The sequence below is a fragment of the Diadema setosum genome, chromosome 15 (assembly GCF_964275005.1).
Source record: "Diadema setosum chromosome 15, eeDiaSeto1, whole genome shotgun sequence".
NCBI classification, from domain to species: domain Eukaryota; kingdom Metazoa; phylum Echinodermata; class Echinoidea; order Diadematoida; family Diadematidae; genus Diadema; species Diadema setosum.
This window is the reverse complement of record NC_092699.1, coordinates 25,265,927-25,338,015: the sequence shown is the minus strand read 5'-3', so window position 1 is coordinate 25,338,015 and position 72,089 is coordinate 25,265,927. Positions and strand designations below refer to the sequence as shown.

The 72,089-nt window shown below is 38.6% G+C and overlaps 5 protein-coding genes across 5 annotated transcripts in view; 1 reads left to right on the top strand and 4 right to left on the bottom strand.

Moving 5' to 3' along the window:
* Window positions 1–13,811: 13,811 nt before the first annotated feature.
* Window positions 13,812–20,800, bottom strand: LOC140238613 (uncharacterized; the record flags this gene model as incomplete). The annotated part of the gene is made up of 3 exons (XM_072318514.1): window positions 13,812–13,870; window positions 19,916–20,047; window positions 20,455–20,800. Coding segments are annotated over 3 exons (537 nt in total), but the record flags the coding sequence as incomplete, so codon positions are not given.
* Window positions 20,801–27,641: 6,841 nt separating this feature from the next.
* On the bottom strand, window positions 27,642–32,164 carry LOC140238612 (uncharacterized). Its single transcript, XM_072318513.1, has 5 exons — window positions 32,160–32,164; window positions 31,012–31,112; window positions 28,744–29,085; window positions 28,207–28,338; window positions 27,642–27,646 (listed from the first exon to the last, which is right to left on the bottom strand). The coding sequence occupies exons 1-5, from the start codon at window positions 32,162–32,164 to the stop codon at window positions 27,642–27,644; spliced, it is 585 nt and encodes a 194-aa protein (XP_072174614.1).
* A 10,091-nt stretch (window positions 32,165–42,255) lies between these two features.
* On the bottom strand, window positions 42,256–49,045 carry LOC140239008 (cytochrome P450 2U1-like). Its single transcript, XM_072318906.1, has 4 exons — window positions 48,213–49,045; window positions 46,282–46,919; window positions 44,699–45,038; window positions 42,256–42,618 (listed from the first exon to the last, which is right to left on the bottom strand). Exons 1-4 carry the CDS (start codon window positions 48,562–48,564, stop codon window positions 42,404–42,406), a joined length of 1,545 nt encoding a protein of 514 aa, XP_072175007.1. The 5' UTR covers window positions 48,565–49,045; the 3' UTR covers window positions 42,256–42,403.
* A 3,853-nt stretch (window positions 49,046–52,898) lies between these two features.
* LOC140238990 (nudix hydrolase 3-like) lies at window positions 52,899–63,528 on the bottom strand. The gene is made up of 5 exons (XM_072318886.1): window positions 63,448–63,528; window positions 61,734–62,499; window positions 60,673–60,841; window positions 55,264–55,338; window positions 52,899–54,334 (listed from the first exon to the last, which is right to left on the bottom strand). Exons 2-5 carry the CDS (start codon window positions 62,483–62,485, stop codon window positions 54,092–54,094), a joined length of 1,239 nt encoding a protein of 412 aa, XP_072174987.1. The 5' UTR covers window positions 62,486–62,499; window positions 63,448–63,528; the 3' UTR covers window positions 52,899–54,091.
* Window positions 63,529–69,776: 6,248 nt separating this feature from the next.
* The window catches only part of LOC140238828 (calmodulin-binding transcription activator 1-like), a 130,734-nt gene continuing 128,421 nt past the window's right edge, over window positions 69,777–72,089 (top strand). Inside the window, exon 1 of the mRNA XM_072318727.1 lies at window positions 69,777–70,302. Coding sequence (XP_072174828.1) covers window positions 70,281–70,302 — 22 coding nt within the window. The 5' untranslated portion in view covers window positions 69,777–70,280. The remainder of the gene's footprint in view (window positions 70,303–72,089) is intronic.

Below are 72,089 nucleotides of genomic sequence, written 5' to 3'. Positions count from 1 at the left end.
TTGTTATTATTTTCTTTTTTTTTGCCCAGCTCATAATGCCAAGGAAAACTATTGAAGTTGTGTAGGTGAACTGTGTAAGCTGTGATTTCACGTGTAAGATAAGCTCTGCCCTCTTCATAATGCAAATATAAGTTTGCGTTGTCTTTAATTTGTGCTAGCTAAGATCCTATTACATGGATTGGAGAAGTCCTGTTCATAACACAAAGATTAGCTTTGCAATGTCATTAGTTTGCATTGCAGGTTCTGTCAAAAGGAAGAAGGGAAATTTATACCACAGGGTTTTCTGCCACACTTGCAATGTTGTCCCCCTTTCTACTTAATCATAGCCGCTTGCAATTTGTGTTTGTGTGTGTTTATATCTGCATGGTCAGTGTCAAATGTGAGACCATGATTCTTGGAGGATGAAATAACCTGCATGGTTCACACGTTGGCAGCTCTGTATTCGCTTCACCAAAGACTTTGTGTGTGGCGCCAGTTTCGCAGTAGAACAGTAATTTCCTGCCCTCATTCCGTGTGTTGCCCTTTTGTATTCACTTTGATCAAATCAAGTATCCATTTTCACCGATTCAAATTTACTCTCAGTAAACCTTGTAAAGCAAGTTTATTCTTTATTTTGTTTTGTACCATAATGTTGTATATATCACAAACTCTATAAGAGGCCTGTCAAGTTGTATATTTTGTGTCAAGTGTGTTCATATTTATCAAAAAAAACAACAACAGTTGTATTCAAATTTTAAGCCGACCTCACAAAACAGTGGGGACAGGTATTTGCAGGGGTCAGTCATCATTCATGGCCTTATAGGGGTCGTTAATGATTGAGTCGATGCTAACATAAAAATATCATCTGAAATAGAACTCCTGCTTCCTTAGTCTGTCATTGCACTTGTCCTTTATTTAAATCATTGATTCTTTTGTCAAGTTGTCTTTATTACAACTGAATGACAAATTGCCCTTCATCGTCGTAAACGAACATTCCTTTCTCCTCTGTCGCCTTCATCTTCCACTGCTGCTTTTCCTTTGTCTGTGTCTTCTTTGTATTTCGTCTTGACTGTATTCTAATCTTCATTATTTCACCTTTTTTTTGTCATTATGCCTCCGCCACGAAGTGGTGCCGGAGGCATTATGTTTTCGGGTTGTCCGTCCATCCGTCCGTCCGTCCATCCGTCCTTCCGTCCGTCCGTCCGTCCGTCCGTCCGTCCGTCCTTCCGTCCGTCCGTAATGAATTTTGTGGACAAGGTAACTATCGAAACCTGTTGAGGTATTCTAATGAAACTTGGCATGTATGTGTATTAGGGGGTGAAGTTGTGCCTATCAACTTTTGGGTGCACATGCTCAAGGTCAAAGGTCAAAAGGTCAAGGTCAAATACATAAAATTTCACCATTTCCACCATATCTATTGAATGCCTGAAGATAATTTCTTGAAACTTAGTGTATACATGTATTACCCAATTAAGATTCTCTGGTGAAAGTTTGGGTCATGAGGTCAAAGGTCAAAGGTCAAAAGGTCAGGGTCAAATACATAAAATTTCACTATTTCTACCATATCTATTGAATGCCTGAAGATATTTTCTCGAAACTTAGTGTATACATGTATTACCCAATTGAGATTCTCTGGTGAAAGTTTGGGTCATGAGGTCAAAGGTCAAGGTCAAAAGGTCAGGATCAAATGCATAAAATTTCACTATTTCCACCATATCTGTTGAATGCCTGAAGATATTTTCTTGGAACTTAGTGTATACATGTATTACCCAATTAAGATTCTCTGGTGAAAGTTTGGGTCATGAGGTCAAAGGTCAAAGGTCAAAAGGTCAAGTAGAAATATTAAAACTTCTTTTTTTTCTCTGTACCTTGGAAAATTGTTCAAGGTATCTTCATGGAACATAGTATATACATGTACTGACTGGAAGTGATTATCTAGAGAATGTAGGGTTCATGGGGTCAAAGGTCAGGGGTAAAGGTCAAGTGCAAGACTTCAAAATTTTACTATTACCCTCATATTTATGCAATGCCAGCAGGGTTATTTTTTTACACTTGGTGTATGCGTGTGTAACCTAATAGAAATTCTGTGGAAAGTTTTTTTTTCTCTTTTTGCCTCAAAGGTCAAAAGGTCAAAGATCAATTGAAAGTGCTGAACTAACTTTTTCCTCCATATCTCGGAAGTGGCTCAAGTTACCGTGAAACTTAGTACATATTATGCATGTTCTACCTGAAAGTAATTATCTCATGAATTTTAGGGTCAAGGGCCAGATGAAAATGGTAACAATTTACTATTCAATTCAGAAATTGCACTTTTTCTCCACACCTGTACCTTGAAAATTACTCAATGCCTAAATGTATGAATGGTTCAAAGTCAAGTTAAAGTCCTTAAATCCCTAGATACATGCTCTCCTATTCATCCAATTAGACCTACGTCAAGGAAGGTGAACATTCAACACATTTGTGACAAACTTGTCATTCCAATATTTTGCCAATTTTGTGAAAATGTAATCACACAGTGTCCACATGTACTATCTAGACCTATTGGGAAAATCATGCATTATGGCGGAGGCATACCAGTCGCCAAAGCGACATTTCTAGTTCATCTTATTTCACAGCCTTCTTTCTTTCCTCAATTGCTGTCTCTTTTTCATTTATTACTTGTACTCCTTTATTTACTGTGTCTTTTTTTCCCCCTCTCCCTGTCACCTCTCTCGTTTCCTGTGTCTTATTGTCTCTTAACTTTATTGTCACCGTGGTCATTTCATCTTTTTTTTTTCTTTTTTTTTCTTCAATTATCTTGTCTCACAGTCTTCTTCCTTTCCTCAATCTCTAGTCACTTTTAGTGTGGGGAGACTGTGTATTGCAAAGCTTGGCCTGACTGGGATATCTTCAGGAATAGCCGTAATGAATTGTGTACAGCTTTATACACAGCACAAGCGCAGTCAAAGAATCTTGACTGGGGGTTAACATTAAGGATGAGCTTACACTTAGGTGTACATATTCGCTGACGGGCAATTCTATTCTAGCCGGCCTGTGCTAGTTGCGGTTTTCGAATGTACCGTAACAGGTTGCAAATCAAGATTGGACCAGTCAGGCCCACTTTCTCATTACTTACAGTGTAGTTTCCCCCAAGCTATTGGGTCTTATAGGGGTGAGATATGAATTTTACAGCAACATGTCTTCTTCTCATCATGCTCTTATTCTGATTAAGGGTCAAAGGTCATCTGCAAATGCCTGTCCACTCCGTCAGACTGGAAAAAAAAAATGTCTTTTTGCAGAAATTATTGAATGATGCAGTACTGTGCCCAGTAATAGATTGTGCAGCTAAAGAATACCTAGGTGGTATGTATGTCTTTATTCTGAGTTTTTGAAATTTGTTCATATATTACACATGATTTTATATATATATTTGTGAAGTATGGAAAGTAGATTAAGAGCATGTTTTGTTCTGCAAATGATAAATGCATTGTCGATACTGAGCGTAAAATCAAAGTTCTAGCAATAAAAGAAGTATATGAGATTATTTCTTGCTATGTCAGTAATTGTATGTTTTGTAACCCTGACAAGATAATTGGAAAGAGATACTTACATAAGACCAATTCATACTGAAAAGATATGTATAATTTTTTGATGATCCTATGGCTCATATTTATGTCTGCGCTGCAAAATAGTTGATTTTGGAAATAGTCACTGCACGAAGAAACACCATAGCTGTGAAAGCAGTTCTTTAAAAAAAGAAATAGTAGTATTTTGTTTTTGTTTTCACCAAAATATTTATACATGTGCTCCAAATACATGTGAAGTAAGTCCAAGTATATTTATGAAAATGGATTGTGAAATGATTCTTGAGTTTGCAATCATTTATCTACATGTACAAATGTACTGGTAGTCAGACCAGGAATTTATCCATTTACCTTTGCAAATCTCTGTGTTAATGCTAGCATTACCTAGACACAACTTGAGCAATGATATCCCGCTGTGTTTTTGCCAACATACAGTAAGCTTCACTCGAGGAATATTTTCTGAAGAAAGTTTTTTTTATAAATCTTTCTTTTCTTTTTTCATAGAGCTATTTTCACTTGGAGTCAATCATGCATATAGATGAGTGTGTTATTATATCTTTGCAATGCTTGGGACTTTACAGCAAGTTTAAATCTCATTAATCATGCCACAAAATACAGCGCTGTTGCATGATCTTTTGCAAGGATATGATGAGAGTAGTAGCACATGTGCTTCGAATTAGTTCCAGAATTATGAGAGAAATTTATAAATCCACTCAGCAAATGAAATACTAGTGCCCGTAATGATGATGTATGTCCATGGTTTTTCTGTATTTCGTCAGTTTTTCCCCTGACTGATCGCAGGCTCTCACAAACCAACCATGTACTCTCCAGTATCAGGATTTGGTAGTTCTCTCGTTAACATTGGCAACCTATTCATACACTGTGCAGGAGGCATTTTTGTAAAACAGTTTTCATTGTGACACGTGAAAACAGGAAAGTGTGTGTCGTCTTCTTTTTACTCTTTATTACTGTAACTATTCATGTAATACTGGCCAAAAAAAGAAAGAAAAAAAGATTGAATTGGCCACCAACCTGTCCTTAGTAGTAACCTGCCTATAAAGGCCATCTTTTATGTTTCCCTTTAATGTCTGCTATATATGTGCAGGTCTGACTGCAGTCTTAAATGTTTGCTCTTCCATTAGAGTCCTGTTTTCTAATATAACTTGCCACTGCTTTGTGAAGATGGAAGATGTTGAAGAGAGGAACCTTTTCTCTCATTTTCCCCTCCTAACATTCTCTGCTTGTCCTCTATGTTAGGAGGAAAAAGAAATCTTTAAAAAGATATTTGAAATCAACATATTCAGTACTAACTTTTTATATGTTTATTTGTTTATTTTTGTATGCATCTTCGACAAGTTTTTTTTTGCAAATTTTCGTCTTGGGTCTCGTACGCTCAAGGTCAGCATCTGAAGTGTCTATGGTAGGATTGCAGTGTGCACAGAATGACATTAAAATACATGTAATTCCAACTGCTGTGATATTATTTGATTTTTCAAGCATTCGTGTACAGATTCACACTGGGCACCATCGCTGTTGTTGGTTTTTTTTTTTCCTGCTTACATTGGATGCAGAAAATTTGTCCTGGTGATAGTAATTCATATTATTGTTCATGTCAAAGTTGATGTTTTAATAGAACTAAAAAATTATGATGAATTATTCATGTCAATGCTGGTATTTGAGTACAGCTAAAAATTATGACATAGAAGAAGTCATGAAAGCAGTTGCATAATCATGTCAGCTGAGTGACAAAAGGGAGTTAACATTGGACAAAGTCATTTTATGTCATGATTTTCATTTCCTCTCCTAAGTGCAAGAACAGCATTATTTTTTCGTATTTTGTATTTTGAGAAAAGATGCTACATTCCGACCTGAAATTTCAATATTGTGGTATAAGACTTTTGATACAAAAGATCCCAGAATTGTGATCTCTAAGTTTATGTGCATGAGGGCACTGTTTGCTCAAAGATGATGAAAATCAAATTGTTGATTTGGTGAGGAGAATTTACTGCCAGAAAAATTGCAAAATTTATACTTTATTGCAGATTCCAGCAAATTGTTATTGTGGATGAGCTTTCAGCAAAGCCAAACTGGTCAAAGACCACATGCACATCAAATAGAAAACTGAAGTACTAATTAATAGTTTGTTGAGCATTTTTTTTTCCTCCTATCATTTCCCACCTCCTGTACTGTACTCTGTTGTAATCCTGAATGAGTATGTGTATGATGCATATCACTTGTTTGTTGTTGTTAAGATGATTGTAATACTAGGCCAGTTAGTTTTGTGCCCCATAGATTTGAAGGGACAGTACCATCAACTTATAAATGTTTAAATATTGAAGACCTGGTGTAAAAAGGAAGCAAAATTGATGAAGCTAATATGCTAGGTAAGCGAACATTTCAAGAACTTGTCGGTTCATTGAGGTGCATGATATTTCATGATTCAAAATGTGTGACTTAAACACAAATCGAATGTAGTGAAAAGAAATTCTTTGAAAAGAAAGCTTGCCTACAAAGTTAAGTATGTTCTGCAAAAACTTTGTACAATTTATACCAACAAAACATCATACTCCAGTGTTGAATGTTGCAGATAAAACTGTAAAGCTTGCAAAAATATAGTTGAGATTTACCGGGGTATTTAACAATTGATTAAAAAACAAACAAACCAAAACACAAAAGCATGTGTGCTGCAGACTGTTTAGTATATTATTGCATCTGGCTTATAGATGAAATTGCCCAATACCTGAAGCTTTCGATGTCCCAACGAATTAAAGTGGTGTGTCAGCAGAAGCTGTACAATAGATTATTCTAAAAATCTGTGATGTTATTTCTTATTGATGACTATCAAGAAAGTGATTGTAAAATGGATATTTGTTACAAGCATTTTGTGTGACCTCTGGTTGTGAAAATGCATTTTTCATGATTTTTTTTTCTCCATTTTTGATATCTTAATCAGCTGAAATATCGCCAAGTAATTTGACACTTCTGAGAAGGAACAGTAGAAGTATGTAAGTGACAATCTAGTTGTATGGAGAATTAGTATGTGTTTTCCTATCCTAAGATTTCTGAAGATCCTAGGTCATTGTATTTTTCAGGTGAAGGAAATTATGTTTTGATGCTGCAACAATAATAGAAATGTATTCATATAACGCTATCACAAATATATATAATAATTAAGTTTGATGATGTACAATATTTGAATGATTTCACCAATGTTAGATGTTTACAATGAATTTCTTCTTTTCTCTGTTTTTTTTTCACTCTTTGTAACCAATAGCTTTAATGTAACTCCAGTCCATCTCTATGCATTGTTTTATAAATAGCGTCTCCATTTTCTCTAAGTGCGTTGAAATACTCCCAGTACAACCCGATATCTGGGCTGGTATAGGGGTGAGAATACTTATATTGACCAAAATATCTGCTCATGTGATCGTATTTTTTCCCCAGAAATGTGGCATTTGATTTTTTGAATTGTAAATAGGGCCTACAGCATATAAAGTAGTCATAGGTACGAAAGTCTTGACCATACAGCCCACTGAAACCAAAATGATTTCACATTCCTCCAATTTTCCATGTTGTCGGAAGAGAAACATCCTTGAATGAAAAAAAAAAAAATATGTTGCTATACTTTGTAGTATTTTGTAAGATACATTCTAAGATTGGCAAGTGTCATCAATTTGTCATTCTTTTCCCTCTGTAAATTGCACAAATTTCGTCGTAAATGTCTTTAGGCAAGCCTGGAGAACATAACTGTGATATTTTGGATTGACACTTCGAATGCCCATTATCGTTTTACATAAAAAGATCTCAAACCCCGCCACTGTAGGTTTTTATTTCACATATGCGTAGATCGCACCAGTTCGTAGGGCATTACACTGTACAATGGTTTGTTGATCACTGTCGCAATTCTTCATGTATTCATGCACTGGACGTCACGTGACAGTTTGCAAAAGTTGCATCGTACGATAGGATACAGTAATCAACATAATTTGTCATTCTACTGTGCAAAACTAAGGAACATTTGCAGCATTTAAAAGAATTCAACATTGAAGAAAAATGTTTGGATAGAGGTCTTGCGTGCACATGCCTTTCTGTAAACTGGCTACAATTCACAGCGGAGCAGTTACCCTTGGGTATGACGTCATAATCGACCACCAATTCTCGAGTTTATCGGATGTTCAATCGGCCACAAAACGAATTTATCAAATATGTGTAATACTCCTTCACTTGATAAAGTGAACTATACCTATACCTCGATGCGCTGTTACGAGAGGATCATTTTCGTATTGAATGTCAGTAATTTCCTGTTCTGTAAAAACTGACAATAAAAACGTGTAATTATTGTCTGCGCCTTATGAACTTGTCAACTGACATAAACGTATGAATAAAATGATATTGAATGATATTTACTTTTGAAGGACAGTAGAAATATTTTCCTCTCATTGCATGCCAAGGAAAGTTCCCCTCGAGAAGAATAACGTACGAGTATGTACAGTAGTACACACTAAAAAATAAAGGTTCAAATTTGCACCCTATTTGTCCCTATAGCAGCACCCTGGGGTGCACAATTGTACCTTTTGTTATGCAAGTAGAAAATTAAATCTCTTAATACGTGTATTTATATACGTACCTACAAAGATGCAGACATATCCATCAGAATGTAAGTTTGATCTTACGAGTAAAACCTTGGTGGTACTCGTCCAAATTTTCAGTTCACAATGTATTAATGTTTATGGTGCATGTTTGCACCCTTGATGAGCACAAAACAGAGGGTGCAAATTCGCGTCCCTGCATGTTCAAAATTCAGCGTATTGCACCTCTAAGGGTGCAAATTGCTTATTGGGGTGCAAGGTTGCACCCTATAAGGTGGTTGTATAGCGACAATTTTGGGGTTCAAATTTGAACCCGTATTTCTTAGTGTGTACATGTAGGCCTACCATATTGTGTTACGGTGCATCGGTAGGGTACAGATACGACCCTTCTGTGCACATTCGCTGGACCGACATTATCCTTTTCTTACTCCATCATGGATGTAGTGAGACATTTGTTTGTTACGTGCACAAATTTACCACCTCCCTGGTCATAAGCAGTGGTATAACACAATACCCTGTTAATATAGAATATGAATCCATATTATGCTTCCGCAGCGGAAATTTGCGGTATATAAATCATGTCTTGTCAGACTGTGCTTTATGTCAATTGGATGTGGTTTAATATTCTGTAAAATAATTCCATTGGACCAAAGTTGCTGTTGTTTATCCATGTAGAGAGAGAAAAAACAAACAACAACAACAGACATATTTATCTTGTTCCTCTTAAACGAGTATGTTTTTAGTACATGTATCATGTTTTCATACACATCTGCGTGTTACCGCAAAACTTTGACGCTGGATTGTTAGCACCCGAGTTTTGTGCAGCAGCTGAGTGTTGTACAGGTGAACCCCGTTATAGCGCGATAGTCAGAGCGCAAGAATTTTCTGTTATGACGAAATCTTCTTAAAAGGGACAAATTCAATCAGGGAAATAATGACAGTTTCACCAGACAAACCCCTCGTTCTGTATAGCAAAATCTCGTTGTCTCCATGTTCGTTGTAAGGGGGCTCAACCTTCTGTATACCGGAAATGCAGGATCGTCCCATATATGCTTCTCCCCCGTAACAATGAACCGAAATTGTCATTTTTTTTTTTTTTTAGTTATCAGAAAAAGAGGCTGATGTTTACAAAGAGAATAGCAAAATTTTTTGCTCTTTTGAATGAGAATTTACAAATTTGATGACCAGAGATTATGGCTTTCTAGCCCTCGCTCTTGTATATGCTGCATGTTCCTACAACGTAGACTGTGTCAAACAATTCTTTTGTGTTTCAAGTATTTCTGGAATGTATGGATACAGTGTGTGTATTAAATCAAAGCGTATACGCAACAAGGAAAGGGAACCCCTTTGTCGATTTACTTGTATATCAACGATGACCCTAATGACCATAGTTGCTTATGAAAATGCTAATGTGTTCTTTAAGCTTTGTCATTTGAATGTGTGCGAGGGTCGGTTCTGACATTTACGCCCTCAGACGTCCGAGAAGGACAGACAAAAATACCACGCGTCATTACAATTTTGTGTAAAAGAAATAAAACCATTGTCTATTTCGTAGTCTGTCAAGCAACGAGTCGCAAATAAAATGTCACTGATATTTTACTAATTTTCACACTGTGCGAGAAGACTTTCTTTTGATACTCTGTTATTTAGTGTATTTTAAGATAGAAAACAGAAGTGGTGGTTGTATTGTTAGGAGCGCTTGTGTTCGGTCGTTAGATGAGAGAAAAGATTTGCCTTTTTTTCGTACAGTATTAAAATGTACTTTTATTGCGTACATCGTTATAGAATGTATTAATAATTCATATTGTTCACATCATTATATTCACGATTAATTACATTTTCATATTCAAATACAGTATGTTTTAGCATTGCTTAAGCTGATGAGGGGAATTCTAGACCACTGAAAAGTTACTCTGATTAGAAAGAACATATTTTAAGCACAACAGTGAGAATTGATAAAAATCGGGTGAAAATTAAGGTTGTGAAATTACTAAGTTTCGCAAATTTTTATCAAACACTTCTTGAACAATCAATATATGTATGACTATGCAACCGAGTGAATTGATGTGATTGTCAACGCCTCACAACTTGCCAAATAATTTGTACACGACACCTTGAAATTTCCTCTTTTTTTCTCTTTCTTTTTTCAAATGCAATTATACCCCAGTCTAAAATCCTTATAAATCGGATTGGTCATAATATTAAAGTTATTCCGCCAGGAATAACTCTGTGTTTTACTCTTAAATTGGACAAACTTACTGAAACTGAATTGAAAACTGAATTTTGTCATATTTTTATTTTTACACAATTATCAACGGCAAATTTTGTGACATCAGCTCACTCATTTGCATATTTATATTACCTGTAAGAGGACTGTTTTGCCAAAATTAGCGAAACTTCACTAAATCTTATCTGATGTTGATCAAATTTTCACTGTTGCGCTTATAAATTAACCTCTCCTCTTCAACAGGCGTGTCACATGTTTGATCTTGTGACGATATCCATCCGCTTATCATCTGTAAGATAGATCCAGGGCCTCCAACCCCGAGCACCTTCTGATCTGGAGATTCTCCCGCCTGAAACCCCTCGCAAACGGGAGACTCCAACTTGATATGCGCTTACGAAGTTCCTTGAGGCCGGGGCCCAGGGTCCGCAAGGGCCCTGGAAGCTCTAGGATTCTAGATGCTCTCTTGCGCTATATAGGGCTTTTTTATAATATACTATTTTTTAATATACGATGGCACTAAGTACTCATGCAAGAAATCATTGTAAGCGGGAGACACAGAGTCAGGGCGGGAGAAATTAAATCTCACGCGGGAGAATCAGATCTTGCAAAAAAGGGCTTTCGGCGTTAGATCTCCCGTAGGAAGCGGGAGAGTTGGAGTCTCTGAGATTTCGGGGTGCAACTTCGTTTATGGAACCCGAGTTTGCATAGGCTGAAGCTAATACATACATGCCCTCGAATAGTTAGTAGTAAGCGTTTACATTGCATATCAATTCCACCCATGCCATCATGCCAGAACGCAGCACAGAGAGCTAATACTCGTGATCATTAGTAACAATGTACCAAAGAGTAACGACTTTTTTTTACATTATTATATGACACTGCTGTGACTCTTGTGAGTCTTGGTTAGTAATACCATGGACCCCATGGTAATACCGTATACTAGGCTTATCTAGCTTCTACTGTAGTTTGTGGCGAGGTACCGGGCGAGCAACAAAACAGTCAAAAAGTGCGCGCAACTTTAAACCGGCAAGTATAGCCATGCAGTAATCACCCCATATCTTTGGAGACAAGCAATAATGTTTGTCTGTTTCCAATCTTTATATCACACACAATGGGCGAATTCTTTCCATAACTTAATCTTTAAAGAAATGAGCTCCAAAGCTCAATTATCATATGAGATGGACTGCACCACCAGTGTTTGAAAACACATAACAGTTCAACTGCATTTCTGATATTACAAGAAACAAAACATAGCGAAACACAAAGGAATTACAGACTTCCTGATACATTTCGTTTCTAATGGGCATTAGACTAATTGATTTATACAATTTCATGTCATGCAGTACATGAATCGATAGTGCCATGTGTAGAGATTTGAGGGATTTATCGTGGTCCTTGACCAGATAAGCCAATACTCTAAAAACCACAAAACGTATACGTTAATACACGGAACTAGGATGAAGACAATTTTATAGGAGGCTCACATATTATTCCAGTAATGTTGCAATACCACTTGCCTAGCAACATCACCTGTGTAGAATCTATGCACCGCATCCTTTCTTCCTATGTTCCGCTTCCGTGAACATCCAATTATGCATTTTCTTTTTTTTTATGCAATGTGAGGCTGCTATGTCTTCATCCTTGTTCATTGTGATTTGTTTTGAATTTTGAAAAAAAAAAATCTTATTCCTCATCCTATCAATATAAATTCTGAAACTCTGCACCCATGCTGTATAACCAATTTATGGTTGTGCGAATGCAAAAGTCTGAATATCAACCGGACGTCTCATTTATTCAAAGTTGCATATCCTGTCACGTGTGTGCTTCAAATGGCATTTAATTAACTTCCATGTTCGGTTTAAATTCCGATAGTGATCTCAATGATGATAAAAAAAGTTTATCAAATGAAACTGCTAGCAAAGATATCGCAATGTACTCTACTGCTGATACGGTTGAAAATGACAGGGGCCGCGGAAGCGGGGGGGGGGGGGCTGCAGCCCCCCCCCCCACACTTTTGGTTCGTCAAAAAAAAAAAAAAAAAGCGAAAAAAAAATCACAACACTCATGAATTTCAATTCCCAAAGATTTCGCCCTTAGATTCTTCCCGTCTAAGCGGGGGGGGGGGGGGGGGGGGGGGGGGTCTTGACCTTACCACCCCCCGTCCCCCCGGTCCCGCAGCCCCCCACACTGAAAAAACGTTCCGCGTTTGTTTTCTTTTGTTTTACACGCTTAAGAACAGTTTGATATTTACAAACATCATCATTTATGGAACAAGTACAAATCAAAAGCAGCATTTCTTCATAAGAAGGTATAGACAGATCGATATACATGAAGTTGCAAAAACAATGTTCACAATCAATATCATAGTCAACTGCACGAGCAATAAACTACAGGAAGCACCTATGACAACAGTATGTTACACATTTGTGATATTAATAATAATGATGATAGTAATAATAAGGTTTTCTTTATGCAGGTAACCTGTTCACTGTTGTTACTGCTCTATCAGGGGGCCTGCCATTATTATTGCCCTAGCGTTGCCAGGTACCCATTTATAAACCTGGGGCGAGAGGGACATTGTGGGTAAAACATCTTGTCCAAGGACGTAAGCACTAGAGTTCTGGGTGGGAATCGAACTCGGATCCTCCGATTAGGAGTCGGGAGTCTTATCCATGTTGCCACAACGCTCCCACACTAATGCACTTCTAGGGACAGAACGCGAGGTGTTGTCAAGGCTCAATGGATTAGACCACAGTCAATCGCGAGGTCCTTGGTTCAAATTCCCTGCCTGCAAGAGGTTGTGCTCCAAGGCAAGGCACTATCCTTGTTGCCGAATCCTCCTGAGGGCACTGTAAGCCGTCGGTCTCGTGGTCGATTGCTGACAAACACTTAATTGATTGCTTCCTTCGTGGCCACTTATTAGGACAAATCAATTCAAATCAACTTCATTTCAGTTTTAATGATATTATCCAACATGAAATCATAGAATCGACTCTGTGGGATGATAGAGAACACCTGGAAGCCTGTTATCGTCAGGATTAAAGCTACAGAACACGTATGTTTACAAAGTACGTCTCTCAGCTTGTTTCACGTGTATCCACATGCCTTCACGTAAAGTACGAAAATTGTCTCCAAAATATATAAAACCCCCCAAACCAACAAACACAAAGATTATGACGGCTGTAAGTGCGCTTTGGAATCAAACCGGGAATGTGATTAACATAATTGTTATGTCACACATTTCGGGCCACATCCCAAGTATGCGATGGAAGTGTATAGTCAAGTTGGGTATGGTAATGACAGACTCAATTCCAGATACTCTAATGTCGATACCTTGGTTGGATAGAATGTGAGCGAGTCCGGTGTTTTACCATAAGACCTTTCAGATTCCAGTACAAATCATAGCATTTGTATTTGTATCATAGCAAATACACCGGGTCTCCCGATTGCCTATCACAGATTATTCCCATCATTGGTGATGATGTCATCACCATTCGTCTTCTTGCGTGTTGCTTCAAAAATGGTTTATGAAGAGGGCAGGGTATGAAACAAAGCGTGGGAAGTTCAACAAAGCAGTTGGCGTGCTGCAGGCAGGGTATCATCTTTGAAGATGGCGAATATACTTCACCAAGAAGTCAAAGGTTGCGAGCAACGTCCACTGGCAGCAGAGCTAGGCATGTTCATTTCAGGGGAAGTTTTCGCGAAAGTTAGCCTGGCTGCATGGGACGAAGCTGTGAGGGGCTGGGTTTGGAAGTGAAAGGAAGAAAACAACAGGCAATTCATTGGAGACACATCCTGTTACTGTATAACAAGATGTCGGCTGAAGTTTCATGCAGACTCATTCATTGCTGCACGTTCGTGGCGTGTTCTTCGGCACATGAAGAACAGTATTACCATGCCCACGATCGCAACGAGTACCACACTTGCTAGTACCTGGAGAATGAACGAAGAAGAAAAAGAAAACCTAATGATCACTCTAAGAGGAGAGACTGCGTAGCGATGGGATCAAAGAGATTATTAAAATCTATGAATGGGAGGCATTGTGTGTGCATAAACACCAAGAAACACACATTCATAATCCCATATACACGTGCGCACACAGGTTTGTGTGCCTGTAGCATCAGTGAAGATGACTGTTGAGATTGTAGCACTGTCGCATGTAGGACCTATACATTTTATTTATATTTACTCATTCTATAATAAAAACATCTACCGGTACTGTCGTTGAGTTTTCATTAACCTGTTTTCTATTAGAGTGGGAATCGGTGTACAAGAAAGGGATTTCCACATCATAGTACATTAATTGATTAATTTGATTAATTGCCATGTATAGATTTGTCGACTTTATTGTGGTCCTTGAGCAGATAAACGGTTTAATGCGAAAAACGGTTGATCCCTTGCTGAAATGCTAGACATTCTTCAACATCAATATCATTTTAGGTTAATTCAAAGTAGGGCCTACAGTGAACATCTTTCCGATCCTGTGCCGGATATACGCTGTCACAACTGTCACGAATCTCCTTATTTCCATTATACCAGGGTATGCGGTTTTAAGGACTCTTCATACTGGACTTTTAAAGGACAAGTTCACCTTCATCGACATAAGGATTGAGAGAATGTAGCAATATCAGTAGAACACATCATTGAAAGCTTGAGGAAAATCGGACAATCCGTTCAAAAGTTATGAATTTTTTAAGTTTTTGTGCAGTCACCGCTGGATGAGAAGACTACTGCAGTGTATGATGTCACATGCGTACAACACTATAAGGAAAATATAAAGAGAATTTCACAAAATTTCATCTTTTGAAAAAAGTACACATTCTCTTGACTCGTTACTCACATATGTTACGGGTAATATCATTCCCATTGCCTATAGAAAGAGGTAAGTCAAGTGCTCTTTTATCATGCGAAAAAAGTGAAAATATGTTGAATTTTCTTTACATTTTCTTTATACTGTTCTACTCATATGACATCACGAGCCTTAGTAGTCTCCTCATCCAGCGGTTCCAACACAAAAAAAAATTTAAAAATTCATAACTTTTGCATCGATTGTCCAATTTTCCTCAAACTTTCACTGATGTGTTCTACTAATATTGCTGCATTCTCTCAATCCTTATGTTTATGAAGGTGAACTTGTCCTTTAAAAGGACTCTTCATTACCTGCGGAATGATTTTGACGAGTTTTTCACCTTGTTGTTTATCTGAAAAAAGAAAAGGATAAATGAAGGCGTAACTTCAATAGAGTAAAACTTCATCTGCATTGGTACTTCATCTGAAATTGATGTTAGACTTTGATTTTCAATAGGTAGGATTTATAGCCGGAATTTTCAACTGTGAATGCTGTCACAGCCTTCTTCATTCACCTTCATCACGTGACAATCGATAAGTAGGTCGCATGTCCTGGACTTTCCGACTGTGTCTGAAGTTCATGTATATCAACTCCGTCTGTGTGGCTGTTATAGCGACGACAGCTGAAAATTCCGCACGCAAATTGTGCGAGTTGAGATCAAAATTTTGATACCAATTTCAAAGGGCAAAACTTCCTTAAGTATAATCTATTATCGAGAAGACAAACTCTATTTAACAAACATCTGTTTTAAAAAAACAAACACCTATCGTTGCAAATAATTGACAAATTGCCCTACCTCGACGTAAAATTAATTGCAATTAATCAGATGCAATGAAAACATCTCGACGGAAGAATTTCATGAATTTGAATAAACACCTTTCGTTTACCCGTTTACCGTTTTAAATGTATAGTTAGCTTATGTTTAGTAGCTTCCACGTTCCATGCACTGATACAGTTCTTTGTTATTTTGTAGTGAGGGGCCGGAGTTGGAGTATGTCATTCTTTGGCTTTGTATCAAATTAACTTTTCAATAATCGCTGATACTATAACTTGATATCACAAATCATCGTGCAATACATTTGATTTGCTATTCTATTGATATTTGACCCATTGAATAGGAAGACAGGCGCGTTCTGTCGACACTGCAGCTGAATGGATGGCCCATCCAGCCATACCCATTTGATTACATTGGTTTTTGATATAGAAATGTATTGGTTAAGAAAAATAAGTGAATACAAGCGTTGTAGATAAAAACAACAACATCAGATACAAAATGATTTCGTAACAGGGATACCAAGTTTCGAATATCAAATACTAAAACTACTTTTAAAGATAGCAATGGAAAGACTGATTGTATCATGAGAACCTATTGCAAAGGCTGCAGAAGTATAATTATACTGATGTATGTTTGTGTGTGTATGTTTGGGGTGCTATAAAGGTGGTGGGAAACCCCCTTCACCCTCATCCGGCTCCACAGCCCATTTATAATGGCTTTCACTTTCATGGCACGCTGTTTGCAATATTATTTCCCAGGCAGTATTTTAGTAAAATCAATGTTCGATGACAGGAACTGCGAAACCTTGTCTTATTTGGTTCAAGTGTAAGCAAATAACAGGATATACAGGAAGACTGTTCGACATTTTTCCTGTCGAAGACTCGCACGCAAGAAAGGTCTCTTACGGGGTTACAGGACAAAAACTAAATACATACACACACACACGCACACACACACTCACACACACACACCAACTCAAGTATAGATGTATAGAAGTACTATAAACTATAGCATAGTTTGGTCACATTGATTATATTATTTGAAGATCTAGACAAGCACAAGGATTCCATGTTCCCACAATATAACACAATAAAATTAATTAGGGGCCTATTGAATGTGTGCCATACCAGATAGTATTAATCTCTAAAAAAAAAACGAGTGGAAATATTCATTCTTGAAGGAGTGAATACAAAAAAGAGTGAATTTAGAGTGAAATTGGATTGAATTTAGAGTGAAAACGTTCATTTTCACTCGTTTTGGAGTGACCTCAGGGATCACTCGAAGATTAATTTAGAGTGTAGCTCCGTGGTCTTTGTCCATATAGTTTAAACCATGGTTTCATTAAATTGTACCGTCTTCGTGAATTCGGGCCAAAGGGTTTAAGTGGATTGTCTTCCACACAACAAAGCAAAGAAATGCATGCGCAGAACAGCATTGTGCGGGAAAGGAGGATATTAGAGGGTCTTGCAACAAACTTACGAACTAGTTGTCTTTTATCTGATGTGTGTCTGCTTCGTGCACTACTTCTGTTGTTGTACCTGCAAAGAAAAGAGAATGTGTAGCTTGGGACTGTCAATATTCTCTATTCAATGTGATACAATTCTGCGAATTTTATTTCTAATCACAATAGTTATGAACACAACATCATGCACAATAACTGATAACTGAACAGAGTATTATAAAATGACATTCATATTTTAATCACTAAAACAATTTCAGTATCAAATGCAACCTCCAGGTTTTGAAGGACTTATGTTTATCTGATGACTGACAGTTCTGACAGTTCTAAATAAGACAAATACAAACAAAGGGAAGCTGACCAGAAGTGCATACAATGCATACCGACTGGACTGGATATGGAAAGCCCTGGTACGGTGTTCGTCCAAAACCCTTGCATTATCTATACTCGTATGAACAGAAACTCATGTAAATAATTATAAGGAAGAATAAAATCAACTTGGGATAAATGCAAGGGATCACCGAATTGATGCAAGTTTTTGAATATCATAGTAAATAAATGAAAACAATGAACAGAAATATAGATAATTCATAAATGAAAAATGAGCAAACAAAATTAGATTCCATCGGGATTCCAACTCGACAGATCTCCGGATAGCCAGACCGGTGATATTACGTACGTACCACCTAAGCTAAATGGAAAGGCCGAATATACGGTGTACATAATACAGTACGTGGGATTCCTATGCAGCAGTATACAAGACTTTCTGATTTGAACAAAGTAACATCGTAACATCAGAATTCCTAAGAAAGAAAGGCTTAAAATCTATAAATTTTCATTAACTACTTGTCGTGAGCCTCATTACCTGGATTCCAGAAAAACAACGCTAAACTCGATAAGATGTGAAAAATATCATTCATGGAATTAAATTCATTTGAAATCGTATGGTCAAGAATAATAGTATGATATTTAGTACAATTTGGTATAATTATAATGATAATAGTATCTTCACTGCAAATATTATGATTCTCCATTATCATTATTTTTCACTTGATCGCGAGAGGAGTAAATAGGTTTTCTGGCCCGCGCCAAGCGTGTTTTATTACTCTGTTTGCGCTATAATGGACTCCAAATTTCTGTTCCGAGCACGTGTGTTTATTCAACGACATTGCTTCCTATATACCTGGTACCAAAAACATGATACCGTGCAAAAAAATTAGCAAAGTTAATTTACGGTTGAAGTCCCCTTTACTGCGTTTAGTACAACAGAAGATAAAGTTACAGAAATTCAAGATTTAAAAAAAAAAACCTGAGAAATCAGGGACAAAAGAACAACTTTTGCATTTTTACTTAAAATGTCCACAATTCTTTGATATTTTGCTTTTTGGCTTTATAAATTAACATTAATATGAGCAAGTGTATAACTATAGATAATAATATGATTGTGCTACCAATTGCAAAGTGATTTTATATACGAATTTCATGTGACATTTCTATAAATGTCTACATCTTAAAGCTGCGTGTAGACCAGGAAAATTTCATGAAAGAAATCCAAGGCATTTAGAAGTCCGGAGTTACAGTGTGAAAAGTGTAGACCACATACACGAGAAGTATAGACTTACACATCTAGCATGCCTAGGTAGGGGATATAACTGAAAAAAATTCCTCATTTGATTTATGTGACCTACATCACAAAACCTCCAAGTAGTCGTCATATAATACATAGATTTTCTTAGTTGAGAGCAGATTCTAAAAGAGCAGCCAAAGACTCTAAGTTTTGTAAAGATATATATTATACACACACACACACACACACACACACACATATATATATATATGTATATGTATTATATATATATATATATATATATATATATATACATACATATATATAACTTAATAGAAATTGATTCGAATGGACTTTCCTAACTTTCCTAATCTAAATAATAGAAAGACTGTGCACACTCTTTTATTCCCACCTCCCTGCTCTAAGAAGATGGAAGAAAGTGTTTCGTGAGAATAACAGAGCCTCTAATAGGAAATGTAGGGTCTAATCAACATGTTTCGGTGCTTTAGCTTGAATAACAAGCTGTGCTCCGTGCGATAAACGGGACAGAGATGGGAAGAGCAACTTAATAGCAATAACAAAGAAGGGATTATTCTACCAGCTGGAAAATGCAAGAAACCCCCCACAATTTGCCACTTAGTTCCATGATCCAACCTTAATGATAATGTCGAAGAAGAATTGCTCATTTGTAAAATATAAAAACTTACGACTAGCTATATAGGTTATTTCATTTCGCCCATTTGGTTCTCAAGTAAAATCTTCCCGCGCGACTTTTTGTTGGTTTTTGTGATACATGATCACATACTTAATGCTAAGCTCATATATCATATGTTCTCATTTTGTACACCATTATGCTGTACGAGATATGAAATAATTATGATAAGCAATACGAGGGCATCAAACTTACGACTTGAGGGTGATTCAGAGAGTGACTCGGGTGTTGTTTCATCTGTTGCTGGAAGTTGACAAGTCTTCAACGAATTTCTTGTAACTCGATCGTAGGTGATGTTGCATCTTTCATTATTTTCATCTATGTACCCTGCAAGACGTTGAAAGGAGAAGCGAGGTATAACTCAAGAAGGACCGGGCGAAGGTAGGAAACAGTGGTGATTTTTGTACATTTCTTTTCTTCGTCCTTCTTTAACACAATGCTATGCTGAAGTGCCCAAAGCGTCATACCACAGTTTGCAATTCTGCAAATTATATCACTTAAAGCACAATTCCACACAAAGTTCAGGAAGCCAGTATTATTCATATTGTTTCCCATCTTAATTCTCCTGTTCATGGATAACCTAAATTACTACTAATACCCACAATATTAATCCCCAAACACACAACCGTCATCAGTTCACCCGCACCCGTCTTGACAACCAGTTGTGTGCTTTACTCTGAATAATACTCTGACAGTGTAACGGGAAATGGATAGAGAGTGTATGTGTAACTCACATGCCTCGAGATAGGTCTCGTGGACGTTATTGCACCGAGGTGGATCGGCTGACTGATCCAACTGACAGAGAAAATATTCTCCGACATCTTCTTCTTGCACGTCTGTGATTTCGATGTCGCAGCTCCAAGATCTGTCATTAATTTTCCCGAACAGGACCAACTGGGTACGATTATTGTGTCCGCAGGTACCCGTGGGCGTCGTGCAGTTATAGAATCCACTGTCCAGTGAGCACTTGATCTCGTTCGGAACGTCGTGTTCCCTTATGTTGTGGACAAAATACCCCAGTGATGCCGAAGACCCAATTTCACTGGACTCCAACCATGTGATATTCATAACCGTACCTGAAATCCGAGAAAATCAAAATAGATTGTCATCGGGTCTTATTATTGGCGATATGATTTCTGATAACTTTTGCACAATATAATCTTAATTAGATCGAGAGCAACGTCCGCCTCAGTCTAATTTCTTTCAATATATTACATCATATTATGCCATATTAAATCATATTATCATATTATATCATATCATATTACACTATATTATACTATACTATATTATATTATATTACATTATATTATATTATAGTACATATGATTACAAGAAGAATGAGTCTCAAATACGCCATCTGTAGATCCAACCTTCTTGTTGGACAGTGTTGGATCTGCAGCAGGCGTATTTCAGACTCATTCTTCTTAAATCATAATATTCTAAGTTGAACACGTAAAAATTTTTAAGATGAATATATTATGTAGTATGTACACTGTTGGTCAAAAAGGTGGAATAATTTTGTTTTGAATAAAAGTCGACCGTTTAGTTCGCTTTGAAAAGGTTGTCTGTAAACAATCTGGTATGTTATTGATTACGTAATGTCACCCCATTATTCAGGTGATTGGTATTTTGATCATAAGGAATGTGTTATTACGTTACGAAGTTACCTTTTGCAGACTATAAAGCCCTATGTAGTTGAAATATTGCCCTTTTTTGCTGATTTTGGACGTACCGCGTAGAAATGGTTTATTTTTTCCAAGTTCCCCGCACTGTGAGCATTAAAAATCGGTACAGAATCCCCCCAGACTATACCTTATCCAATGCTGACGGCAATGCGCGAGAGAGTGTTAGCGCTTTATGAGGGTTACAAGCAGTCTCGTATAGGATGAATCCTAGGGATTTCACAGGGGGCAGTCTCTAAAATCCTTAAGCGTCATCGTGAGAGAGGAAATGTACTGCCACGGAAATCACCAGGACGTCCCAGACTGATAACAAGTAGAGCTGATCGCCACCTATATAGTGAATCTTAGCCGCAGAAACCGGAAGTTACCAGCGAGTCGTCTTCAACGCCTGTGGAGGATACTTACATCATGGAATCAACGTCTTAAGATCAACAGTCAATCTCAGATTTATACAACATGGCTCCCGAGCACAATGATTGGTTAGATGACTGGTCAGCCGACCGAGACATCGTCTATTGAACAGTCTGATAGACTTGACGCAGCAATTGTGGCTGGGATAAAGGAGGCGCTTTGTTCCCCAGACGTGATCAAAGAGCTGGTGGCTGCTGTGAAGAAAACTTTGGTAGAACAAATAAGCCAAGCCAGTGTCTACGAGGCGGTGAAAATGGACATGCAGACGCACAAGGAAACGACAGAGTCGCTGAAAGTACAGATCGAGCAACTCAAGAACGATCTTGACAAAATGAACGATCACGAACAGTACAGTCGTAGAAACTCACTACGATTTAGTGGTGTGAAGGAAATGCATGGTGAGAACACCGACAAAGTCATCACCGACATTGTCAAAGATCATTTCGGGATCGAACTGAAAGCACATGACATTGATAGAAGCCATAGGATAACACCCAGGCAGAATGAGCAAGCCGCCAATGCGACATCGTCATCGAGGCGAAAATCTGAGAAGGTCATCCTGGTCAAATTCGCGACGCACAACATCAAGCAGCAAATCTACCAGGCGCGATCGAAATTGAAGGGGTCGACGATCTTCGTCAACGAAGACCTGACAGCACCTCGAGGTTTATAAGATTTTTTTTTGCCTAGAATCACTGTTTTGAATCACTGTTTTGAAATACTGTTTCAAATCAAACTTTCGTCGGGAGAGCGTTTATAAGATTTTTTCTCCGAGCGTGTTGTGGCTCTCGCTCAGACTGTGCCATTGCGCAACTCACTCTGCGCAGTTTTTCCTCGGCAAAAGATCAAACAGGGTGCGCGCAAGGCATTGTGACGTCACATAAACAGTGTTTGCGATCGCGGTTGCGTTTATAAGATTTTTGAAACACTGATTCTGCAGAAACACTGTTTGTAAACGCACTATTTTGTGCGTTTACAAACAGTGTTTCAAAACAGTGTTTCAAATCACGGCGAGCGTTCATAAGAATTTTTTTCGAGCTAGAATCACTGTTTGGCCAGAAACAGTGTTTCAAAACACTGTTTCTGGCCAGAAGAAAAATCTTATAAACGCACCCTAGGACGCATCCGTCGGTCGTGTGGACATGGACGCAAGATGGTAGAATATACGCATTGACAGGAGACCAAAACCGGAGACGAAAGGTGGTGATACAGAACCAACGGGACCTCGAAAGACTGAACACGATAATAGCAAGGTACCACCACTAATTGACACTAATTACACTATGTCTATCCGCTATCAATGTGTTATGTGCAAAAGACCACGATAGTGTTAATCAAAACGCATTACTTTGTGTTTCATGTAATCATTGGTGTCACTTTAAGTGTAGTAAAGTAAGCCTAAGTATTTTTAACTCTACAGATGACTGGGTATGTGGTTATTGTTTATTACTTGAGTTACCGTTTGCATATTATGATGACCAAACATCTGATTTGGAAACTCAAAGAAATAAATTTCTATGTTCACCTGAAATCAGAATTACGTTAAAACACAAACTGGAATTTGATTCGGATAAAGATGTACGTGAACTTTCACTCCTGAAAGGTTTTAAGTTTTCACATTTGAATTGTTTATCTTTATGGAAAAATATTGAAGAGATTCGTATTCTGTGAAGAAAGCTGAATTTGACATTTTCACTCTCAGTGAAACCCATTTGAATGATTATATTGATGATTCAGAATTGAATATAGATGGGTACAATCTGATAAGACAGAGGTAGTAAAGGTGGAGGTGTGGCAGCTTATGTAAAAGAAGGAATAAATTATAGAGTGAGAACTGATTTTGAGTTTGATCTGGAGTTGATTGTTACAGAAGTAAATGTACAAATGGTGAAGCCATTTTTTGTTATAGTATGGTATAGGCCATCCAATGCTAGGCTAAACGTATTTCAAGAATTTGAGAGATTTCTTGGTGAAGTAGACGATATGGGCATAGATTTTGTTATTCTTGGTGACTTGAACTGCGATATGTCACAACAATGTACATCTTGGCAAACAAAACACCTGCGTGAGTTGTTGACCTCTTTCAATCTCCAACAGATAGTCAACACTCCCACAAGAGAAACTATCTGTACATCGTCTATAATTGATCTTATCATAACTAACAGGGTGGGAAAAATTAAGTTCACAAATGTTATACCAATATCTCTGAGCGACCACTACCTTGTATATTGCGCTTGGGGTACAAAAAACAAGAACCAAAAACAAAATGTACATAGATATAGTGTCCCGTAATGTTGGTAAATGCAATATGGAAGAATATACGGAAGCGATTTCTAAGGTACAGTGGGACCATGTAGAAACATACCATAATGTAATTGAGGCATATGATGAATTTGAAAGAAAGTTATTAAGTGTGATGAATGCATTTGTACCACTAAAAAGAAAAGAGTAAAGAAAAAAGAATCCCCTTGGATAACATAAGAAATTTTAGATCTTATGCGTCAAAGAGATAGACAAAAACTCATTTCTAAATCATCTAAAACTCAAAGTGAATGGAAGTTATACACGAGGCTTAGAAATGAAGTTACTATGAAATGTCGTCAGGCAAAGAAAGAATATATAAGTAATGTTATTTTTTCCAGTAATGGTAACTCAAAAGATGTTTGGCAATCGTTAAAGTTTATTACTCCTGTAAAGAATACTTTCAAGCAAATAGAATATATTGTGAATAATAATACACTGGTCAAGGATAAAACTGATATGTCAAATTGTTTTAATGCATATTTCACAAATACAGGCGATGCGATTTGTAAGAGTCATGATCAAAGAACAGAGGAAGAGATTGCAAAATATGTACCGAAAAGAAGTTCATTGTTCTCATTTGAAGATGTTACTGAAGAAGACATTGTGAAAGTGGTTGAAAGTATGCCAATGAAAAACTCATATGGAATGGACACTATACCAATGACACTGATAAAGTCTGTTATACGTATAATTGCAAAACCACTTAGGTACATATCTAATCTTTTTTCTGAATTGTGGTTGCATTCCAGAACAATGGAAGGTCTCAAAAGTTACGCCAGTGTATAAAAGTGGTAGTCGAAGTGAGATAGGTAATTACAGACCCATATCTATTTTGTCTGTTATTTCAAAGGTAATTGAAAAACTCATTTTTAACCAGATGTATGATTATTTGAATAGAAATGATATTATTAGCCCAAATCAATCAGGCTTCAGACCTGCCCATTCAACTATGACTGCTTTACTTTGTGTCACAGAAGAAATGCTCCATAACATAGATATTGAAGGGTGAAATGGTTGGAATGGTCTCCATTGACCTCAAAAAGGCATTCGACACAGTCAATCATGCGACACTTCTTCATAAGTTATCTCTCCTCGGTTTGAATAATATTGTGTGTAAATGGTTTAGTAATTATCTCCATGATCGTGTTCAGTACACTTCTATTGACGGCTTTATATCCAGGCCTAGGCATGTAACATGTGGAATCCCACAGGGCTCTACGTTATAGGGCCTTTGTTATTCAATGTATGTATACATCAACGATTTGCCTGATTGCATTAAGGAATGTAAGGTCCATTTATACGCTGACGATATACATGTCTTTATTTACCTGGCAAGGATCTCGGTCAAATACAAAGAGGTCTAAATAATGACTTGTCGTGTTTGTCACAATGGTTGGAAGTAAACTCACTTGCACTGAATGTGAAAAAATGTGAAGCGATGTTAATAGGTTCCAGAAAGAGGATTAGAAGCAAGGCGTTGAGAGTCAGTATTGACGAATCTGAGGTTCCCTCTGTTACTTGCTGTAAATACTTAGGAGTTTATCTCGACCAACATCTTGATTGGAGCCAACAGGTGGATAGGGTGATAAAAAGCACAGTGAAAAGTCTGTATTTATTGAAAAGAATACGATTTTGTATTAATAACTGAAATAGCTGCTCTTGTATATTATAAATCCATTATTCAGAGTAAATTCGATAATTGCAGCGTTGTATGGGGCAATCTTCAAAAAACGGATTCTGACAAGTTGCAAATCATTCAAAATAGAGTGTTGAAAACTGTCCTTTTGGTTGAATCAAGATACTCGACCTCAGCGATCTACAATCGTTTGTCATTAGATATTTTGGGAAAACGAAGATACAAGCAATTACTACATGTTATGTATAACATTTCTAATGGAATGTTTCCAGAATATGTTTTGCAAAATTTTGAAGAACATATAACGAATTATTTTTTGAGAAACAGTGTGAAGAAATTTATGCTGTGTAAGGTAAAAACAGAAGTCGGAAAAAGAACTCTTCCTTTAGAGGAGTCCAGTGTTGGAATAGGTTAACTTATGATCTGAAATGTAAGCTCTCTCTGTCCAGTTTCAAACGAGCTCTTGATGTACATCTGCTGTAGCCTAAAGAACTGCCCAGGATTTTTCTTTCTTTTTTTTTCTCTCTCTCCCTGTCTCTACTTGATATTGTTGAGATAACATGTTCCTTTAGGGTATTTGCTCCGTTTTCCTTTTTTTGTTGCTGTACTTTTTAAATGTTTCGTTGTTTTTGTTGCTATACCTGATACTTGTTCATTTCATTATTATTGTATATTCAATTTGTATGTATTTCTGCTATTTCTATGTTGTTCACGGATTTGCAGAAGAACAGCTTTGCTGAAGCAAATTGCCGTGATTAAATAAAATAAACTGAAACTGAACTGTCCACGCCTGACGGTTCGCCACGGGGTAGCTCGTTTCCTTTGGGCCAGGCAGCACAGGACGCTTCCACTGGGACATTGGCAACACGTTATCTTCATGGACGAGAGCCAGTTCATCCTTGACCGTAGAAATGGGAGACAGCGAGTTCGTCGGTTAGCTGGGAAAAGCCTTCGAGATGACTGTGTCTACGAGACAACCCAAGATGGAGGAGGCACAGCGATGGTCTGGGCAGGAATCCATTACGGAGGAAAAACGCCACTAGTGGTGTCGGGTGGCACTACTAGTGGCGTCTACTTATCTGATGAACGCCGCTGTCTGCAGGGAGATATTGGAGTTCCACTGCCTTCCGTATGAAAGACATGAGTATGGATTCAATTTCCGACTGCAGGATTATAACGCTAGACCGCACAGGACAGCTGTAGTTAGAGAATTCTTAGAGGTAGAGGGGGTTGAGCAGTTGCCATGGCCAGCTTGTCCGCCAGATATGAACCCCATAGAACATGCATGTGATGCCCTAGGCCGAGCCATCAACCGCAGAGAGGTCATTCCTCAAAATCTGCAGGAGTTGGCAGCTGCGTTGAGAGAAGAGTGGGAAGCCATACCTGTCGACGTCATCAACAACCTGGTGGACAGCATGCCACAACGCCTACGCACACTGATTCGTGCTAGGGGCGGATATACCCGGGATGAAAATACCCAAAATGCCCACCCCAATGTGAACTCTTAAGAATAATGACTCAATTTGATGTGAACTTGTCAATGGAATCACAAAACAAGTTTTCTGGAAAATTGAATGACTTTAAAACAAAATTTCTGTTGATAAATTTTCTTTTGCAATATTATCAATGTTGTTTCATGCCCATAGTTTATGATTTAGACATATACTCGTTCAAAATCACTGTGAAAGTGTGTAAGCGGCAAGATAACAAAGTTAAATGATTGATATACATTAAACATATCATTTTCCAAGCACATTGTAATAGATATGCCGTTAAAGTTTGAGAAAAAAAAATATTCCACCTTTTTGACCAACAGTGTATATATATATATATATATATATATATACAACTTAATACAAAATTCGAATGGATTTTCCTAACTTTCCTAATCTATAAATAATGGAAAGAATGTGCACACTCTTTTATTCCCACCTCCCTGCTCTAAGAAGATGGAAGAAAGTGTTTCGTGAGAATAACAGAGCCTCTAAAAGGAAATGTATAGGGTCTAATCAACATGTTTCGGTAATGTGGCTTGAATAACAAGCTGTGCTCCGTGCGATAAATGGGACAAAGACGGGAATAGCAACAACAAAGAAGGGAATATTCTACCAGCTAGAAAAAATATGCAAGAACCCCCCCCCCCTCTACACACGCGCGCACACACACACACACAATTTGCCACTTCGTTCCATGCTCCAACCTTAATAAGAATGTAGAAGAATTCCTCTTTCGTAACATTATAAAAACTTACGACTGTTTATGACTATCATATAGGTTGATTCTTTTCACCTATTTGGTTCTCAAGTAAAATCTTGCCGTGCGACTTTTTGTTGGTTTTTGTGATGCACGATCACATACTATAACTGTTAACGGTTATCAGTTTATATACAATTTATGCTGTACGAGATAATTATAAAATGTGATAAGCAATACGAGGGCATCAAACATACAACTTGAGGGGGATTCAGAGAGTGACTCGGGTGTGGTTTTACCTGTTGCTGGAAGTTGACAAGTCTTCAACGAATTTCTTGTAACTCGATCGTAGGTGATGTTGCATCTTTCATTATTTTCATCTATGTACCCTGCAAGACGTTGAAAGGAGAAGCGAGGTATAACCCAAGAAGGACCGGGCTAAGGAAACAGTGGTGATTTCTGTACATTTCTTTTCTTCGTCCTTCTTTGACACAATGTTATGCTGAATTGTTAAAAAGCGTCATTACCACAGTTTGCAATTTTGCAAATTATACAACTCAAAGCATAATTCCACACAAACTTCAGGCAGTCGGTATTATTCACATTGTTTCTCATCTTAATTCTCCTGTTCATAGCTTTCCTAAATCACTACTAATACCCACAATATTAATCCCCAAACACACAACCATCATCAGTTTACCCGCACCCGCCTTGACAACCAGTACTTGTGCTTTACTTTCAATTATACTCTGAAAGTGTAACAGGAATTGGATAAAAGTGTATGTGTCACTGACAGGCAATGAGATAGGTCTTGTGGACATTCTTGCACCGAGGTGGATCGGCTGAGTGATCCAACTGACAGAGAAAATACTCTCCAACATCTTCTTCTTGCACGTCTGTGATTTCGATGTCGCAGTTCCAAGATCTATCATTAATTTTCTCGGAAAGGACCAGTTGCGTGCGATTATTGTGTCCGCAGGCACCCGTGGGCGTCGAGCAGTTATAGAATCCACTTTTGAGTGAGCACTTGATGTCGTCCGAAACGTCGTATGGCCTAATGTTGTGGACAATGTACTCCAGCGATGCCGAAGACCCAATTTCACCGGACTCAAACCATGCGTTATTTATAACCAAACCTGAAATTCGAGAAATCAAAATATTATTGGGTGTTATCATTGTGGTTTTTATTTCTGATGACTTTTTGCACTATTAATCTTTATCTATTTAGTTTTTATTTCCAACACCTTATTAACACAAACAAATATAAATAAAAACGGCATTTGTTACCTTATAAATGAACTGCACGGAAGTTATGAATATCGACCCTTATTTGGAGGTGTCTATATTTTACACGCATGGAGTTTCAATAGGTTCCTCCATTTTCGCCAAAGATGATTCCATTGTCACACTAATGTAAATTTCATTTTGATGCAAATTATTTAGACTGCGTTGTCTGCGAAATACATGTATTGTATAATACACTGTATAATAAAATGCTTTGTAGGGCCTACTTGCCATTGATACTCTGATAAAAAAACAAAAAACATAATATGGTCAATATTAGAAAAGGGGGCTGCGGAACAGCCCGTTCCATTTTGGCTCTTCTCCCATCGCATCCCCCCCCCCCAAAAAAAAAAAAAAAAAAAGAAGAAAGTGGCACAAAAACGAAACAAAAAATCGGGAAAAAATCACAACACCTTCGACTGTACGAAGGCAATTCATCCTGGGATCCGGGGTTATTGTTACCCTACATCAACCCTTGACCCTCCCCCCCCCCCTCCCCCATTGGCTCTCAGCCCCCTCCCCCGGCCCCTGCATGGGTCATTCATATAAGGAATTGTGCAGTACAGAGAATTATTGTTGCAAATGTTCTTGCTGCTGTACAGATGCCCTTGTAAGGTACACCCATATGAAAAGGATGTGTAATAAACGTCAGTAAACTTACTTTGAACACAAAACATATAACATTAAAAATGGGACTTTTTTTTTGCATCATTGGTTCCTGTGCAAAGTTCATTTTTGTATAGAGGGTTAAGATTTGACCAAAATCTGAAACCTTACTTCAAAATCAATCTTAGATTTAATGAAACAGATTTATGCTTTCACATCCAAATCACCTTTAACAAAATTGTACACTATTCAGCTATTACTCATATCAATGACAGTTTTATCGGATGAATAGTTTTTGAACTATTAATGATCAAAAGTGGGAAATGTTTTTTGAAACACCTAGTACTTTATCGGAAAATTCTTGATCGTCTTGTTGAAGTTCAAAATCGACAAGAAGAAACTAGTAAAAAATATCAATTCTATATATTTTGCAGTGACGCCCGGAGGTGTAAATCTAACACCACAAATGAACACCGGAAATTTAACACCAGCTTGGGGTGTCATCTTGCAGTGTTTACACGTGTATACTGGATACACCTATGCAGTAGAACTCCGATGAGAAAAACTTTGTAAACCCTTATCAGCATGTTTTAACAGAGTCCAAATTGTTACATGCAGTTGTATAGGATCCTACATCATTTCTAACATTGTATACGAGTGTGTACCTATGTAAAACTGTTCTGTATTTTCGATAATTACATAATTTTTGCTTGGTTCTTTCCTATACCAAATTTAGTTTGCACTGTCCTTGTCTGTATTGGCATTGTCTGTTTTCTGTTTAAAGCAACCCAGTTTCGCTCGCACTCTACGACATAATATTCATAATAATAAGTCAGTTCACATAGCACTAATCTGCAATAACCTTTCTAACCACAGACTTTGCAAACTATGGAATAGTCTTCAAGAAGAGCAGTTGAAAACAGCCATGCAGGAAGTGGTAATTTTCATGTCAGTGCTGCATGAATGGCTTTTGTTAATGTTGCTGAAAAGAATGCACATTCACCAATCTGCACCTGGTTCATTTACAACACAGTTGTCATGAAGTCCTATCTAGGTTTTGAATACCTCAGTTGCAAATCTATTTCAAGAGAAGGTCTGCAATGACCTTTATCTGCACATGCTCAGATTGGAACCATGAACTGGCTTATTTAAGCAAAAACTTTGCTACCAACCTGCAGATATTTGTACCGTCAAGAAAAATGACACGAACGGGAACCACGCACCGTGCATGCTTTTGTGATCAGTCAACGCCAAAGCTTTCCCCGAAGAGCTGCTGAAAGAACCCAGGGCCCCGTCTTATAAAGACTTGTGATTGGTTCAAATCAATCACAACTTTACGACTGAATGCAAATCCATCTTATAAAAAAGTTATGATTGAAATTAAGACGGAAAACTGCAATCAATCATTCACAGGTTGTGATTGATTGCAGCTTTCAAGAGATTTGTGATTGATTGATTTCTATCACAAGTTTTATAAGACAGGGCCCAGGTGTAATCAATCCCTTTACAAGCAGGTGGCACACATCCGTGTAAAATCAATCGCACAACGCTTGGACCATGCGGGCCAGGCCCCGTTCAAGTGTGTCTCGTTTTGTCGGCCTCTGTAGCTGCGTCTTCAGAGCTCCCCGTAGGTTACGGCACAAGGACGAGTTTAGATGCTTTCATGAGCTGCTAGTAAGTCCTGAACATGACAAATGTTCTGAATGCTGTCACAGGGGCAACTTGCAAATAACACAAAATGCAAATAACTGTTATCTGTCACTCGAAGTCGAAGGTGTGACTCTGCCAAGCGCCGGGTGCTGAAGTGAAGCGAAGGGGCACGTCACAACATAATAAGTTCGACTGCAAGGGAACGGCGGGAATTCCCCAATGACGCCAACTTTCCATGGTAATATTTTAATGATATTGCCATATTAAACCAAAAAAAAAAAAAAAAAAAAACCAAAAAAACCCCCCAAACAAACAACAACAACGAAAAACGATAAGAGCCTTCGTTCGTTGAGAGAGAGAGAGAGGGGGAGACAGTCAACGGCCAATCAGAAAGCTCATCGCTCAATTTGGCCACATTCTGTAACTTCACTACATGAGAAAGAACAAAAAAAAATAAACAAAAACCCTGGCGTTTCGTGAAAGTAAAAACGCTCTTTTTTACCCTGTCACACTACAGGATGCCTAACGTAAACCATTTTCCGGACAAATTTGGAAAAATCCAGACACACTCGAATACCCTAGATTTCTTTTTTTTGCGAAAAAAAGGCAAACGTATTGTCAGACTTACGCCCATTATTATGCCGCCTTATATGGCTATTAACTCATTTACCCCATTGGGTAAGCAAGTAAAAATACAAAAACAAAAATGTAATGCAATATATTTTAAAAAGTATATGCAAAATCACAGTGGTGAGATGACAAAATGTAACAAAATATAACTGTAGAAATCTTTTAGCACAAATATTGATAGTCATAATTACAAGGGCTGATACAGTGAAAGATCAAGGTCTGACACAACAGAATGTCGGACACAACAAACCAACCTCTCCTGTCACAATCAAATAGTTTTCTTCGCTTTTCCCCACGCATACAACAAACCAACTTCCCATAATGCAGCAACTTCCGGTGCCTTGCCATGGATATTGTTTTAGATATTTTCCATTAATGTGAGTTTCAGTATTAAAAAAAAAAAAAAAAATATATATATATATATATATATATATATATACATATATATATATACATAGTGTAAAAAATCAATGATATAGTACAGTCATTCGACTGCTATTATGTAATAATGCTGCTCTAGTCAACATGCTTTGCTGTTTATCAAAATAATTTAATATCTATCTGATTACAAAATTTTGCTATCTTCACCAAAATCTCTCCAATAACAATAAAGTCAGTAAGATGTTAATCTATCTTCAATATGATTATTATAGGGTAGGCCGACCTCCAAAATATTTCGCAAGTGCTTGTTCACGAGAATAATATTCAAAGAAGGGATCACCACTGAAACAGAAATAATCACCAATCAAACAACCTTTAATCAACTATATTCACAGATAATTTTTCTCAGGCAGTGGGTATACTCTTGAGTTTCCCGTCCTGTAACTATACGGATCCCTAGTAGTCTATTATTCAGGCACTTTGCTGAAGGGACAAAAAAAAATCCTATCAGAAGGAGTAAAGTGAATCAAATAATTATACAAACTTTATTCCTGTTTGTGTTTGGTGCTGAGCTGAAGGATCTACTCAACAGACAAAAAGGCTATTCCTGCGCTGGACATGATTACTCCATCGGTAGACAAGCGTTAAATGCGTTGATGAACGCCTTGCGAAAGTTGAAGTATATTCCAGGATGGAATATGTCGTGTATGCGCTGACCATTCTTGAGCATTTTGTCACATTAACGCTGTGTATTGTACGTTACGCATTCGTTTCAGCAAAGTTTTAGATGGGATAGACGCCGGAACCTATTTGAGCGAAGGGCGGACGAATAGGGAACGTACATCCAGCGTGCAAAACGTTCAGACAACGAATGTTCAACATTTGCATGGCGTATCAATTGCTACGTTGTCATACGTTCAAGATTTCGAACATAAAAATCAGAACCAGCGTATGTATCTCTTCGAACCCTTATGAACTTTTCGAAACTTAAGCGACGTTGAAAGGGAGACCTTAAAGGGGCCCTGAAATCCAAATGCATGTTGATTTGTATTGATTTACGATACCCTCAACATCACTTTTGCGGTGAAATGAATATCTAGAAACATTTCATATATATTTAACGATTTTTTTTCTTCTATTTTTCTTCAGATTACTTGGGAACGCCCACAAAAAATCCTTCCAAACCAATCAATATTAATATTCTTGAGATGACCTCATCTGTCAATCATTGCTAAAGTACTGAAATGTTTAACAAAAGGCATTGGAATTCACCTTCCTCTGGACTCAGCATAACTTGCATGTTTCTGTCATATTATGTGACTAACAACAGACATGGCGAGGGAACATGCAAGTTATGCCGAGTCGAGGGGAAGGTGCATTCCAATGTCTTTTGTTAAACATTTCAGTACCTTAGCAATGATTGACAGATGAGGTCATCTCAAGAATATTAATATTGATTGGTTTGGAAGGATTTTTTTTGTGGGCGTTCCCGAGTAATCTGAAGAAAAATAGAAGAAAAAATCATTAAAAATGTATGGAATGTTTCTAGATATTCGTTTCACCGCAAAAGTGATGTTGAGGGTATCATAAATCAACACAAATCAATGTGCATTTGGATTTCAGGGCCCCTTTAAGAGTGAAGTACAGAACTGTGGTGCAGGGAAGTCTAACATATTGGCGAGGTGAAGTGTAGAGAAAAGTGCAGTGTACCTGAGAGAAATGAACCAAAGTCTAGTGTTTCACGGTCTAACAAAGAGACACAATATTCAATACAATTTTCACAGAATAAGCATCGCTTAGTGTATTGAAGTATTTAACGCAAAACATGAAGCAAATTTATCAATACATAGCGGCGGCAATGGGCTAAAACTCCGAAACATGGCGGAGTGGTGTAATGTAACTAATATATTGACGACAAATCTTACACTGACGTTTGACTGAGGACGTAGCTGTACGCGTTGCAATAATATATTTGAGATTTCAGTCACTCCCATGAATAGCAATGTATATAGTATATGATTCTTTTTTAATCTGGTTTCTATTGGCTCAAACACGGTGAGAACAAAACCTCTACAAACTGCAGTACATTGCTTCAGATATACTAATCGTCAATGACTTGATTTATGCAAAGGAAGTAATTATCTCGCTATAGCAGCCATTGATTTATGATAATTGTCACTTTTTTCTATCACCTCAAGTTTAATCACATCTAAAATAATATTTTTCTGCTTACTTTCATTTTGAAATTAAATTTACGGTGTGACATCGTTATGTGAAAACCTCAGCTTACCTTTCATAATTTATGCCCGAAATGTATTTAGTCATGCCAAAGTACTTCTTGTGCAGGCGCGGTGGAGCACCCCAATTATCTCGCAGAAATCCATCGGCAGCCGAGCCTCATTTGCATAAAGTAAACAACATGTACTCGCGTAGTTGAGAAAAAGTAAACAACTTCTCAAGCTAATAACAATTGCAGGAAACCTATTTTCGGATTAAAATTGAGTTAGTTTGAATTTGAAAACATGTCCGAATATGCACATATAACATATTAAAGGATTTGACAATGATAAAATGTGAAATTTTAGCGAAAACCTGGCGAGCAAAATTACCAAAAATATGCCTCGAAAATCATCCTAAAATTCACGAAGTGTGATTGCGGAACAAAAGCGCCACTCAAACAAAGTACACCAAAATTTATTTATCTGCTTGCATTTTAAATTTCATACCATAATATTCCCGGCCATGGTTGTGTCGGAAAAAAACAGAAGGTGATGTCAAAAATGACACGAACGCAAAGCGTACAGGTCGGTCCCATGTATAATTAATCGCGTCACTGTGGCGTTGCATGTCACAGCACACACAACGCATTGCTGCATGCAGCGTGCGCGGCAGCAGCTCAGCAATCACCGCCGTGCGACACTCGGCAAAATTGACTGCGTCACGTGCAAACCAACAATGAGCACGAAATCCTGAATCTCACGTACCACGCATGCCCAATATTACGGGAAAAGAAATGACGTCATTTTCAATTGTTTCGCCGACTACAATTTTCTATTCCAAACCCTGTAGAAACAAGTTGATTTCTCAAAAAGTACAGGTGGTACAAAGCGAAAACTTTCACCATATATGGATTGAGGCCTGATGAACTTATGTTGCCAGTTTCGGACACATTGGAGCCCGGCCATAGTCCAGTCGGAAAAAAACAGAGAGCATGCTTTGCGAGAGGTGATTTTCAAAACGCTTTAATATCTCAAGTTCTAGTGCAGCAAATTTCATAATTTTTTCATCAAAAGGAAGGTTTTTAAAAACTTAGATAGTGTGGGAAGTTTGAGTTTACTAGCGGCACGCATAGTGGCACAAGGAGAAGGTAAAGATTTGACTTTTTCATGCACACAGTTTCGGGCAGCCGTGGATGCCCGTTGGAAATTCAAATAGAACGGGGCGATAATGAGATGCAAATTGGGGTGCTCCACCGCGCCTGTGTGTCACACGAAGGTTTTCAGAAGGATGCGAATGTCATTTTTTTTTTTACTAAGATTATGAGAATCTTTTATCCGAATGGAGCCCTTATAAGCCATTCTTGCATAGTTTCTGCGTGTAGTTCTCACAATTTACGTGCAAATTTCGTGTGTAAATGCGAACAACTCAATTAATATTCCAATTATCAGAGGTGAAATGTTTCCAAGGGAGTTGATATATGTCTTCGGTTGAAGTCAGATTGGTTCTCTTTTCTTTTTTCTTTCTCTCTCTATCATTTTTTTTTTTTTTTGGGGGGGGGGGCGCTGTGTACACGTTTGTTGTACATGTGTGTGTGCGTGTGTGTGTGTGTGTGTGTGTATGTGTGTGAAACGTATTCGCATTTATTTCTATACTGTAATATGGTTAAGATTTTATATGAAATTGTAATCTTCAGTTTGTATTACATGAATTAAGAGGTATGGAATAGAGATACAAATTATGTGAAACATCGAGTTACACAAATAGGTTGAAGTGTGCAAACACTTTGATTACTTTAATGAAATACATGATTTTTAGATCTAGGGCAATAGGCGCTCGCCTCTCGATCGAACGTGCAACTGTAGTTACTCCCGGATTCTCGGCCGCCGCCCTATTCACTCGCCTCATTCTTTTTGAAACAAGCTAACTGTTGTTCAACGTTATCGTGGCCTCATCATATTGCCAATTATTACCTATACGAGGTAGTTTTGCGAGGCAATTACAGTTGTTATTTTGCAGGGTCGGGAGTTCAGCGGGCGATATTAGAGCATATTACGAGCATCCGGGGTTTTACATATACAGTGGGCTCCCGTTATAACGAAATCCTCGGGACCGGCAGTTATTCTTTCGTCATATCGGAATTTTGTTATAACCGAACAAATAAACGATAGAAATACATAGAGTGTATACACATTGCAGCCAAAATTTTTACTTTGTTATAACCAGATTTTTGTTATAACCGCGTGTTCGTTATAACGGGAGTGAACTGTAAAACAGGGAGATGGGAAGAGAGATTCCACTCCTTCTCTTCCCACCTCATGTAAACATTCCGATCGACCGCGAAGAGAAAACATTCAAGGAATTCGCTGCGTGTCGATTACACGCACCGCAGAAGAACGCCGATAAATCAACTCATACAAGGTCGACCACTTCCACAAGTTCCAGCAGCACGACGCGTCAAACAATGACAAACTGCACAGTGACCATCAGTTATTACAACTCTCCAAATTGAAACAGAAGCAAAAATAAAGTGTAAAAGCGTTCAGATGTTTGAAGTTCGCCTGTTACAACTACATATGTATCTTTGAAGTTGGAGTTGAATGATATACATTGATGAACAATTTTTCAATTATTCGACATGTTGGTGATGATCTACAGGTAGTAAAATGTGGCTTGATCTATATCATAGTGTATAGCTGTATTCACATATTTTCTTAATTTACCTAGGGGATAGGTAATAATTATGATATTGACTGGCCTTGAGGGAGATACCAGATAAATATTGTCCGCACTGAAAGAATATTGCCCTCGTCTTCGACTCGGGCAATATTCTTTCAGTTTGGGCAATATTTCTGGTATCTCCCTCGAGGCCAGTCAATATTATATAATTATTACCTATACGAGGTAGTTTTGCGAGGCAATTACAGTTGTTATTTTGCAGGGTCGGGAGTTCAGCGGGCGATATTAGAGCATATTACGAGCATCCGGGGTTTTACATATACAGTGGGCTCCCGTTATAACGAAATCCTCGGGACCGGCAGTTATTCTTTCGTCATATCGGAATTTTGTTATAACCGAACAAATAAACGATAGAAATACATAGAGTGTATACACATTGCAGCCAAAATTTTTACTTTGTTATAACCAGATTTTTGTTATAACCGCGTGTTCGTTATAACGGGAGTGAACTGTAAAACAGGGAGATGGGAAGAGAGATTCCACTCCTTCTCTTCCCACCTCATGTAAACATTCCGATCGACCGCGAAGAGAAAACATTCAAGGAATTCGCTGCGTGTCGATTACACGCACCGCAGAAGAACGCCGATAAATCAACTCATACAAGGTCGACCACTTCCACAAGTTCCAGCAGCACGACGCGTCAAACAATGACAAACTGCACAGTGACCATCAGTTATTACAACTCTCCAAATTGAAACAGAAGCAAAAATAAAGTGTAAAAGCGTTCAGATGTTTGAAGTTCGCCTGTTACAACTACATATGTATCTTTGAAGTTGGAGTTGAATGATATACATTGATGAACAATTTTTCAATTATTCGACATGTTGGTGATGATCTACAGGTAGTAAAATGTGGCTTGATCTATATCATAGTGTATAGCTGTATTCACATATTTTCTTAATTTACCTAGGGGATAGGTAATAATTATGATATTGACTGGCCTTGAGGGAGATACCAGATAAATATTGTCCGCACTGAAAGAATATTGCCCTCGTCTTCGACTCGGGCAATATTCTTTCAGTTTGGGCAATATTTCTGGTATCTCCCTCGAGGCCAGTCAATATTATATAATTATTACCTATACGAGGTAGTTTTGCGAGGCAATTACAGTTGTTATTTTGCAGGGTCGGGAGTTCAGCGGGCGATATTAGAGCATATTACGAGCATCCGGGGTTTTACATATACAGTGGGCTCCCGTTATAACGAAATCCTCGGGACCGGCAGTTATTCTTTCGTCATATCGGAATTTTGTTATAACCGAACAAATAAACGATAGAAATACATAGAGTGTATACACATTGCAGCCAAAATTTTTACTTTGTTATAACCAGATTTTTGTTATAACCGCGTGTTCGTTATAACGGGAGTGAACTGTAAAACAGGGAGATGGGAAGAGAGATTCCACTCCTTCTCTTCCCACCTCATGTAAACATTCCGATCGACCGCGAAGAGAAAACATTCAAGGAATTCGCTGCGTGTCGATTACACGCACCGCAGAAGAACGCCGATAAATCAACTCATACAAGGTCGACCACTTCCACAAGTTCCAGCAGCACGACGCGTCAAACAATGACAAACTGCACAGTGACCATCAGTTATTACAACTCTCCAAATTGAAACAGAAGCAAAAATAAAGTGTAAAAGCGTTCAGATGTTTGAAGTTCGCCTGTTACAACTACATATGTATCTCTGAAGTTGGAGTTGAATGATATACATTGATGAACAATTTTTCAATTATTCGACATGTTGGTGATGATCTACAGGTAGTAAAATGTGGCTTGATCTATATCATAGTGTATAGCTGTATTCACATATTTTCTTAATTTACCTAGGGGATAGGTAATAATTATGATATTGACTGGCCTTGAGGGAGATACCAGATAAATATTGTCCGCACTGAAAGAATATTGCCCTCGTCTTCGACTCGGGCAATATTCTTTCAGTTTGGGCAATATTTCTGGTATCTCCCTCGAGGCCAGTCAATATTATATAATTATTACCTATACGAGGTAGTTTTGCGAGGCAATTACAGTTGTTATTTTGCAGGGTCGGGAGTTCAGCGGGCGATATTAGAGCATATTACGAGCATCCGGGGTTTTACATATACAGTGGGCTCCCGTTATAACGAAATCCTCGGGACCGGCAGTTATTCTTTCGTCATATCGGAATTTTGTTATAACCGAACAAATAAACGATAGAAATACATAGAGTGTATACACATTGCAGCCAAAATTTTTACTTTGTTATAACCAGATTTTTGTTATAACCGCGTGTTCGTTATAACGGGAGTGAACTGTAAAACAGGGAGATGGGAAGAGAGATTCCACTCCTTCTCTTCCCACCTCATGTAAACATTCCGATCGACCGCGAAGAGAAAACATTCAAGGAATTCGCTGCGTGTCGATTACACGCACCGCAGAAGAACGCCGATAAATCAACTCATACAAGGTCGACCACTTCCACAAGTTCCAGCAGCACGACGCGTCAAACAATGACAAACTGCACAGTGACCATCAGTTATTACAACTCTCCAAATTGAAACAGAAGCAAAAATAAAGTGTAAAAGCGTTCAGATGTTTGAAGTTCGCCTGTTACAACTACATATGTATCTTTGAAGTTGGAGTTGAATGATATACATTGATGAACAATTTTTCAATTATTCGACATGTTGGTGATGATCTACAGGTAGTAAAATGTGGCTTGATCTATATCATAGTGTATAGCTGTATTCACATATTTTCTTAATTTACCTAGGGGATAGGTAATAATTATGATATTGACTGGCCTTGAGGGAGATACCAGATAAATATTGCCCGCACTGAAAGAATATTGCCCTCGTCTTCGACTCGGGCAATATTCTTTCAGTTTGGGCAATATTTCTGGTATCTCCCTCGAGGCCAGTCAATATTATATAATTATCGCATCGTTCCAGTCAGGGCCGGCGCAGTGTTTTCAAAAGTGTGGGGCCCACTTCCGGGTTTCATGAGCTAACAAGCAAAAAAAAAAAAAAAAGGTCCTCAGCTCGTCTCTCTCCGTCCACTTCCGCTCCAACCTCCCCCCCCCCCCCCGCCCTCGCTCGCTCCGCTCGCTCGGTCGCGTTCATGACATTCAGTGGAAGAATTAATACAAGAAGTTTATTTTAATGATACCATTTTTTACCCAAATTGTTTAATAATAATTGTCATCAAAATATATTGCTACCTTAAACAAAGTGGGACCGTTTCAAGTCGACAAAACGCTCAAAAACATGCATCAAGTTGCACCATGTTCAACTTCAAAATGCAAAAAGTTCTCACTGTGGGAGGGGGGGACACCCCCCCCCCCCTCCCTCCCTCCCACCCCCGCCCCCTCGCTCCCTCCGCTCCGTCGGGCTCGGTCGCGTTCATGATGTTCAGTGTAATAATTAATACAAGACGTTTATTCAAATGATACAATTTTATAGGCAAAATTGTTCAATAATAATCTACATCAAAATGTACTGCTACCTTAAAGGTAGGGGATACCTTTTACAGACCTCCCAAAATGCAGCAAAACATTAAATATGAACCTCAGGGGACTTGTTTAGGCCACTGCTGAGAAATTTGGAAGTCAACAGTTATCTACAATTTGAATAATGCACAAAACTCAACTACTCAGTAGTTCTGTGTGTCAGCCACACTTAAGCCTTTTTGTTGCAGTCTTCTGTATTTTTTATCTATAAACACAAATCTTTAAGTATAAGAGCTGATGTAATAACATATAGAGTGTGTGGCAAGAATGTATATAGAAATGTTTGTAAGTTTTGATGAACTTTCTTCACAAAATATACATGATGGACACACATGCAGTGCATGGGTCTGCAAAGGTAGCCTAGCAATGTACTGGAATTTACGGTGAGCCCCGAAAAAAATTCAATTCAAAATCTAACGGTCAATAAAAATGTACTAAATGTTACCTTCCGTGCACTTTCAATACTTTATGGGAGTTTCTAAAACTCTCTTCAACATACCACTGTATTTATACAACTCTTCATTTAAGGCATGCAAATGGGATTCCCTACCTTTAAACATGTGGGACTGTTTCAAGTCGACAAAACACGCAAAAAATGCATCAAACTGCACCATGCACAACATCAAAATGCAAAAAGTTCTCACTGTGGGAGGGGGAAACACCCCCTTCCACCCCCTCGGGAGCATCTAACCGGTCCCCCAAGATCAAATCCTGGCTACGCCGGTGATAGGCCCTATTTGAGTAGGCCTTCAAAGTGATGTCGCACAGGCGGAGCAAGAGCTGAAATACCACGATTTAGTCATTCAATTATATATGAATATTTCATTTTCTTACTTGTGTTTTTTTAAAGGAAAACAATCCAAAATTTTACCAAAAGTGTACACCAGATGGCTGAATTTCAGGTTTGTAAATGCAAAATCTTCCTCGTGTGGGAGGGGGATACCCCCTCCCACACCCCACACCCTCCCCCCGCTCAGTCGCTCCGCTCCCTCGCTCAGATATTTCACAAACAAAAAAGGGCATCCATACTTTTAAGGTCTGACTTTCCGCCGAAAGTCATCTCACAAGCAAAAAAAAAAAAAAAAAACCCAAACAAACAAACAACAACAACAACAACAAGAACAAAAATCTTCAGATTTTTGCTTCCACGTTCCTCCCACTTTATTTTTCATGCAAAAGAGTGTGACATTATTGATCCCTAAAGTGTGTGTGGGGGGAGGGGGCACCAAGCTCCCCCCCTCCCCCCCCCCCCCCCAAGGCTGCGCCGGTCCGGTTATGGGCTTTTATCGCCAATAATCCCCCCCCCCCCCCAACTCCTCAGTACGGAATCACGCCGTTGATGCGAGATCGTAATAGAATCAGAGATCCTGATGACACTTTTCGATAGTCTCGCTCTCTTGAATTCCGAGTCCATCAACCTTTAACCAGGGAAGGGAAGCACCTCGTACGTTGGTCCGATCAGGAGCTCTTCGATGATTGGCTGTTCAAATTGCGCGGCGTAATGATGACTTCGTACGGAGGAGGGCTGTACGTCAGTCCGAAGTTACCTTCGTTGACATTCGGCAAGGCTCGGCCGTCGTCGGGAAAGCGAAATTCAAACCAGCGAAAGATGTTGCTGAAGTACGAGAAGAGCATGGTTTCTGCCAAGTTTCTGCCAAGGCATTTCCGTCTGCCTGTATCATAAAAGAAACACAATTGATTCAAATTGAAAGGAAAAGAAAAACACGAAGAGAACTGCTGAGGTGTCACCATTCTGCGGATTTAGGTTACGCTTCGATGCTGCGACAGATAGAGTTTAGTCAAACATTAATGCCTGCTGTGACGTATTCGTTAAAATGTGTATCATGACCCACAAACGGGATCGCGGATATAGTGGTTTAATGATAAATTCAAATTTACGGCCTTTTCTGATGTACACAAAATAAGTATGAAATATGTTCTGACAACGATCTGTCAGCATGTTCAAAACGTCAAAACCATGTCTCCTTTCGCCACACCTTTAAGCAGGGTTGTTACTTATACGGGCTTTTTCTATATAATCCTCTTCTCAAGCATTTTTCACTTCATCTCGTTTGTCGTACTGTTCAAAACGACGAAACCATCTTTCTTCTCACCACACCTTCCACTCGCCTTTTTCTGTACATACAATCCTCGTTTCCTGCGTCTTGCATTTCTTCTCCGTAGTCGTACTACCTATATCGCTATACCTCATGCTGTTGGTCATTTTATTCTATACCATATACCTTCGTGTCTGCATTATTTTCTTCTCGTATACTGCCGCCTCATAACCCTTCCATCATTCGCTGTCCCCTGTACATGTACTAGATACACACCCTTATGCGTCTGCATTACAATGTATTTCCTACTCGTACTACCGTAGCGAAAAATCTTGCTGCTAATCGCTGATCTCCTCTGTCAGATCCTCTCATACTACCCTCTCTGAGATGTTTTTCCCCCAGAACTACCCCTTTGTACACATCAAACTTACAACAAGGAATAAAATGATCTTATGCGGCTAGAAATTATTTTTCACGAATCAGTTAATACTAACTTAGGTTGTCGCAGGTAAGCCGTTGACGTCTGCAACCATCGGCCAACCACCAATAAGAACTGCCTTGCAGACATCTCATCTTGCCGGCGTGATATTTAAAACATCAGTAAACTGATCTACTAGCTGCATGAGGCTTGTCGACCGCCAATTAAGAAATGTCATGATGATTGTATGTCATGTTAATAAGCCACAATTTAAGATCTCATGAATCTAAAGTACCATAAGACTCGTTTATTTCACACATTAAATTCAATCACGATCAGGCTACTATCTCAACCAATCTCACGTTTGAGAGAGGAAAAATCCTGACGTTTGAATAAATATCAACGCCTACCTATAACAATCAGAGTTTGACTTTTTGTTACATACAGCCCTGGAAGGATTATACTTTGATTTATAGCTTCGATGGACAATTCCGAATGATATAAATTGAATGGCATTTATAAGACCGAGATATATAGAATACGTCTTGAGGTGTGTAAGGTAAAAATGTTCATTCATGCATGCATTAAAAATAAAACTTCTGTCAAAAATCAGAGAAGCTTCTTATGTACGCACACAAACATTACATGAGCATCTCTCCTTCTTCCTCCACCCCCCCCCCCCCGATCCTTTCGCAATGTCTCATTCTTACTTCTTGTTCAGTGTTGGCTGCCATGGGGTGTAAAAATGGAAGTGTGATAATATTGAATGGAGCAGGTGGTTCCTACATGGACAGCAGAAAGAGAAGCAGTTACCTTAATAAGCCATTTCGTAATTAGCGCATGTGCACATTTCGGAAAATGACTTTTCTTTTTTTTTCCTCTCAGTTGGTGAGGCTCTTCAATCGTTTCATAGAGACACAATGACCTGCTGGTCAATTTGCATTGACCAGCAGGTGACCAGAGAAGCCTCACAATCAAGCATGAATAATCATTACATCACAGATACTTATCGCAATGAACTTAAACGAACATGCTTGTTATGGCCTCTTTTCTGCTCGTGCGCAAAGTCGAACTACGAAACGGCTTATCAGTGTATGTAACCTTACCTTACTCCACGATGGAAACGCGTAGATGTTATCCTCGTATATTGACTGTGCACAATAATCTAGTAATGACTTAACTTCACAGGCATCTTTTCTTTCTATTTACAACTTTAGTTTTGCTTCCATCGTGAAGCAACACGAAGTTACTGCCATCTTCACCTCACGGAATGCTCACCTTCACCAAATACCACGATCGCATCTCTGCTCCCGCGATCAACTTTTCCCGCGTCGTCTAGGAATCTGTCTGGTTTGAATTCGTCCGGATCCGTCCAAACGTTGGGGTCCCTATTTATGGCCCACTCGTTCACCCACAACTCTGTCCCGCTCGGAATGGTATAGTCCATCAAGGTGACGTCACGGGAAGTCACGCGCGGAAGGGAGAGCGGAGCGACGCAAGAGCAGCGCAGAAGCTCAAGAACAGCAGCGTGTGTGAACGGTAGCGAAGCACGTCTATCGAGTAGTATGACGTCATTGGGATCGTCCGAGACTGTGTGGCTATCAAGTTCTTTTTGGACCTTTAAACATGAAAACGAGTGGAAGCAAGCACAAATGTCATTGGTACAAGGAAATAAACTCAAATACAATCATGACACTATGCGCCAAGTTTAGATGATTAGCATTATACAGTTACTTTAAGTCTGTCACCGTACTTTGGTCTCTGTAGTAGATTACCAAAACTTTTCTCCATGAAGTTTGAAAGGTCGCTTTGCTAAACAACACAGTGTAAAAAATGTGTATTGTATTCCACAGCTGCTGGGTGACATTGCATAGCGCAAAGCGAGTCCGCTGCAAACGTGCATGTATATCGTGAACATTGTCTGTTCCCATACACACTTGCACCAACAGCTCATGGTATACACGTATCCGGCAAGTCAGGTAACCGGATATTATCGCTTCAACCGATACACTTGTTTTTTCTGTCATATACCCAACAATGCGGAGAGTACTGTAAAACGTTAATTCGGTGAGGTCTCTAAGAGAAATATAGGCACATCTTTATTTTACTATAACTCGTAAGATGAATATGTGACAACAATAAGCAAATCGTTCTCCCATTGATAACATAATTAGGAAGGAAACATACTCACTTTGTTGAAAGCATTGAATTATGCCTCGGTCAAAAAAAAAGAAAGGAAAGACAGAAGACTTGAGATGAGTTCTTTTTTTACAAGGAAAAAGTCAAAATCTATTTGAGCTATATTACTTTCCATGTCTATTTGCGACGTCAGAGACCCTTCAACATAATTAGGGGTTAGATGTAGAAAGCATATTATGCACTCACTAACTGATAGAACGTATAAAATGAACCTTTTCTGCAGTACAGCTAAAATGCCATAACACATTTTCGGTTTTGCATGTAGACATTCTTAAAAAATATCCTTCCTATAAAGCTATATCCTCTGCCTCACCATCTATCACAGGGCAGGACAAATCATTAAGAAATATATCAATTTCCGACGCTTTCCACGGTTTGTTTGTTTGTTTTTGTTTTGTTTTTGTTTTGTGTTGTTGTTTTTTTGGTCGCAGATTCTAGTGGTCAAAACATTTTCCTGATGCTGATGTCAACTTCATCAAAGCCTATGTCATTCGAGAGCCGGACTGATTTGATTCCTTAACAGCTTAAAAACATGGAATTATTTTTCTCCTCTTTACGAGCATTCACCGAACTATGCTTAGTGAAACCACCTATTATTTTGACATTCCTATTAATCTGACGGTAAGCTATGTTGATGATTATGATTGAGAAGAAAAATATACCCGTTTCTGGACGCTTGGGTTTAAACACATGAAGAGAATTCCCCACATCAGCGTCTCCGAAGTTGTTCCTGTTCCCGCGCCCAAGAGGTCAAACATCGCCCTCCAAATGTCGTCTGCGTCAAATTCGCTTTTCGCGCCATTTTCGTCCCTTCGAGATGTTTCTTTCAAGTAAAGGTCCACAATATCCTCGTGAATGGGCACACCATCTCTGACTTGATTCTGATGATTGCCGACGATTGTTTTCAGTATGCTCTTGAATTTGTCTATATCACGGCGTAGCTTGCTGTACAGGGGCGTGTAAAAAAGACGCGGGAATATGTGTGCGAGGGATACTCCCGACAGACCCCTGGACATGCTCTCCACGGCGGCGAGTGCTTCGGCGATGTCCGCATTTGTTCGGACGTCGAGGCAGTGGCCGAAACACAACGAAGAGACGATTTCGGCGATCGCAGCGCTGATTTCGGCACTTGGCTGGCACTGTTGATTCTCTCGGAGCATGAGTTGATAGCGTAGGTGAAGTAGTGAGCTCTTCAAGGTGGTGTTAAAGGCCGAGGAACTACTCAGACCTTTGCGGAAACCGCTGAGGACTATTCTCCGATGAGTCTTCCATGTTGTTCCGTTTTCAAAAATCACGCTTCCTTTTTTTGCGCGTAAAACAAAGAAACAGAAATATTCATGACTGATGGGTTAGTAGATACGGCGAAATTCTTATGGAAAATGGCACGGTGTGCAGCTTTATCGAGGTATACAGTAGGCCTATAGGGGCCATGCATGCACCGAGAGGCTCCAGTTAGAATTATGAATTCCTAGGTGCGAAGGAATAACACTATTTTCTGAGGGGCGCAGCTCCCAAGAAAATAGTGCAATTTCTGTCACCAAGGAATCTATTATTTCACTAGTAGCTCGAAACAGTGCCTGATATGATTGCTTTATATCCCTCTATCGAATCTCGAAATAAACAATAAACTTGTTAGAATAAATATGTTTACATGTATAGCGCAGATGAACATCTAACAGTGCACCGCTGATGTGAATGCGTTTACGTTAGCACTGATAGCACCGATCAAACTAAAAGCATACTGATGAAAAAACGAAAACAAAAAACTATCGTCTATCTATGACGTCATATTCATGGTATAGTGCATTATACAATGGGCATGACGTCACGATATATAGCACATATTCTCCATCGACATTTTGTCTTTGACATGTCATCATCAGCATCATAATATACTAAATGTTCTGTTTGGTAAAATGACGCAGGATTTCATTAATGAAAGATGTAAAGCTCAATGAGTCATATCAAATCCAAGCAGAACAGTCTTATGAGCCTTGTTCTTACTTCGTCTTATGCTGAAGTAAAAGGAGCACACTGTAGGGTAGCTTTCACAGTAATGTAGGCCTAAATTAATAATATTCCTAATCCGTATTCAGCATCCAGCTAAAAATAATGAAATGGTAAATCCAACATGTTTAGTACTAAATTTAACATTTTTCATACAGTTGGCAGAGCGACAAACTTTAAAATGTGGATTTATGTGTCATCGATTATATTTAATCACAAATAACACTTGAACAATACAGGCCTATCCTTTCTGGAGGGCACGGAAATCAAGGGCGGATCCAGGAATCCCGTAAAGAGGGGCGCCTTTACAAAATTAAAGGGGGCGCACGTCCCCCTCCCCCCCCCCCATTTTTCTTTTTATTTCTTAATTTGTTTTAACAAAAAATTGGGGTCGCCCGGTGTGCTCCCCGCCTGGCGATCCGCCACTGGAAATGGAATATCTGGCGTAGGTGCCTACCGCTCTGCCCAACATCAATATGGCAAAGTGTTACACTTTTTGTTTTTTGTTCAGTGACAAATGATGTAATTGACACAATTATCCTTTTATTGCAACGTACTTTACAGGTCAAGTTTCGACACACCCTACCCTTTGTGGAGAACGCCAACTCAAGTAAAGGAGGTATTCGACGATCAGACGTAAATGATGCATTTTCGACTAAGACTTTCTTCACGACAGGTGCACTGCTTAACACCACCACCTTGCTGCTTGGCCCCACACTGACAGTCATCAGAGGACCAAACTTAGCGGCTAGACCAGCGAGAGCTCGATGGGGCTGCCCGCCGTAGAGTATGGCTGGAAGATTGCCAACGACGGGCCAGGCCCATGGTCCTGGTGGTAGCTTCCCCGAACTCTTGGTTGTTTTTGTCAACACCAGGCGCGCCACCACACACGTTATCACAAACACGAGAAGGGTTGTACTCGAGAAGAAACCACACATTTTGAGGTCTTTATTGCTTCTGTAGTGTGAGACCACGCTTCCGCATTTGCTTCGGGACTAGTGCTCGACAAATTATGCACAGCCACCTTCTGTGCTTCTCCGCTCACGATTTCCGCTCCCGAGAATTTTGCCTTCGGTTTATGCAGTATGCCTTTGCAAACGATTTAGCACGTAGATCAATAGTCCTCTAGTTCTATGAATGATCTTCGAATGAATGAGGTTTGTATGCAAGAGTGAATTCATTGAACAGACGAACCCCAGGCTCCTTAGGGGCTTTGCTTTATAAGAGGTATTTACCATTCAGTTCACCTTGTATCATGTAATCTTTAGCTGATAGCGGAATTGTTTGTGGTATACAAACAAAGTATTGGAGGTCACAAACACATGACATTTGTATTGTGAGGTGTCCAAAAGGAACCGAATACATGTACTCCAGATATTTTGCAAGATCTGCATCAAGGCAGACAAAACAAGCAGGGAGATCAATTCGGGTCAATCACAACTCCAGGAAGTGGCTTCCGAATCTCAATATCCCCAAAAGGGCTATCATATTTATACTGATAACATGTGACCTTAGCGCTGTACTTTTTTTTTTTTTTTTTTGCTTGAAGTTGTGATGATGTTACGGTGGTGGGTTAAAAAGAAATTAAACGGAAAAGTGATTAAGAAACATACGGATTTCCCGATGTGTTGTCATTTACAGTGTGTCTTAGAACCTAAACACAAAATATGTGTACAGATTTTGGCATTCCTGCTGCAAATTTCACATTGTAAAGTAAGGATATTAATCACGTGAGAATGCCTGTGAGATATCAATACTTCTATTTTTTTTTTTTTTTTTTTTTTTTTTTTTTTTTTTTTTTTTTAGTAGTAACAACTTGTGTAGGCATCTTTTATGGTAATACACTTGTAGTTTTATTTTCATGAAGCAAAGTGGTGAACAATCATTGAAATTATTAAGAAGCGGTATCCTGTACAGGACTGGTATTATTTTTTTGTCTCTTCTCTTGGACATTATGTATCTGGTTGTCTCCGATCATTACATCACATTGTAGTTGGCATTTTATGTCACTTACACTTTTGTTTATCCCCAATGTGTTCTCACCTCCATGTCTCATCATGAATACAGTGCTTCTGATCTGTCCTTGATTTATCATCTCTCTTCAGGTGTAGCGCTCTCCACTTTTCTCTTGCAGTTGTTTTTCAATTGCTATACTACTTCCTTCCTTTTCTCAAACCAGGGGTCCGTTTCATGGATGTCTTATGAGAGACCTTTTGCACATAGAAGACACTTATGAGAGACTTTTTGCTCATATAAGACACTTAGGAGGGACTTCATGAAACAGATTTGAAAGTCTTTCATAGCTACATATGAGCGACTTTGGCCATTCTAAGATTATTTAAAGACTTTTATGTGATGACTTCATGAATCAGATTCCAGGAATGTATTTTTCCCCTTTTCTCTTCTACCCCTCTCTGCTGTGTTTCTTTTTTTATCTTTCTCCCTTTGACAGCACACATTTTACCTTGACCAGCTGGGATCCGTTTCATGAAGACACATAAAAGTCTTTACATAAATCTTAGAATGGCCAAAGTTGCTCATATGTAGTACATTATAATGAGAGACTTTCAAAGAGAAGTAAAATCCATTTCATGAAGCCTCTCATAAGTGTGCCTTATGAGCGAAAAGTCTCTCGTAAGACTTCCATGAAACGGACCCCACGAGTAAAAAGTACATGGCATGACTTGTTTGGAAGGAAAGGTTTAGCAGATACATCCATGCATGTCTGAATGAGAAGATACAAACACACGGTAAACTACACACAGAAAACCACATATTTTCTCGTGACTTTCAAAGCAATAATATATTATGCTCTCTCAATATGGCTGAACAGTCATATACAATTGTACACTATCATGCTTACAATTTTCAAATATACATGTAAAACAATGTGATGCGAAGTGCATGGGATGACACTTGAGGAAAAAGCATGAGATAAAAGAATGTCATTGCTGAAAGAAACATGGCTCAATAAAAATAAAAAAAACAGTTACAATGTAACACATTAAGGCAATTCAAGATGTCGGTTATGTACTCATTGCGGGGAGGTGGGTGGAAATAAAAAGTGCAGTTTTTGAAACTCTAGATTTGGAAAGCCTTTCCAAATGTGCATCAAATTTAATTTTCATAGTGATTAAGACATCACATGCTTCATACTTGACAATAAAACTCAGAAATATTTCTCATCTTTTACTAACACAGTAAAAGATGTTTTGAAATGCAGTGCACTCCCATTATTATGAACACAGTCATACAATTTTCATTAAAAAAAAAAAAATCAAAATTCAGGTCCCAAAATTATCATCTATATATCTGTACACACTATGCTATTCAGCTACAATGTAATCTTGATGTAACGAAAGAAAACCACTGGTCTGAGGACTTTGCTATAGGGGGATTACATTGTATTGATTAAAATTCCTCCAATGTTACTTCACTTACTAAGTCCTTGTCTGGAGTTTTCAGAGTACATGTATTGAGCTATGTACCTCTAATTCCAAATACATCCCAATCACTCATCCATAAAAGGCAAGCAATATGTGAGCATTAAAAGTAGTACAGAATTAAAATGTGAAGAAATTGATAAAATAATGCCTCCTAACAATCCAATATAACACTCACACACACACACACACACACACACACACATCTTCAACTGCCAACTCTATGGTGCATTCACAGCATCTAGGCGAAGGTGTTTATTTTGCCTTTCTCTACATAATGTAAAATATTCAGCTAGAATGAGATGCAGCAGGTATAGCAAATATGAAAAATCTTTCATATATATGAGATTTGGGACAGATTCTCTGTGTCATCATACACTAAACTTTCTGTAAGTACCTTATGACAGAGCATATGAGATGTAACTTGCATTCATTTCTGATCAAAACAATTACTCAGACTTACATGGACTGTCAACTCAGGGAAAGTAATCAAATGGTGCTTAGTGTCATTACCACTGGTGATGAGCGCAACAATAATATTGTATTATGATCTATATTTCTGATAAAATGACCTTGAAAAAAAAAGTTGATGACTGCAAAGAACAAGCACCCAGTTCCACCTCATTTGCACTTACTGAATCCAAGCTGTCAGGAATTCCTGCATCGTACATTGAACATCTATTTCACAGGTTACTTTTAATACTTATCGATTTTCTGAATTACCTTGCAAACTGTTACAGTCATCTTCATTTGCAACATGTTCAATTTAACATAAACTGATGAGCTATACTGACATGAATGCATTGGCAGTGACTTTCAGAAGAAATCTCACAACACTTGACAATTAAAACTCCCCACACAGTTTGAAACTAGTAGATATCCTCTCTCTACATCCCATCCCCCATGAAGTCAAGTGTCTTTGGAGAAGACAAATGAGATACTAAGCAGCATTTATGGTTTCAACACCGAATACAAAAAGGCAGAGCTCTTGACATTGCAAAACTTCCACAGTTCAAGAAGCATACAAATACCGAGGGTGGTATTCTGAAATCCTTCCTGGGAAGAAATTACTTCCTAAGTCGGGATTTTTTCCCAAGTGGTATTCTTCCTAAGTGTATTCCTAACTTTTTTCCTAAACTTAGGAAGATATGAAAATGAGGATGAGATACTACAAGTATGCACATTTCTGACTTAGGAAGAAGTTGGTATTCTAGAATGTACCAAGGAAAGAATTTTAGGAAGATATTTAGGAAAGCCCCACCCCTGTCCCAAGTACTTTGTTAAGATACAGCAAGCTGCAAAACATTGTGATAGGTGCGCTTGTCATTCACTGCGCGCACATGTACTTTGATGCGCGAAATGAGCGTGAGAAAGGGGACATGCCGCGCACACGTGTATTTGACCCTACGTCATAGTAATATGCGATTGTTATTGGTTAGTTCCTTATGATACGTTATTTCCTATTGGCTTATGTGGTTAAGAAAGGACGTGGGTGGGGATAACGATGGCCTAATTTGCATTAAGAAGTTCCTAGGAAGAAATTTCAGAATACCAATTCTGTCTTTCCAAGGCACTTCCTACCTTTATGACTTTGGAAGAATCTTAGGAGGAAACTTAGGAAGAAACTTACGAAGATTTTCAGAATATTACCCCTACTCTCCAGGGAAGCCTTTGTTGATAATGGCAGGAAGTGAAACTTACTGATAGTAGAATATATGTCATAAAATGTCTCCATAAATCACAGAAAAATACATCTTTCAAAAGCTTTAATTGGACACTGCAGAACTCCAATGAGGGCCATTCAAAAAGCAACAGGGCACTACCACTGGTTAAGAACAACATTTATGCAAATGTAATGCACAGAAGACAATGGAGACAGTAAGAGTTATCATCAACATTATCACCATCTGTTAAACAGCTGTTTGGGTTCATATACATGTGTACCGGCATGTGCTTCATTCACTGCATTACTAACCAGTCATTTAAGAGAATACAAATTGAATCCTGCCTACACTGTGGACAAAATGCAGAGTACCACACTTTTCTGACAAATACAATGATGGAAACGCCCTTACATTGTACTAAGTAATGCTTCATAGACTTGTAAAAACACAGTCAACCTCACTTACCTCAAATCAGTCGGGACTGAAGGAAATAGTTACACTTTAATACTAAAATGAACTTTGCCTGCCATGTATGTTGAATTTGCAGTGATTATTCAACATTTCGTGATTTGATGTGTGAAATACAAATTGTTTGCATGTTTGTATCATATGTGAATGAAGTAAAATGTGCATAAATGGCATGGAAATGGACCATCTTCATTCTAATGTACATTCTTATTGACCTGGCGAAAGATCTGAATGCAAGAGTTGCAGATATGTGTATGCTAAACTGTGTCTGCATGTGCATGTGGCATGTATGTAGTATGCTACACGTTTGTAGGTGTACATTTGCTAAAATATTTATGTCATGCGGACAAAAGAGTGAATATTCACTCTTCCAATGCTTTGCGGAACATTGTGCTGCCATTAGCACTGAGTGGACAAGGAGTGCTGTATGCTTACTGTGCACATGTATGTAGATCTTAGTGAGGATGTTTTTCTTTTATATGGTGTACTATGTATTGCACTGGAGGCAAGATTGTTCTGACCTCAAAGTATTCAAGATCGACTGTAAGAAGATTTGTATCTAAGGATAGCTGAGCAATGTTGAAATTCTGCCTCAAGTATTAGTAATAGGTTGGAAAAAATGTAACTATAGATGGGACTGGGGACTTCCCAACGAGATAATCAAACTTCAAGTAATTAGGCCCCAACTTTTGACTCGTAGCATTTGTTAAAGAAGAGGATATAACAAGGAAAAGTCAGGACATTTATTTTGCCTGAAGACCAGTGATATTCGGCTGATCTGATGTCGAGGTATGTGAGGTTGTCTGTATCTATCTATTCTTGACCATCAGGCATGTCATATTGCCCTTTAAATTGCTGACTGAAGCAAACTATTTTTGTGCCTGCTGCCGCTACGAAGCCATCTGCTCCTTCTTAACCTCAGCGATTAGGGAGCTGTAGTGGTCAGGCACGATGGCCTGCAGCGCAATGTCCAAGATGTATGCCGTCAGGCCCCAAACCCGGTGCTCACCCCCTACAAAGACTGGCAAGATGGCAGTGGGCGCCCCCGAGGGTTTGTGGGGCTCAAAGGTAGTGTAAGCCTGGCTGGCACGGCTGCACAGATGGGACAGCGTCATTACAAAGACTGACGATACCTGGAAAGTCATCAAATAACGAAAATCATTATCTGTACAATCATAAGTTATTTGAATGGTGCATTAAAAATTCATACTTTTGTCCACTTGATTTGTATGTGCAATATCAGAGCATATTCAATGCAACACCAAATTCACCATTGGCTACTGTAGTAAAGTGGCTGGGCAATACATGTAATGAATTGTACTTGTCTTGTCTGCATATGCTTGCTACATGTGTAAACTCTTGCTACAAGCACATGTCACAACTTAGTGCAGAGTCTACTTCAAATTCTTGAAACTTCTTTTTACAAGTGTCCATGCTTGTTTGTACTGGGTGGCTTTATCTTACGGAATACCCTGAAAAACTGCACTCCTGAGACCAATACATGTATTACATACAATTCCATTCATAAAACACTGGCCCTTGTACAATATTCCCTGATATTCCATTCATTGTCATCCAATATAATACACGCACAGAAAGTATTTCCCATCGGAAGATGGAGGAGATCTGTCAACGAACAACTAAAAACCTACACTCTACACATATTAAATGCAGATAGCAGCTATGCATGAAAAATACTGTGGTATCCACAATAACTGTCCATTTTTTCAAAAGCATTTTAAAAAAAAAGAGATAGGATCCTGCATGATCCAGTATACTGTATACGCCATATATTTCAAGAGTCTAAATTTTCGCGAATCGGGAATTCCTGACGATTTCGTGAGTGGTTACATTCGCGATCGTGGAGTCCTGTACTGAACGGAGAAATGTACACATGTACATCACATTCACATCGGGATCAGAGTCCATATTTTCGCGTGTCTTTAATTTCACAGAGAGCACCTAACTCACGAAATTCACAAAAATAAAAACCTCGCGAAATATTTGGCGTATACAGTAGTACACTGAAAGCAAGTTGGAAGGTGAGTCATTCATCACTTACCTCTTCCGGATTAAGCTTCAGCGTTTCGATATCAATCTCTCCGAGATAGCCAATGACTGGAACAACTGTCAAGGTCTACATCCAGAACAGAACCACAAATGTACACAAATGACAAACTCAGAATAATCTACAATTGATATTTATATTATTGCCAATTTGTCAAAATCTTGTAACAAATAAACAAGTGCACATACAGCTGTAAAAGTACTTGTATTTTGAGATTCAGTTATGTTACATAGAACATACATCTGGCAAATGTAAGCGGAAGTAGTTAGCAATAAAATTAAACACCCTTGCCAGAGCCTTAGCTTCAAAAATTGATATCATCTTTAAGAGCAGAGAAAAAAAGACCAGATATGTTCATGCCAAATTACATGCAAATCATCTAGCACAGAGAATTATCAGGAATCAGTTTGTTGTCTGTTAATGTAATGCTCTATAACATCAAACATATAAAATTAATTGTACATTATACAGGAGGAGCCCTGTCGTACTGAACACTAATACAGCAGGATTTCATTTTTGAAAGGATAAAAACATTTTTTTAAGGTTTTTATTTTTGCAAATTTCACAAATTGACCAATAATAATGAATTAAAAAAAATCAGAAATATTGCCATCCATAACATATGTTCTGAATACAGTGCATCCTATCCAAGATGAGAAATTACTAACTTTTCCTCGAAAGGGACAATAACTTACCTTTCACCTCATCCCCATAAAAGAATATCAGTTATTGTGTAAACAGTGTGTATAGGTGAACATCGCTTTATTAATTGAACCTCACATGACTTGTTTACACTTGTATGATATTATATTTTTTCTACATTTTATATGCACACAATCTGACATCCTAAACTGCTTCTAATCTTAAATTCAGGAGGTGTCATTTTAGAAAGGATGTGAACCGAACACGCTTGCATAATAGACAACTGCCAGGGAAAGTACCACCACGTACAATGTATCAAACAGGCAGAGAAACAAAACCTTCGTGGAAAAACAATCAACGACCTCCATTGTGTTAGAGTTCAGCATATCCGACAATCACTTCCTAACTGGAAGTAATACCAAGAGCAGAAGTCGTTTGCAGTTTCCACAGATCCTTTTCAAAGTGACATTCTAGTCTCTGATCTATAGGGAACAGCACCGTGTGTGCTTAGTATGTTTTATACAGCAATAAGAGGGGTTTTTTTATGCCAAAGTTTGCCTACAAACTTGAAATTAACCTTCCATATAAAATGCATTAACTATTGTGATTAGGATGCTCCCAGTGCAAAGTGCAGGTTTCAGAAACTGACACGAACAGCATTGTATGCCCTTTATTTCCACATCATTCATGAATAGAGCTTGTCATCAGTTTGTAGTAAACCAAATTAACACCCTTTCAAGTAGGGCATATTCATGACATATCTGTATTTTTCTTTTAATAAAATCTCATACAGAAAAAAGAGGGAAAATATATGAAAGAGATAAAACATTTAACAGCAAAGTTTTGATAAACAATAAAAAAAAGCAATGATGACCAATAGATATTGCTGAAGACAAAAAAAAATTAATGATTGAGATATTGATAAAGACATGACAATTGAAATGTTAGTAAATCATATGACAAGGAATTTAGCGAGCACCTCAAATTAGCTATCTTGGTCATGTAGTTGCTATGTGTGGGCCAGTTGTAGTACTCCATATTTGTTATGAAGATCAAATATTGATAGCATCACATTGCCAAGTGAACAGAAAAAAAAAAAAAGGATCAATCACTTCTAACAAAGTTTAGCTGACAAGAGGAAAATCGATGCTTATGTACTATATGTATTTGAGATTCACTTTCATCAATTTTATTACTGTGCGTGTGTGTGCGTGTGTGTGTGGGGATGAGGGTATGTGCATGCACATGTCACTCATCAACATGAAAACCTTAAAAATTCACCAATTGCTGAATTTCTGATTTTGGTAGAAATAACACTAAATCATCAAGAATATACTTTCAGATAGTATCTAATTTGTCCCACTTTATTCAAAATATTGTAACTTAACAAAAAAAAAAAAAATATTCAGAAAGCGTGCTTCAAGGCAAACACAGCTTTGAATACCGGTATGTTGGCTTTCAAGGTTGTTGTTGTTGTTGTTGTTGTTGTTGTTGTTGTTGTTGCTGTTCATTTTCCATCTGTGAAGATGGCTGGATAGCCCATATTCAGCTACAATAAGCTGGTCTTCCATGGGGTCCAGTTGGATGTGGGGTGGGACCACCTCACCGGGTTAGACACCCTGCTCTTTGCGATGAATGAATGAAGCGGGATCTTTTACGTGCATGAGCTGTGACTCTCTCATGCACGGGACCTCCATTTTATAACCTATCCGAGGGACAGAGTGTTTTGCCTCTTGATAGAGGGGACGGTATGTTAACACACAACATTGCTCATGTATGTGACACATGGAAAATATATGAACTTGTCACCAACGAATACACACACACACACATACATGTACAAAATATACTGTGTACATACGGTGCATAAGAAGGTATCCATCAATACTACACTGATTACCTTGCAATCAGATTATCATTTTTTGTTTTCTTGTTACTTTTCATCAGTCTGCAATCACTCATACAACTGTATTTCCACAGGTTCGTTACTTCTGGTTTCCCTGCCTCACTGAGAGGACAGGTACATGTACATATCTTTGAGAAAATCATTGTGCTCAGACTTCCATTGTGTGGCTAGCCTTTAATTCCTCCTACAGCTAACCACAAGCCACCCTATAAAGCTGGTTCTTAATTCTTAATCCCTCACTTAATGCCACTTCCTATGCTTGCTAGTTCCCTTTGTGGCTTTCTTATGTTCACTATGTAGGCACATTACAATCAAGTCCAACACTCCTAATCAGAATGTCCATTGTGCCATTTTCTCTGGCGAATTAGCGCAAACTGATACACTGTAGCAACCTCAGATCTGTAGGAAATGCACCAGTTCACCTCGAGTCAGCTCAATTTCATGCAATTGAGGCCAATCTGGATGTGTGCACTATGCAATCCTGCTCAGGAATACGAGTGTGCCTGACCAAAGCTGAAAGTCGCCGCATTTTTGATCATGTCAAAAATTTGGTGACTGCAACCAACACCACCCTTGTGGGTGCGAGTTACAGCGATCAAGGAGGCATTTCATGAAGCGTTCTGTCTGGCAAATTTGTCAGACAAAATTTGTTCTCAGCCAATCAGATGTAACGATTTCTGTAGCTTGTAACAGTTTGTTAGATAAAAATATCTGACCACATTTTTCACGAAATGCCCCCTGGTGCTACCACTGGGTGCCCACTAGGCAACTTATCTACAGATTTAATAGAAGGGATCCCTCCCACTCTTGCAAGATCTGTGTAGATTGTTGCTCTGTAGATTGAATATCCTGCTTGTTTTGTGTGTGAAATGGGACACACTATACCACATGACTCACAGACACCCAAACCACTGCCACTTTCTAATGCCAGTCTGATTTCACACAAACTTTTGAAGACCTGGGAACACTGTTACACAACCTTTTTTTTTCTCTCTTTGCTTCTCATTCCCCTTGCCTCCCCGCCCCCGTTCTTTCTCTCAACACTGACTGTTCAGGAACCTTATATCCTGGAGCTACAACAATGGCTCCGTGGTTATATGAATGAAGATAGCACCTATTGTTGTCTAACCTTTATGTGAACTACCTTTTAGATGCAATATTAGGTGTAGTACAGCTTAGTGGCCATGTCCCCAACCATGCAAAAAAAAAAAATGTGTCCTGTTGATTGATTTTTTCTCACTGACTTGCCCACATAAAAGTGACTTGAACTTCACCATCAGTGACCTGTGTTTGTACAGAATGTCAGTGGCATTTTGAGATGAGTGGTCATGAATTGTGTACTGGCCGGCATTTTCTGATTTTGTTTGTTTTACCAAAGAGTTCATTGCTCCCTGACCTTGGTTTCTTTGTTAACCCCAACCCCAACCGTTCTGCACGATGTATCGCTATCGCGAAAAGCTATCACCGCGACGTTTTGTGACTTTTTTCTTTCGAGTCTCCCGCATCTTTTGACACCAAATTTGCGATGCCCGGGCGCACGGTTCTGAAGTTGCGCATAAATATGTGTGTGCATGTCAGACCAAAAATTGCTCAAAAACGTGAATTCGTGTAAAATTTCAATGCAAACTCTGCTTACTGGCAAGTTTCATAAAAGCATGATTATTTGGGGGTTTTATCGATTAAGTCAATTAATAACAGATTTTCTTGTTCGGAACAATGTTGCGGACAAGTTTCATCGAAAAAACAAAGAAAATCATAAAGTCGAAAAAACAAAGAAATACATAAGAAATTCAAAAAACAATAAAGTACTTAAGAAATTTTTTCTGATGGCACAATTTTTTCTCTTACATTTGCTCAGGACACTATAAAGAATATTTACACAAAAAATGTGTCCATTTTGAGCTTTATTTAGTGATTTATATCAAATTGTCTCATTTCATGCATCATTATGCATAAATCAGCATAATTTAGCATAAATTATAATTTTTTAAAAGTCAACTTCGTGGTACTTTAGATTACATCATAGGCAATGTGTGTGCCAATTTTCGTCTCGATTGCGCGGTCGATGGCCGAGATCTGGGGGGGGGGGGGCCTGGGAGGCCGCCCCTGCTTTCTGAAAGCGGTTAGTCAAGTGCTCTTTCATTATGCTAGAAAAGTGAATTTTTGAGGAATTCCCTTTATATTTTCTTTATATTGTTGTCCACACATTGTCTCTACACAAGGTGTTGAATTAAAACAGTCATAAAATCTAAACTGGCTTACTGATATGAAGAGACCTGTAGTATAGACATAAAATGTACGCAACTACATGTATCATCAACTAATGTGGCTTAGCAATAGTCATGATGTCACAAAATAAGAATCGCTATTTGAGAATGGTAACTGAATAACATGATTTTCAGGGAAATGGTTAGTCAGGACACTGGAGTTTACTAGTACTACAGGTGGTATGCATTATTCATGACGATCAAGTCATAATGTGTTTATCTTGGGAACACATGCATGATATGATTGAGATCGTGCAGAGCCAAGATAGTAGTGAGCAGTGTTTGGATGTATCACTGGCCATCAGATAGAAAGATTGTGTGGCAATCAAAAACAGATTCCTTCACCTTCACCCCCAACACACAAGACATGAAGTACATCACCTCTCGGCCCACGGGAGAGAGAGTTTACTAGTACTACAGGTGGTATGCATTATTCATGACGATCAAGTCATAATGTGTTTATCTTGGGAACACATGCACGATATAACTGAGATCATGCAGAGCCAAGATAGTACTGAGTAGTGTATGGATGTATCACTGGCCATCGGATAGAAAGATTGTGTGGCAATCAAAAACAGATTCCTTCACCTTCACCCCCAACACACAAGACATGAAGTACATCACCTCTCGGCCCACGGGAGAGAGATGCCCCCACACCTCCACGGTGTCGGGGTCAACGCCCAGCTCCTCCTGCATCTCTCGCAGAGCTGTGAAGCAGACGTTGCCATCGCTGGGGTCCATCTTGCCTCCCGGGAAGCTGGAGGAAGACAAAATTTAACAAGAGACAAAAAATGTCATGCCAAACCGACAAAGGCATCTGAGAGTTTGAAAACAGTACAGTGAATTACACAAACAATTCAGTAATCAAAATTCAATAACATTTTAACTAGGTAAAAAACATAAAACTCTGACTGGTAGGTGTAAGTAGTGGTAAAGGAAAAGATAGGAGTGATGACTGCAAAATGGCTGCAGTGCCAAACCAGAACAGGAAATGATGAAATTTAAAAGAAAAAAAAAATAAAAAGTGCATGAAAGCTAGAGAATGGGATGTGTTTCATTTTTGACTAAAGGAAAATGAATAAAAAAACAGAAAGGACGGATTAAGAAAAGCAACAAAATGTGACCTGCAACTTTAGTCAAAAATAAAAATCTTTCACTTAAAACAGTTAGTAAGCTATGTTATACTATAAGACACAAAAGAACTTATTTTGCTTGAGGTACAATCGTAATACTGTACACGCAGAATACTTCGCGAGGTTTTTATTTTCGCAAATTTCACGAGTCAGGTGCTATTCGCGAAATTAAAAACATGCGAAAATTTTGACTCTGATCCCGATGTGAATGTGACATATGCGTGTACAATTCTCCATTCAGTAAAGGACTCCGCGAATTTTACCACTTGCGAAATCGCACAAATTTAGACTCACGAAATATATGGCATATACAATACTCCTTTGCCATATCTGACGAATGAGGTAAGATTTCATATTTCCACTGTACAAGTGAAGTTGTATAAACCTTTGAATAGACAAATGATGATGCCACACATTGGTAGAACAAAAGCCACACAGCCAAACACAAGGATACATTATTCTAATTTACATCATTAGCATCCTGGAGACACCATGGATAAATCAAATGCTACCTACCTTACTTCTCCCGAATGCTCTCGTAGCGTCCTCGTCCGCAGCGTGAAGAGAATGGCGGGTTCGCGGTTGATGCTGCACAGAGGCACGAGCACGGCCCCCCTCTGCCTCACGTCCTTGGTGTAAAACCTGCGCAGTGTTCTCTTTGACGAGAGGTGCGTCATGACGCGCTCGCGATTCTCGGCTGAAAAGGCGTCGAGGAGCGTCAGACTTTTAGACCCGGTCATTCCCATCGCCATACCGTGCAGGGTCGTGGCCTCCCTCTTGTGGCTGTCCGATCCGGCAGTGTTCGGTACAAGGTGAGGACCGCTTCCAGGCGAGACTAGGTTGTCGTTTGCCATCAGACTGTGTTGCCCGTGCAATGTGCGGCGACTCGCCCTCTCTGCTGTATGCCTTGATTCACGAGCTGAAGTCTGTAGTCTACAACCATTGTAAATATTACACTCAGCAATGGCACGAGTACTGTCGTGATGCATTGAACAAACATGGGAGTCATTCAGTGAGTTTTTGAATGCTATATGGCTCAGCGAATTTGGATGCCTTTGATAGTGATGGCAAGAACTTGCTATAGGAGCACTCATTTGAGCCAATACAGTGAGCCGTCTTTCATTATTCTGTTCACATTTAGGCAAAGTCCCATGGCAACAGTAAAGTTGGCTTGACGTTCGACAGGCAAGATGATGGAGGCGATGTCGTGCATGTCCTCTGCTGATACCCCTTACACAGAAGTTTAGGTGAGACGGATACGACCACATCCTTCGTTCTGAAACTTAAAGTAGATATTAAACACATCCTATATACGTATGGAAAAGATTATAAACTTGATAGCAGGGTAATGCAAATATTATACAATTGCAGAAAAGTATGTATTCCGTAATCTGCAACTGGTTCAAACTTCAAACTTATGCAAACATTTTATGCAAATTGTACTGCTACAAAAACAAATCAGTTTTGATTCATGTTTCAAGAGTACTTCATGCTAGGACATTCCAGATAGACTTTTTAAAAGCAAGACGCCTGTAATTCAACCATGTAACCACAACGGTATCCAAAATTAGACTGCCATATGCCAGCCACAAGTAAAACCTATCATGCTTTTGCGTGTGGTCAAATTTTGGCATGGGAGGTCGTATTTAACTCATCAATTCGAGCAGAAATGGAATATTGGCAGGACCAAAAGTTGAACGCAGTCAGTCTTCAACATTATAACTTCACCTGTAAGTCTTCATATTACAGAATTTTTGTGTATTCATATTGATATTTAGGCGCTATACTTCGCCTGTCATGATCATATCTGCTACAATGCGCAGCCCCAACACTGCGTGTTGGGGCTGGTCGCAGTTAGCCTGACCCCGTTCGGCCTATTCGGGTAAGTTCTGAGACTGAACGTTTTTGGTTAATATTTCCCATTTTCGTCGTTACCCATCGAATATCTTGTTATTATAGCGTTTTTCCGCACATTTCCTAGGCATACGTTCACATTTTGGAGCAAAATTTGACAACTTTTGCAGGCGTACCAGAACTTTTGGGGGGCTTTAACTTCATTTCTGAAATTTACTTACTACTAACAAAAAATGGTACGTGTGGGACTGAACCTCATTATTGTTCTCTGCCGCCACAAGGGACGCCTTGCGTAATTTCTGCACTTTTGACACGAAGAAAACATGAAATAACAACTGGTGTATATGGCTACATCAGAAATACGGACAATACTCACATTACAACAGACTGAACCCTGAAAAAAAGAATGGTACCGCTGCACCGTAGCACCTACGTCGTGATCTCACAACCTCTTCGAAGGCTCAGTCTACACGCTACACGTCTACGTCCAGTCTGCCCTGCGTGGATGTATGCCAGCTCACGCCACAAGCGCTACGCTCGCTCACCACTCGATCAAAGCAGGTGTTGGTACCATAGATAGTGTGTACATACAATCACGTGAACCATGGCATGAAATCGTGTGTGTCATTCTCTGTCATTGCGTCATTGATAAGCGTGGAACACGGAGTGCAGGTACAATAAATATTGGACCAGCTGTTCGAAAAGAAAGAAAGAAAGAAAGAAAGAAAGAAAGAAAGAAAGAAAGAAAGAAAGAAAGAAAGAAAGAAAGAAAGAAAGAAAGAAAGAAAGAAAGAAAGAAAGAAAGAAAGAAAGAAAGAAAGAAAGAAAGAAAGAAAGAAAGAAAGAAAGAAAGAAAGAAAGAAAGAAAGAAAGAAAGAAAGAAAGAAAGAAAGAAAGAAAGAAAGAAAGAAGAAAGAAAGAAAGAAAGAAAGAAAGAAAGAAAGAAAGAAAGATCGATATCTTTACCTGTCGAGGGCAGTTAGTTTTGAGATCGGAACTAGACATTATGTGTACCTACCAGGTAAAATTCTTACACTTCTAGTATGTAACCTCTGTGGAATATAAACTCTGACAGCTCTCTCAGGTTGCACCGTGTAATGAAAGTCAAACAAAACAGTGAAAGTTTGTGGACCGATAGCACAAAGTGTATCCCAAAGTCACTGATAATGATAATAATAGATTTTAGAACGCATAATGCAAGTTCATTTTCAAGTCAAGTTCAAGTTCTTTTATTTAACACTTGGCATAAAACATATAAAGATACACCACAAAATAAGACAATACAAAGATCATGACACTTCATGTACAAAAATGGAGAAATTATGCAAGTGTAAGGAATCAGCAGAAAGGCCGAGGCCTTATATAAAAGCTGAGACCCTGAGATAATTATAACAATTATACACTAAACAATACACACACACACACACACACACACACACACACACACACACACACACACACACACACACACACACACACACACACACACAGACTCACACGCAGTAATCACATAACACGTCTATAACTGTATGGAATTACAATGTACAGAATACCTGATCATACACACAAGCAATGTTCCAATTATATAAATGATATTGTTTCCTATGAAAATTATTATACATCATTCAACAAATATTGTTTGTATCTCCAGTGACTTTTCTGAATAGTTTCTGTCAAATGATTCCAAATGTGTGGTCCTGAGAAAAATAAGACAGATCTCTGCCACAGGATAGTCTCTATAAATGTACACATGGAAACAAATTGATAATTCAAACATTTCTATGTACACTTACTATCAATGATATAAAAATAACGATACCAATAGTACGGATCCGGGAAGGGGCGTACCGGGAACGACCCCCAGGTCTTTGTCTGATATCAAAAGGAATAATAATAAGAAAAAATATGAAAGGAGCTCGTGCTCTCTCTTTAAAATTCGATTTTAGAAAATTGCGCTGAAAATCTGGAAGTGGCACGAGAAACGTATAAAAATGCACGGGAGCCTTGGAGCCTTTTTTTTTTCCTTTCTTTCTTTCTTTCTATTGCTTGTCAGCTGAAGAAACCCGGAAGTGGCACCAGAAATATATATATATATATATATTTGCGCCCCCTTCACTGAATTCCTGGATCCGCCCCTGATGGGTAATGTAGACATATGGAATGCCCACAAGCAATATTGCTCAGTGAGCATATAAGTAAATGTATATATATATATATATATATATATATATATATATATATATATATAATCTCCCTCTCTCTTACATCAATAAGAAGAAGCGTGATGGCTCAAGCATTACAATTCCCAAATATTACGATGAAGATTACAAAGAATAGAAAATTTTAATATAGGCCCTATGGAATGTTGTTATAAGTAGTAGATATGAAAATATTAAAAATTACAAAATTAAACCTTGATTAAGAAACTGAAAAGGAAAAAAATCATGTGAAGAAATGCGGGAAGATTCAACTTAGAAAAACATAACGGTTTTATGTTGATTGAATTCGAACGCTCAAAGCGCGAAGGTGTGTGCCTATGAATGGAATTGAAATTGGCATTTGGAACGAAATTGAACGTCTATAAAACAGCAGCTGGCGCTACACTGAACGACATTTTCGCGTCATTAAATTGAATAAATTTCTCTCAAGTTGAACTTAAAAGGAATGACATGAAACGGCAATGAGCACTCAAAGACTGGAAAATGAACCATAAGAGGAGAGTGTTGAGAAAAATAACCTGAGCTTTGAATGAAATAGGAAAGGAATGACTCAAAGAATGAATTAATGAACAACGAGAGGAGAATGTTGACAAAAATTGCTTGAACGTGAACACTTATTCATGAATTCAAATGAAAAACTGATGAAGTTGTTCGGGAAAACATATAATAAGGACGGTGTGAATAAAAAAAAGCAAATTGTCTTGAAAATGTTTAAAAGTTTCGAGTTTATTTCATTCCTTTTCCGTCTGAAGATAATGAATATTGATAGTAAAGGAGGTTAAACATAATCTATAGCTGTTTGTTTTAAAAAGGTGTCGGACAACAAATTAACAATAACACGTCCAAAACAAAAGTAGGCCTACAGTTTTAAAGAGTAAATGTAGACATGTGGAAATAAATGAGAATATCATCATATGCACAGACATTATGAAAGAACAGGTATATTATACTGTCCTATATATTTTCCAGATTATACGTAGACAATAACTGATGGTGGCAAAAGCATATTGAGTGTGTCTCTTCTTCAATGACGAAAACAATTGTAATTATATTTAGAATTAGACAACTTGAGGCTATACTATAGACAAATCTTACAATGATACTAACACTCTATATACTTCCGCGTTTCAACTTATGGTCTGGAAGTTTGGGGATGTACAAACCATTCATATCTACAATCTGTATTTTTTGTTACGAAAGAAATTAGTGCGTGCAATCTGTTTCAAATGACCACGAGACCATATTGGCCCTTTATTTCATAATTTACATGATGCTATAATTCATCACTATTTGACGATGTGTCTGATTATTGTTTTAATCATTGAACATGGTTATGATACAAGGCGATTTCATCAGCCAGCAAAAATCAATTAATGTCTGAAATTGAAAAACAATCCATGCCATATGCGGATATGATAATTTAGAAAGGTTTATCAAATGATCTAAAATTTACGTAACATTTTTCACTTTTAGAAAATCATTACGAAAATATCTGGCAAACAACGTTTGGGGATGATCCCCCATTAAAAAAAAAAAAAAAAAAAAAATCATGCGCATCATTACATTATATCTGCATATTACAAATATACGTAATACATATTATTTTCCCCCTTATGTTGAAAGGACTGGCCTTGAGTTGACTAGCCTGCTTGCTATTGCTGGTTCTTTTTTTTAACTGTATAATTTTCTTTAACTTTTTTAAATATCGTTTAATAAACAATATTAAAAAAGACCAAAAAAAAAAAAACCAAACAAAAACAAAACAAAAAAGACAAAAGAACCCCAAACATAATATGTTTGTTTTCAATGTTACTATTTGGTAAATAGATTATCGGAGAACATATAAATTTCGGAATAGAGAAGCGTCGGAATAACGGACTTTCCTTCGGATGAATACGACAAATACTCTGTCCAACAAACCCTATTCCATTTGGAAACTTTTGATTGTTTTATGCTTGTTATCGATGTTACCGTTCAGTAAATAATTTTCATTTCATTTCAATTCAATTGGGGTCGTCTTTGAATAGCATATCAGTATGAAGGAACATGTAAAAATTGTCTGCAAATCGGCTATGGCAGCAATCAGATGCATCAGTCAAGTCAGAGGTTTCCTCACAAGTATATAAAGCTATCCCACTCACTCTGGTTCATGCATTTGTCACCAGCCGGATAGACTCCTGCAACAGCTTGTTGCATGGCCTTCCTTCTACCGACATCCACCGCATGCAGATGCTGCAGAGCATCGCAGCCAGGCTTGTCACACGAACTCCTCGTCAACAAAGTAAAACCCATACCCTCAAAAAATTACTACTACACTGGCTACCTGTTGACAAACGCATAATGTTCAAACTTATATTATTGACCTACAAGGCACAACATAGTTCTTCCCCAACATATCTGGCAGATTTGCTCAAGCAGTATCACCCTCCTCGCAACCTTCGCTCAAGCACCCAAGCGCTTCTTCACACACCCAGAACCAACACGTCATATTACGGGGGCAGATCTTTTGCAGTTGATGGACCTAATCTTTGGAACAATCTCCCACAAAACATTCGACGTACACACAATTTTGCAAATTTCATATCCAGTCTTAAAACTCACCTTTTTCGTCTTCCATGATTAAGGTTAACATTCATTACCCCTTTTGTTAATTATTGTGTTTATTATGTTGATTGTTATATTTTGTTAGTCATTTGTTTGTATGTTGTATCTTTGTCTTTATTGAACAGCGCACTGAGAAGCATGTGCTTATTATGCGCTTTATAAATGTATTATTATTATTATTATTATTATTATTATTATTATTATTTCATGATCGGAGATCATTATTTTCAGAAATGCCGGAGTAACGGACCTTCGACCTTCGACAATGATAACTAAAAAAGCACTCTGAGAGCACAGACCTCCGCCAAGCAGCTACTTTCCATCTATGATCTTGCTCTTCAGTGATTTCTACCCACTGAAAATCATCCGATTTCCCAATATAGAAGCCTTTGTTACGTCATAAACCCTCAGATGCTCGCATGAAAACCTCAAAATGCGCAGCTTGAGCTTCCAAGTTCATTGCCCCTACCTGGCAAAATATGGAAAATCCTTCATAAAATCCATAAAAATTTCCGGATCACTACCAAAATTTAATCATCTGTTCTTTGTGTCATTTTCAACCTTTCCTGCAAGTTTCATCCAAATCCGTGCAAAAGTTTTTTTTAGTTATTTTGCTCACGGACAAACAAACAAACTAACAAACCAACAAACTAACTAACTAACAAACTAACAAACAAACCAACGGTAACGAAAACATAACCTCCTCCCTTGGCGGAGGTAATAAAGGGGGCGCTCGCCCGGTGAGTCCCCGCTTGGATTCGCCACTGGATGGGTTGTGTCAATGATGCTGATGAGCACTTGAACACAGCTAATTGATTGATTGTCATGTGTTCGCCTACCTTTTTATAGCTTTTTCTCTGGAGATAGTCTTCTAGAGGGAGATCCAGCTCTTGAATATCCTATGAAGTGTAGTTAGCCTTCGTGTGAGGCGTCTCCTCTCTGTGTTGTCCCGTTGCAAGCATCCTTGTTACACTAGACCGAGGAGTAAAGTCTCCAAGGACGAACCTTGCTGCCCTCCACTGCATTTTCTGCGAGAGGTCCCTGGTTTTCTTGGTTTTGGGGTTCCATGCCGAGCTGGCATATTCCAGGTGGGGTTGAACTATGGACTTAAGTAGAGGTTTCTTTTTTCTTTTGTACTTTTGTCTGGAATAACGAACATTGTCGGAATAACGAGCATCATCCATTCCTAGTACATTGTACATCTTTGTGATGCTGTGTGCTGAACCCTCAACCGTTTTGTCCTAATTACTTTGCACATTGGTTTCAGCAACTTTTGAGGCAGAACAGACTTATACCTAAGGTCGACGTTGTAGACATTGATCACCACATTAAAAAAAAAAAAAAAATCACAATAGACATTCTAAAGCTAGGTAGTCGATTACTCAGAGACGGACAGGTTGATTGCCAGACGCTGATTACAGAAAGACAGAAATAGATAAATACAATCATGTAGGTATGAATAAATGCAAAGATAGATGGATGTGTAGATAATAGGATACAGAGATTTGGAGGAAGATAAAATGTCTCCCTTGGTATGCTTCCTGTTCTGTTTTCTGACAACCTACTGGTCGAAATTTGCATGGCATGGGATTGCATTCCCATAGTGACACAAAATAAGAGATTAATTTTAGTGATGATGAGCGACTCAGGGCCCTGTGGTAAGTGGGCTCTGGAGCGGCTCAGAGCCTTGAGAGCTCAGCGCGCGTCTATAATCTCGATAGCGCCATCTCTTGTCGATATTAGACAACGCTAGTGGTGATCGGACATGTATGTTGAATACGTCGTCTATTATAGCTCTCGTACGTAAAGTCGATCGTTGTCTTGTTTTTATTTTACTCGCGGAGGAGATCGAGAGAATTATACGGAGGTTCAGTGGCGAGAAGGTGGAATCAGACATGTATCTTCGCTACTAAACTGTGGCTGGTATGTGGTGACCAAGCACTGTTGCATCTTACGTACTGGTTTCATGAAAGGTCGATTGGCTAGCTAGCGGTGTCTACAATACGTTCGGCTAGCTGCTGAAGATTTCGCGGTCGGTATTTCACCCGTACTGTACCGGTGTACATCTGCTCCTACCTCCTACCAATCCTCGTCTAGTTAATATACGCATGTGCCATACTGATTGTCCAATTTAGCTAGCTCTCGCTCGCTGCTCCTATTCCCCATGCACCGAGCTAGCTGGTGTGGTAAACTCGACTTGTATGATTATAGGAGGGACTGATGATAGTGACAATATAGTGTTGCCTCACGACTGACCGAGTTGAACTAGCAGTTTGCACATCGTTTTGTTCATAGTGAGGATACCTGACAAGCAAGCTTGACGAATGATTGATATGAGAATGGATATCGGAGTAGATTAACGTTGGAAGCTCCATACAGCTAAATCATGGCTCTTACCGGAAAAGAAGGTAAGTTGCTTAGTTGGGGTGTTTAGTGAATAGTGTACTGATTGATACTGATAGTAACATTCATCATGTTCACCATTTGAGCATAATTTCTTTCCTGCTGAATGAATGCCCGGGTCTATATGGATACGTTCGTTATGTTTCAACATCTAATACCCCTTTCAACAACAGACGGCACAAACACAAGGCTAGCTAGCATTCTTAGTAGGGGAGCTACAGCTGTGTTTTGCTTTGTGAGCAGGAATCCCTAGAACTGTAGTGTAGACTACAGCAGAAAAGAAGGGGAAAGGAGAGGGAACGACTACTCTATTGCTAATCTCGTAATGCATGACCTTTCTGTCTCTACACTTACAGTTTAGAGCCTACCGGTCGCCGTAGGCTTTCTGGTCCTATTTCGCTTGAGTGCAAGCTAGCACAGCCAAGCCTCTGCTGCAATCTCTCCCTCTGATGCCATACAGCCTAACATTAACACTCCAGCAAGGGTTCACATGAGCGTACACTTGTTTGGGGAGGAAACATTGCATTGATTGGGGACTGTAGACGGTAGCTACATGTAGTCTACAGCTTACAGCCAACAGTAAATGGAAAATTGCTGTAGGTGCTGTAACAGATTGAGATTGTACCATATGTCCCCAAAAATTTACAGTGGGACCATGCGCAACGATAACTTTAAAAATAGTGAATCATTCCAAATACAATTTCAGGGTATGAAAAATAACTCGTCACGGGTGTATCCAGAATTTTTTTCTGGGGGGTTGTAATCACAATTTTTGGACCTTTACCTTTGCGAGGGAGCGGAGCGACCGAGTGGGGGGAGGGTGTGGAAGGGGGGGTGTCCCCCCTCCCATGGTAGGGAGTTTTTGATTTTATATCTTAAAATGGGGGCATTTGGTGCATACAAAAGTGACTTTTTCAGCATATACTTAAAAAAAAAAAACATTTATGTTAAAATTGGTGATAAAACCTGTGTTGGTCACTTACAAGTTCGTTAATCGGTAAGTTGAAAACTGCATAAGTGCATTTAAAAAAAGTTGCTGACTAGCTAACCTTATACCTTCCTGAAGTACATAGACCCCAGGGTAAAAAGCCCTCGAAAAACAAAAATTGTCTTTTACAAAAAGTGGACCTTTTGAATTTTTTTTTTTTTTTTTTTTTTGGGGGGGGGGGGTGTCGTGCGACCCTCCCGACCCCCCCTTGCATACACCCATGCTCATTACCCACATCTTACAGAAAACCCCATCTGATTTGCTTCAGTAGTCAAAGAGATTTGAGGATCTTTGTAGTAGAGCATGTCAGGAATCCCTTCCCTCCAAGTTTTGTCCATTGTGTTCACAGTTCCAAGAGCATCAAAGTGCTGAACTTGGAGAAGAAACAGGCCCATGACATGCTTTACAATAATCCACATTTCTCTGTGACCACTTAACCAAACTGAATGGGGTTTTCTGCAAAATGTAGGTAAGAAGTTTATACATGTAGTTTTATTCCCTGAAATAGCATTTACTAGATTGTTCAATCACTTTTGAAAGTTATCAATGCGAAAATCTATTATTTTTTGGACGTGCTATACAGTACAGTCTGCAGTTGCTATGGATTCTACAGCTGTATGTACAGTTTGTTGTGTAAAATGAAGTCTAGAACATAGTCAAAATCGCCAGACTCTATCTGGCTGTAAAATATAAGTGTTTTCCTCTTGTTTACCAACATGTTGTTATCATAAAAAAAGTCTTAATATACAGTAGACCCTGAGCAGACAGCTACAAATACAATTTACATAGGCCTAGACTATTTTC

Excerpts from the sequence above, each read along its gene's own strand:
- LOC140238990 (XM_072318886.1), bottom strand. The coding sequence starts at position 62,485 with ATGTGGTCGTATCCGTCTCACCTAAACTTCTGTGTAAGGGGTATCAGC. Across the intron at positions 60,842-61,733 it reads GAGCATTCGGGAGAAGTAAG|CTTCCCGGGAGGCAAGATGG; the intron begins GTAGGTAGCATT and ends GTCTTCCTCCAG. Across the intron at positions 54,335-55,263 it reads TGAAGCTTAATCCGGAAGAG|GTATCGTCAGTCTTTGTAAT; the intron begins GTAAGTGATGAA and ends ATGACTTTCCAG.
- LOC140238612 (XM_072318513.1), bottom strand. Across the intron at positions 29,086-31,011 it reads GACGGTACAAATATCTGCAG|GTTTGGTTATAAATAACGCA; the intron begins GTTGGTAGCAAA and ends CTCGAATTTCAG. Across the intron at positions 28,339-28,743 it reads CAAGACCTATCTCATTGCCT|GGTACATAGATGAAAATAAT; the intron begins GTCAGTGACACA and ends AACGTCTTGCAG.
- LOC140239008 (XM_072318906.1), bottom strand. The coding sequence starts at position 48,564 with ATGTGTGGTTTCTTCTCGAGTACAACCCTTCTCGTGTTTGTGATAACG. Across the intron at positions 46,920-48,212 it reads GTTGGCGTTCTCCACAAAGG|GAAGCGTGATTTTTGAAAAC; the intron begins GTAGGGTGTGTC and ends GCGCAAAAAAAG. Across the intron at positions 42,619-44,698 it reads GATCGTGGTATTTGGTGAAG|GCAGACGGAAATGCCTTGGC; the intron begins GTGAGCATTCCG and ends TTTATGATACAG.